The sequence below is a fragment of the Trachypithecus francoisi genome, unplaced genomic scaffold, assembly GCF_009764315.1.
Source record: "Trachypithecus francoisi isolate TF-2019V2 unplaced genomic scaffold, Tfra_2.0 Lachesis_group8, whole genome shotgun sequence".
Taxonomy (NCBI): domain Eukaryota; kingdom Metazoa; phylum Chordata; class Mammalia; order Primates; family Cercopithecidae; genus Trachypithecus; species Trachypithecus francoisi.
Genome location: NW_022681473.1, coordinates 7,869,613 through 7,927,807, shown reverse-complemented (window position 1 = coordinate 7,927,807; position 58,195 = coordinate 7,869,613). Strand labels below are relative to the sequence as shown.

General features: G+C 56.6%; 5 protein-coding genes and 1 non-coding gene across 11 annotated transcripts; 2 read left to right on the top strand and 4 right to left on the bottom strand.

The window, feature by feature from the left end:
* Positions 1-2,729: 2,729 nt before the first annotated feature.
* TMEM151A (transmembrane protein 151A) lies at positions 2,730-7,622 on the top strand. Its single transcript, XM_033205590.1, has 2 exons — positions 2,730-2,971; positions 5,170-7,622. Exons 1-2 carry the CDS (start codon positions 2,897-2,899, stop codon positions 6,499-6,501), a joined length of 1,407 nt encoding a protein of 468 aa, XP_033061481.1. The 5' UTR covers positions 2,730-2,896; the 3' UTR covers positions 6,502-7,622.
* Positions 7,623-16,866: 9,244 nt separating this feature from the next.
* On the bottom strand, positions 16,867-19,437 carry CD248 (CD248 molecule). The gene has a single exon (XM_033205586.1). The coding sequence runs from the start codon at positions 19,415-19,417 to the stop codon at positions 17,144-17,146; it is 2,274 nt and encodes a 757-aa protein (XP_033061477.1). The 5' UTR covers positions 19,418-19,437; the 3' UTR covers positions 16,867-17,143.
* A 13,643-nt stretch (positions 19,438-33,080) lies between these two features.
* On the bottom strand, positions 33,081-38,073 carry RIN1 (Ras and Rab interactor 1). 2 transcript variants are annotated; one of them, XM_033205584.1, is made up of 10 exons: positions 37,334-38,073; positions 36,995-37,175; positions 36,778-36,892; positions 36,621-36,693; positions 36,418-36,509; positions 35,525-36,262; positions 34,927-35,232; positions 34,535-34,666; positions 34,267-34,418; positions 33,081-33,768 (listed from the first exon to the last, which is right to left on the bottom strand). In XM_033205584.1, the coding sequence occupies exons 1-10, from the start codon at positions 37,417-37,419 to the stop codon at positions 33,292-33,294; spliced, it is 2,352 nt and encodes a 783-aa protein (XP_033061475.1). In that variant the 5' UTR covers positions 37,420-38,073; the 3' UTR covers positions 33,081-33,291. The 2 variants fall into 2 exon arrangements, with proteins under 2 accessions (XP_033061475.1, XP_033061476.1); XM_033205585.1 differs by having other exon boundaries at positions 37,308-37,496.
* A 289-nt stretch (positions 38,074-38,362) lies between these two features.
* BRMS1 (BRMS1 transcriptional repressor and anoikis regulator) lies at positions 38,363-46,558 on the bottom strand. 5 transcript variants are annotated; one of them, XM_033205596.1, is made up of 10 exons: positions 46,400-46,558; positions 43,536-43,681; positions 42,556-42,646; positions 42,229-42,356; positions 41,990-42,069; positions 41,797-41,893; positions 41,145-41,237; positions 39,748-39,812; positions 39,271-39,310; positions 38,363-38,912 (listed from the first exon to the last, which is right to left on the bottom strand). In XM_033205596.1, exons 2-10 carry the CDS (start codon positions 43,672-43,674, stop codon positions 38,905-38,907), a joined length of 741 nt encoding a protein of 246 aa, XP_033061487.1. In that variant the 5' UTR covers positions 43,675-43,681; positions 46,400-46,558; the 3' UTR covers positions 38,363-38,904. The 5 variants fall into 5 exon arrangements, 3 of the variants coding, with proteins under 3 accessions (XP_033061487.1, XP_033061486.1, XP_033061488.1); XM_033205595.1 differs by lacking the exon at positions 46,400-46,558 and adding an exon at positions 46,025-46,331; XR_004435871.1 differs by having other exon boundaries at positions 39,271-39,812.
* Positions 46,559-46,800: 242 nt separating this feature from the next.
* On the bottom strand, positions 46,801-49,140 carry B4GAT1 (beta-1,4-glucuronyltransferase 1). Its single transcript, XM_033205591.1, has 2 exons — positions 47,901-49,140; positions 46,801-47,662 (listed from the first exon to the last, which is right to left on the bottom strand). The coding sequence occupies exons 1-2, from the start codon at positions 48,954-48,956 to the stop codon at positions 47,471-47,473; spliced, it is 1,248 nt and encodes a 415-aa protein (XP_033061482.1). The 5' UTR covers positions 48,957-49,140; the 3' UTR covers positions 46,801-47,470.
* Positions 49,141-49,541: 401 nt separating this feature from the next.
* TRNAS-GCU lies at positions 49,542-49,623 on the top strand. Its single transcript has one exon. It is a non-coding gene; the product is annotated as a tRNA-Ser (tRNA).
* The last annotated feature ends 8,572 nt before the right edge of the window (positions 49,624-58,195 follow it).

Below are 58,195 nucleotides of genomic sequence, written 5' to 3'. Positions count from 1 at the left end.
CGAGCTCCAACCAAGCCCTGGCCTTCGGGGCGCCTGTTCCTCCCTCTCTGGGCTTGTTTTCCTCCCCCGTCACCTACACTTCACCCAATCCTGGAACGGAGCCCCAGCAGTCCCGGAGGTGGTGGTGGGAGGCCGCCACTGTCAGTGACTGAGCGGCCAATCAAGCCCCAGGATGCTGACTCCTCCTCCCGCCTCCCACTCCTCGTCTGCGCGCGGGTGCTGTCCGTCGTCCGGTGCTGAAAATGCCCTCCCGCCTCTGCCGCCATCCTGTAGACTCCCGGGGGCCTGCGGATGGGAAGATTTGGGGTCTCGAACCACACGCTCCTAGCGAGCGCGTGGCCGCACGCACACATACACTCATACTGCAAAACTGGGGCCCAGAGGATCCGAAGTCCCAGAGATTGGGTGGTATAGGTGGGGCAGGATCCTGCTCAGGGCCTGTCCCATTGACTCTCCCGTAGTCCAGCAGATCTGGGGGCAGAGGTGTGCTAATCTGCGTCCTGAAGCTGTAGCCGAAACTCCTGAGTCATCGCCGGGCCTGTGGTCTTCTCGAAGTGAGGCCCCCAAGCCTCACTTGTAGTCCCAGAGGTTCCTTTCTCTCCACCCAGGTTCTGATCACTTCCACCCCCATGGAGACAGTCTTCAGGGGCCTCCCTCTCACAGACCTTCAGCCACCGCTTTCTAGAGAGGACGACCTCTCTAATTAGCTACCAGGTATCCACTTACACCAGATGACCTTCCTGCTCCCCAAACTCAGCCCACGTGGTCTGATTGCAGTGCCACTGCCCAGAGGTCCCCTCTACCTGGGATGTCCTTCCCCTCATATCCACTTGTCCATAAGCCTAGTTATCTTTAAGAGTCAGTTCAGCTTGTGCCTCTCAGAGGGACAAAAGGAACAGAGACCTGACCTGGTCAGGGGTGGAAGTCATAGGCTGGGTTCTAGGCCCCCTCTGGGTGCACCCAATTTGCTCTGCATGTAAGTTCCATGAGGGCAGGCCCTGTTGTCATTCTCCACTTCCACCCTTGCCTTCCCAGTGCCAAGCACAATACTTGCATATAGAAGACACCCAGTAAACATCTGTGTCCAACAAATATACAATAAATAGATAAAACCCTGGACCAGTCTTTCCTCTGTCTACATCTCAGTTACCTAATCTTTAAGTGGGTAAGGATGTTTAATTGAATGGTCTTTGAGTTGCTCTTTGCCTGAACACACACACACATACAAAATGAATTAACCCACCAGTATTGCAGCTTATTTTCTGCCTAGATTGTCTAGTTTGGGAGCAAAGCCAGACCCAGGCACAGATGTGAAGATCTGAGGCCCTGGAGGGCCAGGTAGTAGCACTGGGGCCACGTGTACCTGGGAGGGGTCATCTTATACAAGCCAGTTCCCATGTCCCTGCAGGGCACGATGGATGCTTGTGAACCGAGTCCAAAACCTTTCTATGTATTTTCTTCCTTCCTTCCTTCCTTCCTTCCTTCCTTCCTTCCTTCCTTCCTTCCTTCCTTCTTCTTCTCCCTCCTCTCCTCCTCCTCTGCCGCCGCCTTCTTCTTCTTCTTCTTCTTCTTCTTCTTCTTCTTCTTCTTCTTCTTCTTCTTCTTCTTCTTCTTCTCTTCTTCTTCTTCTTCTTCTTCTTCTTCTTCTCTTCTTCTTCTTCTTCTTCTTCTTCACAGGATCTTACTCTGTCACACAGGCTGAAGCACAGGACATGATAGATGCTTGTAAACTGAATCCAAAACCTTTCTCTTCTTCTTCTTCTTTCTTCTTTCTTCTTCTTTCTTTCTTTCTCTTTCTTTCTCTTTCTTTCTATCTTTCTTTCCTTTTCTTTCTTTTCTCTCTCTGTCGTCGTCTTCTTCTTCTTCTTCTTCTTCTTCTTCTTCTTCTTCTTCTTCTTCTTTTTCTTCACAGGGTCTCACTTTGTCACACAGGCTGGAGCACAGTGGTGCAAACACAGCTCACTGCAGCCTCTAACTCCCAGACTCAGTTGATCCTCCTGTCTTAGCCTCCCGAGTAGCTGGGAATACAGGTGCGCACCACACCATCATGCCCAGCTCATTTTTAAATTTTTTGTATAGGCAGGGTTTTGCCATGTTTCCAAGGCTGCTGGAATTCCTGGGCTCCAGTGATCCTCCCACCTCGGTCTCCCAAAGTGCTGGGATTACAGGCATGAGCCACTCAGTCCGGCCTCTATCCTCATTTCTCAGATGGGAAAACTGAGCTCGGGAGCGGAGCATGCTGGCCCAAGGTCACGCAACCTAGGGTCCCTGGTGTCCTTGCCCCAGCCTGCCTGTCCTAAGCTGAGTCCAGCACCCCTGCCCAGCCAGTGAAACTCATCACGCTTTTCTCAGCTGTAACTACCCTCTTCTCCAAGTGAGGCTCGGGGATGGGATCTGGGTGGGCTTAACTCTGGGCCTACTCCTTAGAGATGGGACCCCGCGAGCGCCCACCCATCTTGGAGATTCTCCTTCCTCGTTTTACAGCCCGGGAAGCTCAGGCGCCAGAGCGTTAGACCAGCTCAAGGTCGCGAGCGCGAGCGCGAGCGCGGCCGGAGGAGAATCCAGGGGTCCAGCCGCCCAGCGGGGGCTTCTTGGGGGCAGGCGGAGCACCCGCCGTGCCAGGCGCTGCCGGCGGCGCCGCCGGTGCCGCGGGGGCGGGGTCAGCGGAGGGCGGGGCGCCGGGCACCCCAGCCTCCAACGCCGCCAACGCCTCCGCGCCGCCGCCGCCGCCGCCGCCGCCGCCGCCGCTGCCGCCGCGCTCAGGCTCCAGCTCCGCGCACTCCCTCCGCGGCCGCTGAGCCAAGCGGACGCCCCCGGGGGCCGCGCCGCAGCCCTCCGTGCTCCCCCCTATCATGCCCGGTGCCCGGGCTGGGGCCGCCCAAGCAGCCAGGACACCATGCCCGAGGACGGCGCTGGCGACGGCGGGGAGGTGCCCACGCTCATCCCTGACAGCGAGCCGCTGCGGGAAGAGGTACCGGCGCTGGGGGGCCGGAGCCGGGCCTGGGGCGGCGTGAAAGGGACGAGTGCAGAAGGCGACCCCAAGAGAGGGGCTGAGGAGGGAAGTCCCAGAGCCCCTACGGCCAATGACGTCATTGGGGTCACCTGCCTCCCTGCCAGGGGTCCAGGGGCCCGCGTTGGGGGTAGGGGTGGGGCGGCTGGACAGCAATATGGGGGGCGACTTCCGCCCCCGGCGCCCCCTCATCCAGCCTCGCCCGTCCTGTGACGTCAGCGCCTGGCCCCCACGCGTCCCAGTGCCGCAGTCCAGCGGGGGACGCTGCTTCCACCGCCAGGGCCGCGGGGTCAGGTCCCCAGCCCAGCCTGGCAGCTCACGAGGTGTCCGGGCAGTGCCTGCAATGCAGCAGCAGTCGCAGAGCCTAGAGGGGAGGAGGGGAAGAGGAAGGGAGGCGCCTGGGTACCCCTTCTCCTTGTCCCCGAGGTGAGGATTGAAGGTCCATTCTGCTGACTGGGACCCCGGACAGCCCCCCTCAGCCCTAGCCAGTAAGGTCTGCAGGACCTGGGGCCCTGAGTGATGTGTAGGGTGACAGGGTGGTGAGTGGGGCTGTGTGCATTTGGGTGAATGTAGCCTGTGTGTTGTGTGGGTGTGTGAATTGGGGGTGTGTGTACCCTGTAGTCAGGTGAGGGGTGAGTGGGTGCCTGGCTCGGGCTGTCCCTCAGTGGTCTAGGTGTGTGCATGTGAGCGAGTCCTGTTGTGGGTGGGTCTCTCCCTGTGGGGTCTGAGGAGCCTAGGTGTCAAGTTGCAGTGGGGGTGGGGAGATGTGCACTGTGATCAGGTGAAGGTCTGGTATGTCTCTGGGCTTCCCTGCATGTGGAACGTGTATGTGCATGTGTGTGTCCTGTGGTGGATGGGTGTGTGCTATGTGTGTGTACCATGCTATGGTTGTGGGAGTCTGTGCTCTGGGGACAGGTGAGGGTCTGGAGTTTCCTGGTGACAGGCAGTGTGGCCCTCCATGGTGGGTGGGTCTGTGATGAGCATGTGTTGGAGGGGCGTGGACAAGTGTGTGTGTACCTGACAGGCCTTGCAGGTCAGGTGGCGCTGTGCTCCCGTGCTGTGTGATGGGGACAGGCTGTATCTGGGCTGGGCTGGGGGATGGTTCCTCTCTTCTGGGGCCTCTAGAGGCCTGGTAGGTCTGGGGTAGGAGAGGTGACCCCTTAACCCCTCTTTTGTTGTTTCCACTTTTTCCGCCCCTTTTTACCCTTCTGCTCTCCCCACTGTATACCTACCTGCTTCTCTCTCCATGGGCACCTGGGGGTGAGGTAGCTAGGCTGGCAGCCCTGCCAGGGAGGGTGTGGCAAGCCCTCTGAGCCAGGGAGTGGCCCCTGCTGCCCAGCAGCTGTGTCCCACCCCCTCGCTCAGCACAGATGAGTGGAGGATGGCCCTCCATCTGCTCCCCACCCCAAGACTCACACCTCCCCCGTTCTAGATGCTCCTGTTGACTCAAAAGCCTCTGCTGAGTCTTCTGAGTCCCTATGGAACAAGGGAGCAGAGGGAGTCTCAGGGTAATGGTGATCATATTTATTCCCATGGCCAGACACTGTGCTCAGATCTTCACACGTATGATCTTGTTGAATCCTCACAACAGATTCAGTTTACAGATGAGGAAATTGAGGTCCAGAGAGGATGAGGGACGTGCCCAAGTCATACAGTAAGTGCTGGAGCCAGCACTGCCTCCTGGGCAGTGAAACTCCAAAGCCCATGCTGTTTATACCTCGGACCCCTTCCACCCTGGCTTCCCAGACCAACAGGACCAAGAATCAAGGCCCAGAGAGGGCAGAGATATAGCCAAGTCCACACCGCAAATCAGGGCAGAGCAAGGGCTAGAACTCAGTTTTCTCAATAGCCAGTGCAAGGATCCATCCCTTCTGGCAGAGGTGGGCCTGCTGTGTCCTGTGTACAGTTGGCCCAGTGCTAGCAGGGCACAGTGGAGGATGGATTTGGGGTAGCGAGTCCTGGGTTTGAATCTGCAGCGCCACTGTGAGTGAACTGGAAATGTGAAGCCTGGAGCAAGCTGCTCATCCCTCTGAGCCTCAGTTTCCTCCTCTGTAAAATGGGGCTCACGGTATCACCTCCCTCAGCTGGGTTAAGCAAAGTGGCAGGCCCCACTGATGGCCCCACCTGACACAGACTTCCCTTTCTCTGCCCACCTGCAGCAGCGGCCCCTGAAACAGTCCCTGGGAAGCTCCCTGTGCCGCGAATCGCACTGGAAGTGCCTGCTCCTCACGCTGCTCATCCACGCCTGCGGGGCCGTGGTGGCCTGGTGTCGCCTGGCCACAGTGCCGCGGCTGGTCCTGGGGCCCGAGGCTGCCTTGGCCCGGGGAGCGGGTGGCCCGCCACCCACCTACCCGGCCAGCCCCTGCTCCGATGGCTACCTGTACATCCCGCTGGCCTTCGTCTCCCTGCTCTACCTCCTCTACCTAGCCGAGTGCTGGCACTGTCACGTGCGGTCCTGCCAGGCGCCACGCACCGACGCCCACACCGTGCTGGCGCTGATCCGCCGCCTGCAGCAGGCGCCGCCGTGCGTCTGGTGGAAGGCCACCAGCTACCACTACGTGCGGCGCACCCGCCAGATCACACGCTACCGCAACGGCGACGCCTACACCACCACGCAGGTGTACCATGAGCGCGCCGACAGCCGCACGGCCCGCGGCGAGTTTGACTACTCGGCTCACGGCGTCCGCGACGTCTCCAAGGAGCTGGTGGGGTTGGCGGAGCACGCGGCCACGCGGCTGCGCTTCACCAAGTGCTTCAGCTTCGGCAGCGCGGAGGCCGAGGCCTCGTACCTCACGCAGCGGGCGCGCTTCTTCAGCGCCAACGAGGGCCTGGACGACTACCTGGAGGCACGCGAGGGCATGCACCTGAAGGACGTGGACTTCCGCGAGTCGCTCATGGTCTTCGCCGACCCCCGCAGCCCGCCCTGGTACGCTCGCGCCTGGGTCTTCTGGCTCGTGTCGGCGGCCACGCTGTCGTGGCCCCTGCGCGTCGTGGCCGCCTATGGAACGGCCCACGTGCACTACCAGGTGGAGAAGCTCTTCGGCGCCAGCTCGCCCCCGCCCGGGGCCGTGCCCAGCGGGCCCCCACTGTCCCGCGTGGCCACAGTGGACTTCACTGAGCTCGAGTGGCACATCTGCTCCAACCGGCAGTTGGTGCCCAGCTACTCGGAGGCCGTGGTCATGGGCGCGGGCTCGGGCGCCTACCTCAGAGGCTGCCAGCGCTGCCGTCGCTCCGTCAGCAGCAACTCGCTGCCCCCCGCCCGGCCCAGCGGGCCCCGTCTGCCCTTCAGCCGCAGCCGCCTCTCACTGGGTGCTGGGGGCCGGGCCACGCCAGGGGTCTTCCGCAGCCTGAGCGGGGGGCCCCTGGGGCGCCGTGGAGAGGACACGGAACCCCTCGAGAGCCCGCCCTGCTATGAGGACGCCCTCTACTTCCCGGTGCTCATTGTCCACGGAGACAGCGGCTGCCAGGGGGATGGGCAGGGTGCGCTCTGAGACCCCCACAGCTCCCAGAGTAGCCCCCTCCCCACCATTCCACTATGGGCTTAGATGCCCGAGTGATTGTCGTCCAAAACAGGCGGGAAAACAGACCAGCCACACATAAGGGGCGGGGTGAGGGTGGGGGTGGGGGTCCTCAAACAGACTAAAATGCAGTGACCTGTGGTCATTTTGGAGGAAACGGAGGCCACCTAAGTGGAGCCTAAGAATCGCCCCCAGAGTGGCTTCACCCCCCAAGATGGCCGATGATCTGGCCTGGAGGCCTCTCACAAAGGGCAGGAGAAGAGGCTTCCAGAAAGGCTGGGACGGAGGAGGAGTCCTGTGGCCAGCTGTTGCCTGCAGCAGAGGCTGCCTGTGGACACTTGCCTGCCGGGGCTGAGGCCATGCTGGGAGCTTCCCAGCAACGCAGAAGCACAAATTGGCGGGTTGGGGCCATGCCCAGCCACGTTGGCTTCCCTGGGGCTGAAGAGCCGGCTGTGGTGGCACCATGGCCTTGGCCCTGCTACTCACCCAACATTCCCATCCTCCCCTGATAGGCCCCTCCGTGCCTGCCCTTTCGACCGCTGCTCAGGGCCAGTCACTGATTGGACCTAGCAGTGCTGTTCCTCCACTGGGAGCTTGGTTCTTGGAGCACAGCCTTGCCCCATGCACCTGTACTGTTTCGCCTGGTGCCCACCGCACCCTCCTCCCACATTCAGCTACCCCTACAACCTGGGGTTCCTTCTCAGGGCCTCACCTGGTCCCCACATCCCCTGGCCTCTGCTCCTGCCTCCCAAAGTCCATGTCTGCCTCCATCAGTCACACACACCCAGGGACGCCCTCTCCTTGCCCTCCTGGACTTATCTACTCTTCACTTTCCTGATGATCCATGGGGCCCAGACCTAGAGGGCATCCGAGGGGCCCGGCCTCGGCCGCAGCCTCTTGGATGACATCCTTGCTCCACCATGTAGGCCCTTGCTTCTCCCATCAATGAGTCCTGGCCCAGGGGACACTGACCCTCCCCCAGGGAGGAGAGCAGGGTTCCTTCCCTTTCAACGAGGGCTTCTACACCCTCTCAAGGGTGGTGGGGAAGGGAGGAGGCTGAGAAGATGCAGATTAAATAAAGGTATGGAATGGAAGGCCTGTGCATTCCTGGGTCTTGGGTCCAAGGCCACCGCTGCAAGCATTATGGGCCTCCGTGGTTCAGGGCACGATGAGGGGTTCTGGGAAGGGACTCAGAGTTGGGCTTCAGTGTTCACAGGAACAAAGTAAGCGGAGGAGAAGAAACCTCCCCTGCCTAGCCTGGGGCCTCTGAGACTCAAATGTGAGTCGTTCTGAGCACCTGGCTCCCCTGAATCTGGTATCTGGACCTGGGTCACTGCTAAGGCATTGTCAAGGTGACCCTTCTTCCAGCTTAGTGGGGGATTCCATTCTGTTGCTGGGCATGCTGAGGGCTAAAGGAGTGGTGGCTTGTCCCCAAAGTGGGGAGAAAGAGCTATGGTCTGTGACTGGAGTTCAGTGCCCCCCAGCAGCTACTGACATTATCAATCTGAGGGAAAGGGCACGAAGCAGGTCGAAGGACACAAAGCTGGAAAGGGCAGCCCCAAACCAGGGCAGGCTGGCATGGAATCCAAAGGCAGAGAAAACATCAGGGAAAAGGAAGGTCCTGACTCCCTGATGGAGCTCTGAAAGACTCCTGGACGTGGCATTGTCACATGTACAGCAGTAAAGGGTGTTCACTGTGCAAGGGCAGTGGGCTAAGGGGCAAGCGTGCATGGAATCCAGCCTACAGGCCACTCCCCAAACTCTGGCATGGAGCTACATCCACTTGGAGAAAGGGGACCCTTTTCCCATTCACGCAAAGGTGGCATAACAGCTAGAGGTGACCCTGGAAGGGTGCGGAGAATGGGTGGATTTCCCTAAACAAAGACAGGGCAGGCAGTATCTTAGACAGCGGATGCTGCCCAGACAAAGGCCTGGCTGCCGGGCATGAGCTGAGGTGTGATGAGGAGATAGAAGCAAGAAACCATGGAAGGCTTTGCTGTGGCTTCCGTGCCAAACCCTAGAATTTGTCCTTACACTGGAGCAAACTGGGCAATCTGGAACCGTGGAAGGGGGATGGGCAGGGACGTGATACAGTCAAGGCTGCATTTTAGGATATTAGGATATTTAGCAAAAGTCCAGCTACCTGCTGGCTCTGTGGGGAGGGTGGAGTGAAAGACCAGAGCTCTCCCTGTGCGTTAACCGACAGCCTCTCTTCTTTGGGAGTGAAATCAATTCCCCATTCAGAAGCAAATTAGGTGGAAAACCCTATGGTGCCCAAACATTCAAGAAGGCTACAGTGGGTGGCCGGGCACAGTGACTCATGCCTGTAATTCCAGCATTTTGGAAGGCTGGGGCAGGCAGATCATTTGAGGTCAGCAGTTCGAGACCAGCCTGGCCAACATGGTGAGACCCTCCCTGTCTCTACAAAAAATACAAAAATTAGCTGGGTGTGGTGGCAGGCACCTGTGACAACTACTCAGGAGGCTGAGGCAGGAGAATCACTTGAACCCAAGAGGCAGAGGTTGCAGTGAGCTGAAATTTTGCCACTGCACTCCACCTGAGACTCTGTCTCAATCAATCAATCAATCAATCAATAAGCTCCAGCAGGTAGGGAGGCCAGCATGCTGGTTCCAGCTCCTTGCCATGAGAAAGACCCTTTTTCCACCATTCTGCTCTAACACCATAGCCAACAACTGCCCACTGTCCACTATCCATTGTCCTCCCTTCCCCAATGACAGAACCCCAGTTTTGCTGCAGATGGCAATGTGCCCAGCTAAAAGGCAATATTTCCAGCCTCCCTGGCATATATGGTATGACTGTGTGGCTCAATTATAGGATATTAGACATAAACAGAAGGTGCTGGAAGGGATCTCCAAGAATGCCCCTTGAATGGAAGCAGTATTGGTGAAGGCCATTTTTGTCCTCTCTGCTTCAGCCTTCATTCAGCCTGGGATGTGTATGTGATAGCTGGAATGCCAGCAGCTATCTTGGAGCAGGAAGTGACCTTGAAAATTGTAGCCACGTGCTGAAGATAGCAGAGCAACAAGGTAAAAGATCCTGGGCTTTTGATGACACCATGCAAGTTTCCATGTCATCCCTTGGGTTGTCTACCTCCAGACTTCAATGAGAAAGAGAAATAAACTGTAAGTCTGCTTAAGCCCACTGTTTTTTCTTGTCTGTTACCAGCAGCTTTTACTAATTATCTACTGCCACATAACAAATTATCCTAACCCTAGTAGCTTAAAAGGGCAATAATTGGCCGGGCGCGGTGGCTCAAGCCTGTAATCCCAGCACTTTGGGAGGCCGAGACGGGCGGATCACGAGGTCAGGAGATCGAGACCATCCTGGCTAACACGGTGAAACCCCATCTCTACTAAAAATACAAAAACTAGCCGGGCGAGGTGGCAGGCGCCTGTAGTCCCAGCTACTTGGGAGGCTGAGGCAGGAGAATGGCGTAAACCCGGGAGGCGGAGCTTGCAGTGAGCTGAGATCCGGCCACTGCACTCCAGTTCCGGCGACAAAGCGAGACTCCGCCTCAAAAAAAAAAAAAAGGGCAATAATTATTATGCTCTCTCCTGGCTTCTGTGGGTCAGGAACTCAGATAGGACACAGTGGGAATGACTTCTCTGCTCCATGACATCCAGGGCCTCTGCTGGAAGACTCAGACACTGGGGCTGGAATCATCTGAATGCTCATTCACTCACATGTCTGGCAGCTGATGCTGGCTGAGGGCTGAGGGCTAAGAGCCTAACTAGGGCTGTTGGTGGGAACACCCACACAGGGCATCTCCACGTAGCTTGACTTTCCTCATAACGTGGTGGCTCCGTTCCAAGAACAAGTGTACTGAGAGGGTGAAAACTGTATTTCCCTTTATGATCTAGTCTCCGAAGTCACATGACATCACTTCTGCCCCTTTCCATCGGTCAAGGCTATTATGAAGGTCTACCCAGTTTCAAGGGGAGGGAATATAGGATCTCATCTCTCTGTGGAGGCTTGTCAATGTCACATTGTTAGAATAGCATGTGGGATGGGAGATATATTAGTGGCTATCTTCAAAAATGCAATCGACCACTGAGCGAAATGCCATTTGCCATTCCTAACTGATTGATACCCGTAAAGTGATCTGCAAAATGAACACCAAGCTCTTTATAGTGCTGTTTTAAGGGAGCAAGGTGGTGGCATGTCAGATATGGGCCTTCCCAGGGCAGAGTGAGCTGCTCAGATCATTTATGGAGGCCTTCGGGCCTACGGTAGATTAAATATGGCCACAAATTGTTTACCACTCCTCTCTTCAAGAGGTGGAATCAGGCTGGGCGCAGTGGCTCACACCTATAATTCCAGCACTTTGGGAGGCTGAGGCAGGTGGACCACTTGAGATCAGGAGTTCAAGACCAGCCTGGCCAGCATGGTGAAACGCCGTCTTTACTAAAAATACAAAAATTAGCCGGGCATGATAGTGTGCACCTGTAGTTCCAGCTACCCAGGAAGCTGAGACAGGCGAATCACTTGAACCCAGGAGGCAGAGGTTGCAGTGAGCTGAGATCACATCACTGCACTCCAGGCTGGGCCACAGAGCAAGGCTCTATTTCACAAAAAAAAAAAAAAAAAAAAAAAAAAAGGAAAAGAAAAGGAAAAACAGAGGTGGAATCTGTTTCCCCTTTAAATCTGGGCTGGACTTGTGATTTGTTGTGACCTATGGAATGTGAGGGAAAAGATGTTGGCCCACTTCTGAGGCTAGGCCTCAAAGACTCTTGTAGCTTTCACCTTTGCCCTCTTGCAATCCTGAGACCACCATCTATAAAGATGCCCAGCCAAGCCTCCTGACAGATTTGAGGCTGCGTGGAGAACTGAGGACCCCAGCCAAGAGTCAGCATCAGCTCCAGATATGGGATGACTGAGGCCATCTTAGACACTGTAGGCCCAGTTGAGCCATAGATGACAGGAGCCTCAGGAGTGACCCAAGATGAGACCAGCAGATGAACTACCAAGCTGATCCCAGCCCAGACTGCTGTCCTAAAGAATGAGGGGAAATAAATCTTTGTTTAATTCACTACATTTTGGAGTGATTTGTTACATGCAATAGATCACTGTCACAAGGCTCTAAACCCAGCTGCACTTCACAAGGGAGGGCACTGGGCCTGCACAGCCAGGAAGAGGAGGGACCCAGAAACCCCAGTGTTTGATGGACAGCTCTCAGCTCACAATCTCCCGATGGGAGACGGGGTGGTCACGTGTTCAGACTCTCTTGGAGTCAACACCAAGCCAGGGTGTTCTGTTCTAAACTGTTCTCAAGAGGAGAATTCATGCCTGAGGAGTGGTGCAAAGTCTGGCTCCCAAACCCCAGCTGCCTCTGCCTCTGCTCTCTCCTGACATGGGCTATGCACAGCATGGCAGGAACAGAACCTGTAATTTCTACCCCTACCCCCACCTACTCCTCTCTGTCTTCCATCTCAGGAAATAGAGCTACCATTCAGTCACATTCAGTCAGTTGCCTAAGCCAGGCACCTGCACGGCAAGCCTCTTCTTTTTTTTTTTTTTTTTTTTTTTTTGAGCCAGAGTCTCACTCTGTCACCCAGGCTGGAGTGCAGTGACCAATCTCAGCTCACTGCAAGCTCCGCCTCCCGGGTTCACGTTCACACCATTCTCCTGCCTCAGCTTCCCGAATAGCCACGCTTGGCTAATTTTTTGTATTTTTAGTAGAGACAGGTTTTCACTGTGATAGCCAGGATGGTCTCAATCTCCTGACCTCGTGATCTACCCGCCTCAGCCTCCCAAACTGCTGGGATTATAGGCATGAGCCACCACGCCTGGCCGCCTCTTCTATTTTTTTTTTTTTTGAGATGGAGTCTCGCTGTCGCCCAGGCTGGAGTGCAGTGGTGCAGTCTCAGCTACTGCAACCTCCGCCTCCCGGGTTCAAGCTATTCTCCTGCCTCAGCCTCCTGAGTGGCTGAGATTACAGGCGCCTGCCACCACGCCTGGCTAATTTTTGTATTTTCAGTAGAGACGAGGTTTCACCATGTTGGTCAGGCTGGCCTCGAACTCCTGACCTCAAGTGATCCACACGCCTCAGCCTCCCGAAGTGCTGGGATTACAAGCGTGAGCCACCGCATCTGGCCAGGTGTGGGCATTTTCTGATTAGAGACTTGGTTATCACATATGGACTGGCTTTGTTGTAGGAGGTAAAGATCACAGGATCTGCCTGGGTTCAAACCTCCACTTACTAGTTGGTCAACTAGGGCAGATGGCTTAATGCACTTAGGCACGTGCCTTCAGCTTCCTACTCTGTAAATTGCGGTAAGAATGGCACTTACTTCATGTTGGTTGTTATGAATCTTACATGGATTAAGCCAAGTAAAGCCCGGGCATGTAAGAAGTGCTTTCAGGCCAGGCATGGTGGCTCACGCCTGTAATCCCAGCACTTCGGGAGGCCGAGGCAGGTGGATCACCTGAGGCAAAGAGTTCGAAAGCAGCCTGACCAACTGCTAATGGTGAAACCCTTTCTCTATTAAAAATACAGAAATTAGCCAGGCATGGTTGTGGATGCCTGTAATCCCAGCAACTTGGGAGGCTGAGGCAGGAGAATCACTTGAACTCGGCAGGCGGAGGTTGCAGTGAGCCGAGATCGTGCTATCGCACTCCAGCCTGGGCAACAAGAGAGAAACTCCGTCTCAAAAAAACAAAAAAAGGGCCGGGCGCGGTGGCTCAAGCCTGTAATCCCAGCACTTTGGGAGGCCGAGACGGGCGGATCACGAGGTCAGATCAAGACCATCCTGGCTAACACGGTGAAACCCCGTCTCTACTAAAAAATACAAAAAACTAGCCAGGCGAGGTGGCGGGTGCCTGCAGTCCCAGCTACTCTGGAGGCTGAGGCAGGAGAATGGCGTAAACCCGGGAGGCGGAGCTTGCAGTGAGCTGAGATCCGGCCACTGCACTCCAGCCTGGGCGACAGAGCAAGACTCCGTCTCAAAAAAAAAAAAAAAAAAGAAACCAGAAGTGCTTCAAGCATTCACTATTATTATAGTCATTATTAGCACTAAATCCTACTTCCATTGGTAGTGGCCAGGGTACGAGCATTGGAACGTGGTCTGGAAAGAATCCCTCTTCCCAGGCCTGATTTGCCCGGCGGTGGGCAAGGGCAAGTTTGGCAGCGAAGGCAGGAAGCAAAGGGCCCAGCTGGAGCTCAGTGGTGTCAGCTCCCTTCCTCCTCAAGGGTTGCTCCCTGTCTGTCGCCCTAATGTTTGAAAAATATTTTACTGGGTTCCCAGCCCGGAACTTCAGCGTCTCCTGCCCTCCAGGCCGGTATTTTCAGATGTAGAGATGAGAGCTGAGATAGCGTCTCCCTTGAGACACTGTCTCTAAAAACTACGATCTTCAGCTCCTAATTGAGGGCTTCCCCGCCCAAACCCACCCCTTCGCAACACACCCCCCAAAGAAGGTGTCTAGCCTTTGGAGCACTAGGTGGCGGCAGGGGGAACCTGGCCCTAGGTCACCAGGTGAGAGGCGATGCTTTCGCCCCTGAGAACAGGATTTGTTGGGGAGGGACAGCGAGAGTTCGACCAGCCAGTCACTTTAGAGACTGTCAGGGGCGTTCAGCTCTAGGGTGGTTCGAGGGCCAGTGCGAAGCTCCCTTAGGGACGAATTTCCATATACTACGAAGGGCATCTGCGAAAGGATGGGCTGTCCCGTGTGGGGAGTCGGCAGATATTTAAGTAACACTAACATTTAATGAATTAAGCAGCTATTTATTGAGTGATTAGTACGCTTTGAGAGAGGGGCCCTACCGAGGCCTCGCGGTGGCTGTAAGTCCGCGGGGCCGAGGCCAGGTGGCGCCAAAGGCCTTTCGACGTCATCTGCGCGGCTGTCGAGGCCCAGTCTTCGGGCTCGCCCAGAGAACCCGAAATCTGGACAAACGGAAACCGTAGGTGGAGGGAGAGGGCTCCAGGGCCAGGTTCAAGGGCATCCTGGTGAGAGATGAGGGGTTCGGAGGACTGGTGAATCTGGGCATACCCCGAAGGTGGTAAGGGACCCAGGCGTGGAGTGGGCGGGGCTTGCGCCCAAGAGGGTGGAGCCTGAGTGTGGGCGGGACCTGCGATAAGAGGCTCGGTAGCGCTCTTCGCAGGGCGGTATTTGTGCGCGAGGCCGCAGCCGGGACGCTCTATGTGGGCGGGACTCGAGGCCCCCTAAGGGGCGTGGCTTGTAGCTTTCCTGGGCGGCCCCGGGGGCGTGGCTCCGTGGAGGTGAACCGCTGCCTCCGAGCGAGGTGTGACAGTCCTGCGAGGGCGTAGTTCTTCCACTTTTGTGAGCTTGAGGGGGCGGGGCTTGTAGCTGGGGGCGGAGCCTGAGGAAGAGGTTGAGGGGAACTTCACACCTTCCCTGGAGGGCGGAGTTTACATCGTCCCCCGACAGAGTTAAGACCTCTAGGGGATTCCCTGCAGTGTCCAGGGCTCTGTGAGGCGAAGTTTGCAGTTGTATTAGGCGGGGCCTGCAGCGCCGCGTGAAGAGAATGTGTAAACTCGGGGCGAAGTTCATACCTCCGAGAAGCGGAGACTAAGAGTTCTGCCAATCTGCGCGCGCCGAACGGAGGAGGCGGGGCTTGTGGATTGTGGGCGGGGGACTGGGCGGGGCCGAGAGGGCAGAGGGGCAGGCACGAGCGCTGCTGGAATCTTTGAGTTGGCAGGGGCGGGGCTTGTGGCTTTGTGGGAGGGGCCTCTGGGGAGTTCCCGGAGGCTCTCTTCGGTTCTGCAGCGGGTAGGCGTCGCTTGTAGCTCCGGGTCCTAGCTGATACCACCGGAGTATGCAGTTCTCGGCCGCGCCCGAATGAGGCGGAGCCTGCGAGTCAGTGGGCGGAGCCCGGGCTGGGCGCAGGCGGGGGTTCTGCCCTGGGAGGCCGTCTGTTTAGGCCCGCACGCAGCTCCGCATCTGGTGCTCATTACCAGATGACAAAGAGCCGGCTCTGGGCCCCCTTCCCCACTCCCATCCCCCGCCTCCGACTGCAGTGCATTTAACTCCTTCCTGCCCTCGGGGCACTCTGGATCCCTACCCGAAGTCATGCAGGGGACTCCAGACCTTCCAGTCTCGGCAGGCCTTCTCGCTCCCCACGCTTCCTCACCTCCTTCCCAGACCTAGCCGTCTGGTCGGCCTCGCAACCTTCATTCGCATCCAGCAAACCTGCCCGACGGTGTCTCCGAGGTTAAAACTGTGCAGGATCTGGCGGGGACGTCTGGTTTGAGTTAGGGGAACGTGAGAGCGGGGACTGGGGGCAGTGCGTAGCGTTCCCTCCGCCCCCAGCGCGACCCCCTGGTTCATCCCCAGCTCCGGCCCCTCCTTTCCTGGTTCCCTGGGGTCCAGCTCAGTCTTCCAGCTCAGGTACAGGCCCGAAGGGGGCGCTGGGCCACTCCTCCTCGCCTGCCCGGGTGGTCGTGGCGGCTCTGCCCCGTCCTAATTAGAGGCCCCTGAGAGGCTGTAACTGAAAAATTACAGAGGCGGTGGGAACTGGCGCCTCCCCTGCCCAGGTCTCACCCCCGCCCCCCAAGGCAGTGAGCCCGGAATGAGGGAGGTCACCCCCACCAGGCTGTGATCTTTGACCAGGCCCTTCTCCAGTTCCTGGGACACCTCAGTCCTGAGCAGCCGGAGCCCTCTCTCAAGCTCGGGTGGGCTGAGCTCTGTCTGTCCCCCACCACCCCCAGCCAACATGGACAAGAGCAAAGTGCGGCCCTGGTGAAAGAAGGCCTTGCTCCTGCGGCTGTCCAAGCAGTTAGCATGGGATCTCTCCCGGGTTCCTGGCCCTTCCCAACCCAGCCTCCTACCCGGAGCAAGTGAAGGAATGCCTCCAAGAGCACTCACAAACCAGGGGGTGGCAGTCCCCTTGAGTGACCCTGACCCCCAGCCCCCAACTTCTGTGAAGCTTACAGGGATGGGAAGGAAAGTGTCTGAAGAAAGAAGCAACTCACCCACTAGCCGCCCCCTTCACTCCTCTGAATCACCAGCCCCAGAGCCTACTTTGACCCCTAAACCCCAGTTTGGCTCCAGTTCAGCAGATGCCCTAATTCTACAACCCTCCCCTAGATTCAGCCCCACCTTCTTGGAGCTTTGGTAAAATGAGGAATAAATACGAAATTCTCCTCATGCCAAATCTCCCACTGCTGGGCTCAACTGTGTGACCCTGGGCAAGGTTCTGCCCTCTCTGGGCTCCTGCTTCCCTGAGAATCTCTGAGGCATACCCTGTCTTAAAGGGATCCTACCTTACCTCCTTGAGGACTCAGACAAACTGAAGGAAGATCACCTCCTTTTTTCTGAGTCCTCCCAGAACCTCCCTCAAGCACCAGTGGGGGTCAGAAGCCTTGGGTAAGGTTGACACCCCATTTATTGGAGAAGACCCCAGCACCCGCCCCCTGAGGTCTTAAGGGCTTTGGTGTATCCTTGGTCACGAGCGCTGAGCCAGGAAGCAGAGTTCCTGAGAGCCAAGTCTAGTGGTTGAGAGAGGACCCTGGCTGGGCCTGGGGAGCAGGAAGCCATCTGTCCAGCTGGGCAGCCCCTGTGGGTCCCTGGTGCAGCCCCGGCCATGTGTCCAGTGCACACCCCTTTCTCCTACTCCGTGAGGGGGGTCTGCACCCCATCACACGCTGGTTCTGCAGGTCTGCACCCCTGTGAGGCTGCCCCTGGGGGGCATGGGTTCCGTTGGACTCTTGCTCCCAGCATGGGTGACCCAGCGATAGCAGTCAGTGATGCGCTTGTTGGGTGCATGGGGGCCACAGCGGGTGCAGTACACAATGCCCAGTGCAAGCAGGACCACCAAAAAGACACACGTTGGCACCAGGAGTGCCACCAGAAGCCACCGGTCATCCCTCTGGATGTGCTCGGCAAGACCAGCCTCCCCCAGGGCCGTTGGGGCTGCTGTGGGAGCTGCTGAGGGCAGCCACAGGGCCAACTTGGGACTGGGGCCATCTTCCCTTGGGATTTGGGGGACTTTGGAATGGGAATGTGTAGGGCTGATGGGTGAGGTCTGGTTAGTGGGGCTCTGAGAGGGCAGGAGGGTGGGGAGGGCTGGGGGGTGGGTGGCAGCAGGCACAGAGACTTGATGGGAAGGAGACACAGGGGACCTGGAGCTGGCGGTCAGAGAGGGCTGGGCAGTAGGGATAATGGGAAGCTGGGTAGCCTGGGTTCTGAGGACAGGGGCATCTGAGGCTTGAGGGGGTTGATGGGCACCGAGTGTGGTGACCAGAGGGGCACGGTTAGGTGGGATTGCAGGCAAATGAGTGGTGGTCTGGGTGCCAGCGACCTGGGTGTCTGGAAACATGGGGGACTGGTGGGCAGGGAACAGCTCAGGATATCTGGTTGAGATCATGGGGGGCTGGTGGGCAGGGGGCTGTGCTGGATGAGAGACAGAGAGAATACCGGGTTGGTAGGCAGAAGGCAGATCTGGATAGTTGGCTGCGATTACGGGGATCTGGTGGTCACGGGACAAAGCTGGGTGTGTGGCAGGGATCACAGGAGGCTGGTGGGCAGAAGGCAGTGTGGGGCGCGTGGCAGAGACCACCACAGGCCGGGTGACGGAGAGCACTGAAGAGTGGTAGGGGACCCTGGGGGCACTGAGCGGGGGCGGCCAGGTGGGCTCCGGGTAGGGTATCTGTGGCTCTCTGTCCTCTGGGAAGCTCGGTCTATAGGCCAGGGCAAAGTCAGGCGGCTGCGTAGGCTCCATCCACAGGATCCCAGGCATCTCCGTCCAGCCACCTCCAAAGGCCTCCCAGGCCTTGTCTTCATCTTCCTCATCCTCCCCATCATCCAGCAACTCATCTCCGAGGTCCTGGGAAGCCCGGGCACCCATGGCCCCTGCAGGGCTGCAGCTGATGCCATCAGCCTCCAGCTCATGACCCTCGCTACAATAACACTCGAAGCCACCAACATAGTTGACACACATCTGCTGGCACACACCGGCAATCTGGCACTCATCTGTGTCCACACAGCGGTGCGGATCATCCTCCGCTGGTCGGAAACCCAGGCGACAGTGGCAGCTGTAGCCTTGTGGCCCACCGGGTTCACACTGCTGCTCGCATGGAGCCTGGGCACAGGGATCCTCGCAACTGCGCCCGTCTGCTGCCAGCCGGAAGCCCTCAGTGCAGCGGCAGGACACGTGACCATCCACCTCCTCCACACATTCGTGTTCACAGCCCCCATTGTCAGGGCTGCAGCCAGTCCCCAGGCACAGGGGCCCAGCCCGTGACCAGCCCACACCTCCCTCAGGCTGCTTCACACAGAGCAGAGAGGCTCCCCTGCCAGTCTGGCACTGCACAGCGGCCACGGAGCCGAAGGGCACCCACTCAAACTCTGTGGAGACCAGGTGGAAGGGCGTGGTATAGATGGCTGGGCCGGCCTGGCCGGCCTCATCTTGCAGCGCTGGGCAGGCATCCTCGAAGCCAAACTGGCACAAGTAGCCGTCGACAGCCAGCGTGCATGAGCCCTCCAGCCAGCGGTGCTCGCCAGTCGCCTCCAGGGCCACACAGCGCTGGGCCGGGCAGGGGCCTCCAGTGGCTGGCTGGGCCCAGTTGGTGAAAGCCGTGTCCTGGTCCCCTGTGGTCCACGTGAATCCGCGCAGTGGGCGCTGCAGCTGGCATTGCCGGGCCTGCCGCTGCAGCCCGATCCACAGCAGCCAGCTGGCCGGGCCTGCACCCACCAGGTTGTCCACACGCTGGGCCTCCTCGGGGGTCCGAGGAGTGGCCAGGTCCCCGCCCAGCTCGCGGCAGGCCCGCCAGGCCTCCAGAAAGGTGCGGCGCCGTGGGAAGAGAGCGTAGCAGCTGCTGGGGCCGCAGGCGGAGCGGGGCTCAGCAGCCCAGGGGTCCTGGCCCAGTGTGGGCCCTGCGGCCGCCCAGGCCAGCAAGAGGCGCAGCAGCATCGTGATGCCTCTGGACTGGTCCGGCCCCGGGCCCGCAGCAGCTCTTGACAGGGGGAGGGCCTGGGGCCTCCTGCGGGCGGGCCGGGGGCGGGCCTGGGGCCGGGCTCAGGCCTTGTAAGGAGTGGGCTGGGGCGGCTGCCAGCTCCCTGCTCCCTCTCCCCCGGGGGCCGCTGGAGCAGGAAGCAGTGGGGTGGGGGGCGCTAAGATTGGGGGCGGAGGAGGGGAGGAGGCGCAGTTGACGGCTGCCCCAGGCCCCAAAGGGCTGAGAGTCAGGGGATGGGAAAAGCCTGCCTGCCGAGCTCTGTGACCCTCAAGTTGAGACTCAGGGCTGTGGAGTGAGGACGCTTCCCAGAGACTCAGAGACCCAAATCTGGACACAGCAGCCCCGTCACACCCGTGAGCAGTCTCAGCCCAGCTGCTCGCCATGCACGGGAACACCCACATGCCCACTCCCTTCTTGCCCCACAGATGCGCGCGCATGCGCCTCCCCCACCCCCAACCTCCTACAAGAGTGCACTCTCTGCCAAGCTGTTTGTCCCTTCACCTAACCGTAGACCTATGCTGACTTGCAGACAACTCCCTTCCCACACGTACACACATTCTGAAATGCTGAGACCCTAGGTGCACATACAAAAATGGTGTGGCATTCTACATGACCTGACATATGAAGACCTCCGATTCGGGTGCAGGGCCTGAATGGAAACCAGCTTGGTCACCCAGGCACAGGCATCCTCAGCCTCTCATTTATTTACTGAGCCCCTGCCCCAGCCTCTCCCCCTACCCTCAAGCATTCTGGTTCCAGCTGGGCCAGCGTGTGGGGGTGTTGGGGGAGTGAGGGGGCCAGGGGCTGCCCTCCCCTCACCCCAGCTCAGCCTGGGGCCCTGGGAACCTGGGCTTAGATGGGGAGGAGGCAGCCCCTAAACAGGAAATGCCTCCCTGGGCTCCTGCGTCAGGAAGGCAGGGTGCGTGGTTTAGGGGGCTGGGTGGGGGCTGGGCTGCACTCAGGATGTGCAAGGCTGTGAGGGGACCCATGCAGGGCCATGTATGGGCATGGGGCACACAGTGACATATATGCATGTACGAGACACAGACATCACGTGTGTGGAGCCCTCCCTGCCTCCGGGGCCTGCTGTGTGGGGCTGGCCAGGGTCGTCTTCCCGCCCTTTCTGGAGGCTTCTGGAGGCATGTGCACTGAGCCCATCACCCAGGATGACCTCTGGGGAGCTGGCTGGCGGATTAACCCATGCACACCCGCCGCACTCTTAGCAGAAGTTAGAAACAGGGTAGGGAGGTGGGGGAGAGGTTCTACCCTTCAGTAAGCTGCCCTGATGCAGCTTCCCCCTCTGTCACAGATGGATCGACTTTGTGGCTGCAGGGGAGTCACTGGCCCTCTCTGGGTCTCCTTTTTTCTTAGTTGCAACATGGGGGCAATGAGTCCAGGATTTTTAGCTCAGCAGGGCTGTGATAATTGTGTCACAGCACTCAGTGTTTGCAAATGTGCTTTGTCAGCTGTGGAGCCTGAGCAAATGTTACTCCGTCTTCTGAGCATATGTGGCGGGTGGAGACCAGGCTGCGTTTTTGCAAACCACCTTACAGCGCCTAGGCTGGCCCTGCAGACCCAGTCAGCCCCTCGAGAAACAGGGCTTAGGAATTGTTTCCCATATGCCTGAAAGTCCCTTCTTACAAGGTCTATGCCTGTGAAGCACACAGAATGACTCCCCTTCTCAGGAGACAAAAGTCAAGATGGAGGAGTTTATCCTTCTGTTGGCTCAGGCCCCAAACCTTGAGATCATGCTTGACTCCTCTCTCTCTCCCACAGCCCATCTCCAGTCTCTCAGTAAATCCTGTTGGCTTCACTTTCAAAAGAGACCCAGAATCTGACCACTCCTGGACACCTTCTTTGCCACCCACCCCCGACCCAGGTGGCTAGCAACGCCAATCTAGATTTCCCGAACAGCCTCTCCCCAGTCTCTCTTTTGCCGTCTCCATCCTGCCAGGGGGATCCTTTCAAAATCCAAGTCAGATTTGGTCACTTCTCCATTCAGAACGCTCTGAGCCCCCCATCTCGCTTAGAGGAAAGACCACAGTGCTTGCCATGGCCTCCAGGTCTATGTGATCTGCCTCCAAACTCTGGCCTCATTGCTGTTCCTTAAATGCGCCAGGCACTCTGCCTCACAGCCTTGGTCTTGGCTGTTCCTGCTGCCTGCAATGCTCTTCCTGCAATATGAAAATGTTCTGCTTCTTTACCTCCTCCAGGGCTCAGCTCAAGTGCCAGAGTCCTTGACCACCTCACCCCATCCCACACCGCCCCCTGGGGCTGCTTAACCACTGGATCTTCCTGCATTTTCCCCCTCTGCACTTATCACTATCTGATATTAAATATGTTTACTTGTGAAATTAGTTGGGCGTGCTGGTGCACCTGTAATCCCAGCTACTTGGGAGGCTGAGGCAGGAGAATCATTTGAACCTGGGAGGTAGAGGTTGCAGTGAGCCAAGATTGCGCCACTGCACACTCCGGTCTGGGCGGCAGAGTAAAACTCTGGAAAAGAAAAGAGGAAAGGAGAGGAGAAAGAGAAAGAGAGGGAGGGAGGGTGATAAAAAGAAAAGAAAGGGAGAAAGAGGGAGGGAAGGAAGGAAGGAAGGAAGGAAGGAAGGAAGGAAGGAGGGGGAAAGAAAGAAGAAAAGAAAAGAAAGAAAAGAAAGAAAGAAAGAGAAAGAAAAGGAGAGGAGGGGAGGGGTGGGGAGGGGAGGGAAGGGAAGGGAAGGGAAAGGAAGAGGGAGGGAGAGAGGGAGAGAGGGAGGGAGGGAAGAAAGAAGGAAGGAGAGAGAGAAAGAAAGGAAGGAAGGAAGAAAAAGAAATATATTTGTGGATTTGCTTATTGCTTATGGCCCAAATCTCCCCTAGCCAGAGTTTCTCGACCTTGATGTTATTGATATTCAGGCCTGGATAATTACTTGTTGTAGGGCCTGCGTGGTGCATTGCAAGGTGTTTAGCAGTGTTCCTGGCTCCTATCTAGATGCCGGTGGCATCCCTCCAGTTGGACCATCCAAAATGTCTCCAGACATTGCCAAAGGTCATATTCCCTGGGAGCAACATCACCCCCAGGGGAGAGCTTCCGCTCTTGGAGACTGTGAGCTCCACGAGAGCAGGGTTGTTATTTGGTTCCCTACTCTATCCCCAAGCCTAGAAAACTCCTGACTCATTCACAATGCCTCGCGGATGAACTTCAGAGAAGTGATGAACCTGGCTCAGGTTCAGAAGTGATGAACCTGCTCAGGGAGACGCAATGGGGAGCTGGGATTCTTCCTGCAGCCAAAGCCCACTTGTCCCCAACACTCACTGGCCTTCCCCACGAAGTCAGATGACCTCCGGCAATCGGCAGGCCTTTTTGCAGATGGGGAAACTGAGGTACAAGGAGTTTCAAAGAGCATCAGTGGCAGGAATGGGACTAGAACCAAGGTCTCCTAATTCTTATTCCAGTTCTCTTTTTGCTGTAGCACCCTCAGGCATCATTTGAGCAGAGTCTGAGAGTTAGGCCTCAAGTCAAAAACCAAAGGCACAGTGGCTCACGCCTGTAATCCCAGCACTTTGGGAGGCCAAGGTAGGCTGATCACAGGAGGCCAGGAGTTCGAGACCAGCCTGGCCAACATGGTGAAACCTTGTCTCTATTAAAAATACAAAAATTAGCCCAGTGTGTTGGTGGGTAACTGTGGTCCCAGCTACTCAGAAGGCTGAGGCACAAGAATCGCTTGAACCCGGGAGGCGGAGGCTGCAGTGAGCTGAGATCACACCAGTGCACTCCAGCCTGGGTGACAGACTGTCTCAAAAAAACAAAAACAAGATGGGAGGAAAGTATACCAGGAAGAAGGCACAGCCTGGGCAAGACAACTGAGGTGGCAGAGCTCAAGATGGGTTTGGAGAATACAAAGGACTCCACTAGGCTGAAGTGAGGGACATCGTTAGGGACAGTAAGGAGTAGAGAAAAGGAGTAGGGGCCTATCTTGAAAGGTGTTGAAGTTGTCCCTAAAAGTCTGGGACTCCCTCCTGGAGGCCATGGGGAAGAGAGACATGATGAGAGATCTCTGTGGCTTGTGTGTGGTGGGTGGAGGGGGCTTGGAGGCCGAGACCAGTTAGGAGGCTGTTGCAATAGTCTGGGAAAGGGGAAAAGGGGAGGGAGCTGGCCAGAGAGCCCAGCAGCAGGGCGGGCCGGGCTGGGGGAGGCAGCCTCCGGAGGCTCCTTAGGGGCAGCCCTGAGCCTGGTCCAAGGGTGTGGTGAGCCCAGTCATGATTCGGGCAATGGCCAGTACTGGGGTGTCTAAGGGGATGGATGGCTGCAGGCTGTCTGACAAGTGGGTGGATGGGATCAGAGGTCAGGAGCCCAGCCTCTGTCGGGGTGAGGGGTTGGGGGGCAAGCAGGCAAAGCAGGAGAAGAAACGTCAAAGGTCAAATTCCAGATGTCTTGGCTGGGCCTACTTGCAAATGGAAGGAAGCCTGAGCCAGCATAAGGAATGGGGAAGGCAGGAGGGGGCACCTCTGGCCTCTGTGAGGCTAAGTGTCTGGTGGATTGGGAACGAGACTTGGAGAGGCATCTGGTTGCCCACTTTGGGAGGGTGCCCAGCACTCAACAGCCTCCCCAAGGTTGTGTGCGGTAAGGTTGAGGCTGCCCAAGAACTGTTTTATCTAGTGAGGCTGGGGGATGTAGTGGGCATAGCATCAGGGATCTGGGTTTAAGGGGTTGGAGAGGGGTTGGTTGGGGTCTTATTCTTCCTGCTAGTCTTTGAGCCTAGCAGAGAGAAGATGCTAATTGATACAGTAAATGCTTGGAGAATGGGTGGGTGGATATATGGATAGATGGATGCATGGACGGATAGAGGCATGCATGAGTGGATGGATGGATGGACGGATGGATGCATGCATGCATGGATAATGAATGAGTGGGTGGCTGGCTGGGTGGATGCATGGATGTTGATGAATGGGTGGGTGTGTGGGTGGATGGATGTGTGGGTGGGTGAAGGTATGCAGGCATGAATGATGCATGGGTGTGTGGGTGGATGGATACATGAGTAGATGGGTAGATAGATGAATGCATGTATGCACAGATACATGAGTGGGTAGAAGGATGCTTGGGCAGAAGTCCCATGTTCTAGGACACCCCCAATGGATGGATGGGTGGGTGGGTGGATGGATGGATGGATGGATGGATGGATGGATAGATGTATGCATGCATAGGGGTGTGTGTGGCTGGACAGATGCATGGGTGGGTGGGTGGATGAATGCATGGGTGGGTGGATGGGTGGGCACATGCATGCATGGATGATGCATTGGTGTGTGGTGGGTAGATGCATGAGTAGATGGGCAAATGGATGGATGCATGGGTGGGTAGGTGGATGCATGCATGCATGGATGGATGCGTGGGTGGGTGGATGCATGGGTGGATAGATGGATGGATGCATGGGTGGGTGGATGCATGGGTGGATAGATGGATGGATGCATGGGTGGGTGAGTGAATAGGTGGATGGATGCATGGATGCGTGGGTGGGTGGGAGGATGGTTACATGGAGAATAGGTGGATGGGTGGTTGGGTGGACAGGAGGCTAAATGGAAGGATGTACAAATGAGTAAGTGGATGGATGGATAGATGAGTAGGTGGGCAGGCGTGTGGATGAGAAGATTTTGAGATGCATGTTTGGATACAGGGCCGCAGACAGAAGTGGGAGGTCCTGAGTCGTAACTAGCAGCCACCATGATGAATTACATGCTCAGAACAGAACTCTGCAGCTCTGCAGAAGTGCAGCCCGGGACGACAGGACAACTTAGGCTACCACTGGCAGGGATCAAGTGTGATGCTTCCCCTAGTACCACACAGCCTGTTTTCTGCTGGGTTCTGAGGCCAACATGTCTCCCTGGTTGAGGGTAGGGACAATGTACCTTCCAAACTCAGGAGGCCAGGCTCAGCTCACATTGGGGGTCAGGAAGCTGGGGGTCCCTGCTCTGATCATGACCCATATGAGGGGAACTCATCTGAAGAAGAGCATGAACACAGAAGCCCATGGCCTGAAAAGGAGCCTTGTCTTGCAGCTACTAGGACAGGCAAGAAGCAGATGGTGGATTTGGATGCCATGTGTGGGCCTGTGAGGTGAGGGTGAGGGCGGCCTGAAGAGGGGCTGGCCCACAGAGGACCCAGTGGAACAGCCAGGGTGGGGTATCGAGTATGATTAGGGGACGCCCCCCAGGCAGGCGTCCTGGACGGCCTTGGCACGCCAGGCCGCTGAGCCAGCACATTGCTTTGTGTACAAATCACCTCCTTTTCTCCTTTTCTTCTGTTCCCATCCCCCACCTCCCTCCACGCCTAAATTCTTCCCAAACCACCCCAGCCTTCAGGCTGTCGGAAGGAAGGGTTGATGTGTGGCGGGTGGGAGGCCCCTGGTCTTGGATGGGCGCTCAGGGGTCCCTCCCACCCAAGACCAGGCACCTACCCCAGGCAGGAGTTTGGGAGGGAAGGGAGCGATTGCAGCCTCCTCCCCCTCCCCAACCTGTGTGCTTCTGGATGGGAGATCCCTGCAGGAAGGGGAGGCAGTGGTGCTGGGGACTGGGCCAGGTGGGAGAAATAGGCTTGGGGAAGGGGGGCCCAGGAAAAGTGTGGTCCAGACCAGGTGAGGGTAAAGGATACTGCCAACCGAAAGGGGCTAAGGGTTGGGGGGTGTATTTACCATGGTGAGAGGCCGCGTTCATGTTCCTGGGTGCTGCATGTATGCATGTGTGTGCGTGTGCGTGCATGTGCTTGCAAACACCTGGGACTGCTGTGAATGCGCAGCTGGGTGATGTGCGGGTGTCCCCGCAAGTCCACACCTGTGCCCACAGCTGTGAGGGAGCAGCATATGGCTGCCCCCAGATTGTCCAACCTGGGCCCAACTGGGACCCCAGTTCCCTCTTCTGCCAGAAGCCTGACCTGAACATCTGGCCACATCTGCCCACAAGAAAGGGAGTCCCAGAGCACGTGTCAGAGCTAGAAGGGCCCAGGCCTCCCGCCCCAGTGTAGGAACAGTCCTTCTCAGGGTCACAGTTTCCTCACCTGTGCAAGGGGTGCCTGTGGAGTGGACACTGTGGTCCCCATGGTGTCTGCCAGAGGCCTACCACTCAGGGCAACCAACTCGTCCGGGTTTGCTGAGCACTTTCTTTGTTTCAGCACTGAAAGTCCCATGTCCTAGGACACCCCCAGTGCCCCCGCCAATCCCAGGAAATCCAGATGGCTGGTCCCACTTGCCAGTGATGCTTCTCTTTCTACTACATCCTTCCCCCTGCTACCCCTGTCCCTGCCTCCCCCCACCCCATCTCTGGAACCTTCTCTGAAGGTTCTTACTTTCCCTTTTGCTTCCTGTCCTGTGCCCTCTTCCTCCTGCCCCTTACTGTCCCCAGGCTCTCACTCTGTCTCTCTCTGGCTGCAGGGTCTCTTTCTCTCTGCTCCCCTCTCTTCCCTTTCTGTCTCCGGAGTCTCTGTCTCCTCTCCTGCCCAAAGGATCGTCCCCTGGTTGGTTTCTAGGGTCTATCTCTCCATTCTCTGCTCACTTTTGTCTCCCCTCTCCATCTCCGGTGTCTCCCTGTCTCTGTCTCAGGGTCTCGCCACCTTCCCTGGGTGGTCCAGACCTCCCTCTTGTCTCCTGGCACCACACCCCCATGGGGCTGGCTGGGGTGGAAGCCAGGTCTGGGGGCTGTGACCAGGCCGGGAAGGGAAACCCAAGCAGACATGATATTTATGTTAGGACTTCAAAGTGGGGCAGAGGCCGCAGTGGGGGTGGAGGGGTGGAGGGTGGAGGGAGGGAGGTGCTAGCAAAAGCCAGACTAAGGTCAGCGCCGGCCCCTCCCAGCTGAGGGTCTCCTTGGTGACACACACCAGCCCGTGGGACCCTGAGACTCGGAGTAGGGACAGAATGCACTATTTTCGTGCAGAGTTCCAAGAAAGGCACTTCCTGCACCCCCGCCCTGCCCCCAGCCCCATCCTTTCTTCCTGTCACCCTGCAGCTGGGTTTGGGCGCTGTGGGCCCCACCTCCTCTGAACATCAGCCTGGCCTGGGAGACGGGGGGTCTGGAGGTGGCAGGAGCAGAGGGCTCGATCTCAGCAGGAAAACATCCCTGGCGTGGGGACAGCCTGCGCGTTCCTGGCTCTCTGGCAGAGGCCTCGCCTGGCAGGGCTGTGCGAGGCTGTAGCCCGGCCGGCCCCGACCCAGCCAGGCAGACCCAGCCCTTTGGGGCCTCTGAGCCGTGAGCCTGAGGACCTGAGGGGCCAAAATGGGCCAAGAGGGTCACCCCACCCCTGCCCCCGCCCTTGGCCTAACCCCTGCTAAAGACACCCAGCTGCTGGGACCTGGAAGGCGTGGGGTCAGGGGCCCTGGCCCTGGGTGGGACGGGTGGGAAGGGCCAATTGTCTCATCCTGTGTCTCAGCTGAGCCCGGAGCCCCTCCCAGGGGCTGCACCCAACAGGCACCCTTCAGGCTGAGCCACCCCTCAGGAAGCCCTCTGCCCCCTGATTCAAGGCTCGCTCTGGACCCAGGACCCTCTGATCCAAAGTCCACTCAGGCCCCAAATGCCCCAGCCCCTGGGCCAGTGTCTCCTCCAGGGTCCTCCCTAGGCTCTTCCCGTGAATCACTCAGGCTGGAATCTGATGATCTCAGGCCTCCCCACCCAGCCCTGCCTGTTCTGCCTCCTGCCTGTAGTGGGGTCACCACTCCCCTCATGGGGGTCTTCTCAGCAACCCACATCTCCCACCAGGGTCCAGCACGGGCTGGGGCGGGTGAGTGGTGGTTGAGCAGGCCAGGGCTGGAGTGAGGTGACTCAGGAGAGAGCTTGGACTGCTTCTGTGTGCTCCAAAGTATAAAAGGTCTGTGTGTGTCTGTGTGTGTGTCTGTCTTTGTGTGTCTCTGTGTGTGTGTGTCTGTGTGTCTTTGTGAGTGTGTCTCTGTGTGTGTTTGCACTTCCAATGCTTGGAGAGTGGGAAGGGGCAGCCGTGTGCTGCTGTGTCTTGGGAGAGTGTGCACCGTCGCGTCTGAGTGGGGGATGGAGTGTGCCAGTGGCAGTTCTGCGCAGGTAGGTCTAGTGCATCATGGGGTCACCATGTGTCTCTGTGTCAGCCTGTCCCTATGTGTATGTGTCTGGGAGTCACACTCTGAACCCAAGAACAAGGGTGCTGAAATATTTCAGTGTTTGCAGATTCAGGGATGTCTGAGGGGGTGGCTGGCCTGTGTCAGGGTGTGTCTGGGAGGAGGGGCGCCAGTGTGTCCCTGTGCCCCATCCCACAGGAGTGAATGGCTGACAGTGTCAGGGTGTGCCTGTTAACTCTGAGGGTGCCCCAGGGTTGTTGCACATGCCCATGGCTGGCAGGGTATGCACACTGTGTGGGAATGTGGGTCAGACAGTGTCACTGTGTGTTAATTGTGGGTGTGAACATGGGTTGCAAGGCCATGGCAGGGTGCTAGATGCTCTGTGTTGAAGGTGTGGCAGGGTGGGGTGGGTCTCAATGACTGCCTTCTGCTACACCCCTTTCAGGCCACCCAGTAGGCCCCTGGTTCCTGGATCACCATGGCCCACAGAACCAGGGATATGCAGCCCTTCCCTCACCCTCTACTCGCAAGGTCCCGGGGACCCACTGCCGTGCGCTTTCCTCCTAGCACCAGGCCAGCAGCACTGAGTCCCCTGGGTCCTCTGGATGGCCCTTCTCAGCGGAGGGGACCCTGCACGTGGCCAGGAATGAGGTGCATTCTGCCCCCTGGTGGCAGCGATGAAGGATGCGCCGCCCTGCACCCCAGGAAAGCGGAGGGACGGTTAAGGCTGCGTCTTCCGGAATCAGTCATTCCACATAGACTCACAAGTGCCAATTCCGGCCCGGGCATTGTTCAAGGCCCTTGAGATTTAGCTGGGAACAAGGCGGCGTTGGCTCTGGCATTCTAGTGAGGGAGACAGACAATAAACTTGCATACAGAACCACCGTGACTTTAGGAGTGATGAGGGCAACATTTCCAAGTAAGGAAATGACCTGGCTGCTCATTAACAGATCCAAATGTCAGAGTTCCAGTATTGCCCTGCAGAGTGGACGCTGGGCCAGGCATGTCACCTCTTGGAGCCTTGGTTTCCTTTTCCATAGGGACAAAGACTGGGGAAGGGGTGGCACGGAATCCCTAGGATACAGTGGACTTTCAGTTACCGTCCAGATCACACCATGGGAATGGAGAGATGTAACCTGTTTCCCTTTGGCTGGAGCTGGGGGTGCTTGGCGCTTGGTCTATAACAGACACTTTTGTTGTTGTTGTTGTTGTTGTTGTTGTTGTTGTTGTTTGATTTTTTGTTGGAGTCTTGCTCTGTCGGCCAGGCTGGAGTGCAGTGGCATGATCTCAGCTTACTGCAACCTCCACTTCCCAGGTTCAAGCGATTTTCCTGTTTCAGCCTCCCAAGTAGCTGGGACTACAGGCACAAGCCACCCTGCCCAGCTAATTTCTGTATTTTTAGTAGAGATGGGGTTTCACCATGTTGGCCAAGCTGGTCTTGAACTCCTGACCTCAGGTGATCTGCCTACCGCGGCCTCCCAGAGTGCTAGGATTACAGGCCTGAGCCACCTCACCCTGCCTATAACAGACATTTGATAAATGTGCTGAGTGGACAAATAAATCAGCCCTTCTGCTTTGAAGGACTACAGAACCTGGTGTCTGAACCCTTTGCCCTGTAACAAGGCACTTTCCCTGAGCAAGTCTGAGTTTTCTCATCTGTAAAATGGGGCTAGTGAGACCGGTCTTACACTGGCCTATCATTGTCTGCCTTCCCTGGAGGCTCTGACCCAGGATCATGACCTTGCTGATGCTGCTGATTTGGCCTGGACCCCTGACCAATCAGTTTTTTTATTTTTTTACTTTTATGTTTTTTTTTTTTTTTTTTTTTTTGAGACGGAGTCTCGCTCTGTCGCCCAGGCTGGAGTGCAGTGGCCGGATCTCAGCTCACTGCAAGCTCCACCTCCCGGGTTTACGCCATTCTCCCGCCTCAGCCTCCTGAGTAGCTGGGACTACAGGCGCCCGCCACCTCGCCCGGCTAGTTTTTTGTATTTTTAGTAGAGACGGGGTTTCACCGTGTTAGCCAGGATGGTCTCGATCTCCTGACCTCGTGATCCGCCCGTCTCGGCCTCCCAAAGTGCTGGGATTACAGGCTTGAGCCACCGCGCCCGGCCTTTTAATGTTATTTTTTATTTATTTATTTTTGAGACGGAGTCTTGCTCTGTTGCCCAGGGTGGAGTGCAGTGGTGTGATCTCGGGTCACTGCAAGCTCCACCTCCCAGGTTCAAGCAATTCTCTTGCCTCAGCCTCCCCAGTAGCTGGGCTACAGGGTAGCTGGGACTACAGGTGCGTGCCACCACGCCTGGCTAATTTTTGTATTTTTAGTACAGATGGGTTTTCACCATGCTGGCCAGGCTGGTCTCGAACTCCTGACCTCAGATGATCCACCCGCCTCGGCCTCCCAAAGTGCTGGGATTACAGGAGTGACCCACCAGGCACAGCCCAGAGTTTCTTGAGAAGAAAAACCACAAGATCCAGGCAGCAGCAGCCCCCTGTGGTGCTCCATCACTGGGGAGGGTAAGGAGGGGGTCAGGTCATGCTGAGCCTGGCAAGGGTGGGAAGGGCTTGCAGAGGCCCCAGAGCCTCATTCCCATGAGACCAGCTGTACATCCGGCCCCTGGGATCCTCTGAGCACCCTCTACAAACATTCCACGTCCTTCCTCTGGGACTGAGCTTGACACATCCTGTGTTTGATTCCCAGAACCCAGCCCTCCCTTACATTCCCCAGGTTTCTGCCTCACTGTCCCTCACTCCTAGTTATCAAACTCCAATCCGTGAACAATATTTATTGAGCGCCTGTGGCATTTGTGCTCAGCACTGGACTGTGCGAGGCACTAGGGGTGAGTGGTGAAACAGGGAGGGAGGACAGAAGAGCTAACGGGACACTTCCTATCAGCGAGAAGCTTGGGAGGGCATGGAAGTGGGAAGAGAAGAGCTGCCGGTGGCCTAGTGACAAATTTGGGAGCCCTGCAACTGGGCTGTATCTGGACTGCTCATCTGAAAGCCAGTGACTGGCTGGGTGCGACAGCCCATGCCTGTAATCCCAGCACTTTGGGAGGCCAAGGTGGGTGGATCACCTAAGGTCAGGAGTTTGAGACCAGCCTGGTCAACATGGGGAAACCCCATCTCTACTAATAATACAAAAACTAGCCAGGTGTGGTGGTGCACACCTGTAATCCCAGCTACTTGGGAGGCTGAGGCAGAAGGATCATTTGAACCGGGAGGTGGAGGTTGCTGTGAGCCGAGATCACACCACTGCACTCTAACCAGAGCGACAGAGCAAAACTCCATCACAAACAAACAAACAAAACCCAAAAAGCCAATGTCCACAATTTCTACCTCCCAGTTGTCATGTCTGGCATGTGGGCTGACGTCTCTCTGTGCTCAGTGCCTGAGGAGAGAGCCTCTGGGGTCGTCCTCCACGGAGGGACAATTCCTTCCTTCCTGAGGATGGCCCACGAGAGGCTGGCCTTACCTAGACGCCAGAACCTAAGGGACCTGGGGGCCAGCAGCCTCGGTCCCTGCGCGGTCCCCAGGTTGCCTGACGCTGCCAGGGCCCCCCGTGCTGCTACAACCTTGGAGGCGCCCTCACCTCTGGGTGGTCACTCTCTCAGCAGCTTCCCTGGCCATGCACGCCCCCTCGTGGTTGGTCATTGGCACTTTTCCTTGTTTGGATTTGCTACCTGCTCTGGCCTTCCTTGGGGGCTGCCCCGGCCTTTGTGGGTGACTTAGGATGGAGGGTGGAGTTGGAACCTGATGCCCTGGTTTGCGTGGGGGAGCCTGTAAGGACTTGCTGTATGACATCCTGGGAGTCACTTTCCTGAACCTCAGTGGGCCCAACAAGCCACAGCCAGGTAAAGCTTTTGTGATGGCCAAGAGTTTAGTGCAGAGAGCATGGTTTCTGAGCCCCCTCTCCATTCTGGAAGCTTATCTGCCAGCTGGTGTACCTCCCCAGAGATGCTGGAGGGCCTGGGAGGACTCTAAATCTTGGGGAGAGACTGTAACTTGGGTACTTTCTCCCCAGGGCCTGATTTCCGGGGGAATAACCTCCTTGAACTAGGCGTCAGCAGGTGGGATCCCTGTCTGGCAGAGAGTGGACTCCAGGAGAGAGTTAGCAGCCCAGCTCTCTCCCTCCCTTTCTGCCATGAGCTCTGCTTGTGCAAAATCACCCATTTTGATCACTGGAACACTTCTGGGAACCGAGCAGGGCAGCAATAGTGTCCCCAGTTTACAGATAAGAGTACTGAGGCTTGCAGGTGCAGGTCCTTCGGGTGTCCAGGACAGGGGTGGGCCCTGAGCCTTTGCTGTTGTTCTGTGGCCTTTCTAAATCCTCCTGACACCTAGAAGCCATTGGAACCTTTTAGGGTCTGGAAGTCTCAGCCTGGTAGGGGCTACTGGGGTGGAGCCCTGACTGAGTCACGCCCATGGGGGGAAGGGTAAAAGGAGCCGAGACCATTGCCCTCCCCATGTCAGAGGTTGGGCATCCATCAGATTCGCCCCCACTTGGCATACTCCCCATTGCAGGCTGGCTCACTCTCAGCTGAGGGAGAAGAACAAGAGGCAAGGGGCCTTGGGCACACAGTCTGGGGGTCCCCTGAGCCCCCTCATCTTTATTCCAGTTCCTCAGATGTGGCAGTTCCCTCAGCTTCCCTGGAGACAAGTATCAGACAAAGGTGGTGGCAGACACCGGACAGGGCCCTGGGTGGGGCTGCTGGCGCTAAAAGGACTTCTCAGCAGGCGTGAGGTCTCCCGCCCCAAACGACTCTTCTGGCCACTTCAAGCTACTCCTCTGCAGCCCGGCTTCCCTCTGCCTCTGGCTCCCCTGGCTGAGCAGGGCCTTCACCCGCTCGACCCTGGCCCCCTTCAGCAGTTGTCTCAGACTCTTCCTGAGTGTCCCTGGGGCTGGCTTTGACCCCAGCGTCCTCATCTCCCTGGCATCCTTGCTCCTCCCCTCTGCTCCTTGCCTCTGACTGCCCTCTGCCCTCCTCTTCTGTCGCAGCCTCCTGGGTCTCAGGCCACTCTGCCCGGCGGTAGACAAGGTAGCCAGTGGTGGGCAGCCTGTGGGCCAGGGCTCCAGGGGGCAGGCAGTGGTAGCCCTGGTCCTTGTATAGGAAGAGGCCAAAAGTGTTGGGCTGCGTCACTCGGAACTTGGTGGCACAGAGCTGGTTCAGGGTGGCGATCGAGGCCTCTGGGGGCACGGCCAGGGTCTTGGAGGTGCAGCCACTGCTGGGATCCTGATAGGCTACTCGGAGGAGGTGCTATGCAGGAGGAGAAGCAAAAACAAGTACTCAGCCCTGACTAGCATGCATCTGGCTCCAAAGCTGAGGGACCAGTGTGGGCTGTGCAGGGACAGGGTGGGGAGGTGGAAATTCAGTGGCAGAACCAAGTGGCAAAAGCTCTGTGAGCTCCAGGGGTCGGCTTGTGGGCCACAGCTGAAGGTGCAGGACAGCCCAGTGGGGAGCTCACAAGCCTGAGACGCTTTGATAGTGCACACTTTGTGCTCCAAGCACTCTCCTGCTTTAACTCATTTAATCTTCACCTCAACCCCAGGAGGTAGGTCCTATTACTACATTGTACTGATGAGAAAACTGAGGCACAAAGTCGTTAAGTAACTTGCCCAAGTCCCTACAACCCAGTGGCAGAGCCGGGATTAGAACCTAGGATCTGGCTACAGAGTCTGGACTCTTCACCAAGGACAGGAAGGTGAAAGGCGGGGACGGTGTCTGGCTCTGAGGACACAGTGGAGGGCCTGTTACCTGGAAGCAGTGGGTGGCAGGCAGGCGGCGCTGCTCCCAGAGGCTGAGGGAGCGCCGTAGCTCCTGCGAGGGACTCAGTGGGAGGGTGTGGGTGTGACCCAGGCCACTCAGCAGGGCCAGGCTGGCAGACAGGCTGGTCAGGTAGTAGCCACCTGGGACACAGGGTGGAAGAACATGGCTCAGGCTGGGTGTGGGGCACCCATCCCCTCTCCCCTTCCCTGCTTATTCAGGGCCCACCCAGGCAGGGAAGTGGGTGGGGGTCCCTCACCCTCTCCGGTGAGCAGGCTGGGCTCCAGCAGCTCTGACATGTACTCGGCCTCCAGCAGCAGCTCAGGAAGGTCACAGTGGGCCAAGACGAGGCTCAGCAGAGGCAGGAACTCGTCAGCACCCGCGTCCTCCCCTGTGGGGACATGGTGAGAGGAAGAAGCTTCAGGTGCAGTCCTTGCTTTAGGCAGTGACCCCTCCCCATGGCCTAGCAACCATGGCGGGGCTTCGGAGAGGACGCACTGCTCTCTAGGCCTCAGTTTCGCAATCTGCAAGATGGGAGGGTGGGCTCATTCTCTCCCGCAGGGCCATTCCAGGGTCCTGGGGACCTGCCGCTGGGGGTCCCGCCTCCGACTCAGAGGGACAGGGCAGGGTGAGGTGGTGGCAGAGACATACCCTCCTGGGTCCTCAGGGCCATATAGAGCAGCTTGCAGGCCTGCAGGAGCCGCTTGACCTGGGCGCTGGGTGAGTAGGTGCGGAGCAGCTGCAGCAGCTTCTGGCGCACCTGCTCCATCTCTACTGGGGAGGGCAGGCTCAGGTGGGACCCAAAGGCTCCAGGACCTTGGGCCCGGGCCAGGCGGAGGCCCTCAGCTAGGCGGCCCAGGGAGCCGTCTGCGGCAAGCCGGCGCCGCGCGCGGGCTGCCAGGATGGGCCGGAGAGGCTTGAGCACAGAGCGATGCAGTGACTTCTCCAGGACATGTTCTGCCGGAGGAGGGGCAGGGAGGGGTCAGGGGAAGACTGGGGAGATGGGGGGCAGAGGCCAGGGGAGAAGGGAGCAGGGGTAGAATCGGGGAGGAGAGGCAAGGAAAGCAGGAGGAGGTAGCCTGGGTGAGACAGAAGAGTTTGGGGAGAGAGGGGATGGAACTCTCTCGAACAGTGGTAAGATAGGGTGGGTTTGTAAAGCAGCAGAACAGAATCAGACAGGCTGGCGCTGTGGAGGGGAGCAGAGGGTCAGATGGGGCAGTGCTGGAGCTATGGAGAGACAGAGCCTCACCCAGCCTTTTAGGCGGCAGCAGCTTCTCAGGGCCCAGCTCCACGCTCAGCATGGCCCGGGCCCGGCTCAGCGCCTGACGGATGCCCTGCAGCTCCTGGGGCTCAGGCCTGGCCCGCACCTGGGTCAGCAGGTCCTGCACCAGCTGGCCTGCGGCTGTGTGTCGGTCCTGCATCAGTGCCGCCGCGGCCCGGCCCACCTGCCGCTCCGGCGCCAGTAGGGAGCAGAAGGCGGCACTCATGGACCGAAGCAGAGGCCGCCGGCGGCCCAGGTGGGGTGAGGTCGCTGGGCTCCCCCGGGACCCTGGTGCCCCTTCCTCCTCGGAGCTGCTGGGGGAGCCGCAGTCCACCTCCTGGAGGGAGGGCATAGGCGGAAGGCTAGGGTCACCGCCTGCTGGCACGCGGTACCCCACTGAACTCTCCCTCCGCAGCAGTTGGCAAGGGGGCAGCCGCTCTGTCTGGCTGGGGACTGCCCCTGGCAGCACAGGGACGGGGGGAGGCGGCACAGCAGGTGGAGACAGGGGGCTGGAAGTCTCTGTGGACACGCGCACTTTGAAGCTTCTCTTGAATTTCTCCCGCTTGGTGGGCCCCAGGTCCCCCGGGAAAAGGGGGTTGAAGAAGCACAAGGCGGCTCCGGTGCCCTGGTCCAGCTCTTGAGGGGACCGGGCCTTCAGCTGGGGCAACACTGGGCCTCCAGCCGGGCCCCGCTGAGCCTTGATGTTGAGGGAGGAGCTCCAGAACTCTAGGGAACAAGAAACCAACTGGGGCCTCCAGGATTGGTTAGGGGAAGTTTCCCCACCAAGGAAAGGCATGGGCTTCGGGCAGTGTGCTGCGAGCCTTGCCTTCCTCTCAGCCTCAGCTTTTTCATCTGTGCAATGGGTGGCAAGGAGCTCTTACCAATGCCCAGATGGGAGATGGCCTCCAGCTCTTTGTGGGTGGCTGCACGGTGGATGGCTCTGGGGAGCTGCAGCGGGAGGAGAAGGATGTCCCTGAGGCCAGAGAGGGGAGCAGAAGGGAGTGAGGGCCGAAGGGGGTGGGGAGGATGGGCTGTCCCAAGGAGCAGGGCCCGTGGACACTGGGCACCCTGCAGGCAGACTCACCGGGTGTGGCAGTAGGCACAGATGAGCTGGACTAGGTCTGGGAACATGAGCTCCGAGCCCTCCAAGGAGACGCCTAAGAGAGGAGGGAAGTGAGGTGCTTCTCTGGGGAACCTCCCTGCTTCCAGCCCCTTCCCGCCAGGCCAGCCCAGCCCCTCACCGCCAGGGCTCTCCAGGATGTAGTGGCTGGAGACGAAGGAGGGGCCGCTGGCTTCGGGCAGTCGCATGCACAGGGCCTGGCACTGTCGGGTGTTAGATTTCCGCACGAGGAACGTCTGCAAGTGGATAGGGCTCAGGCAGCTCAGGACCTTGGCGTCCCACCCTTCTCCCTCCCACCCCTGGCTGGCCAGTCCCTGGAGGTCGGGGGCAAGACTCACCCCCGGGGGCTCGGTCCTCAGCACGTGCAGTGCCGCCGCTGCGTTGGCTTGCAGCTGCAGCCACACAGGCCGGGTGAGCAGCAGGCGCTCCCGCAGGCTCACAATGCGCCCCGGCCGCTGTGGCCCGCCTGCCTGCCCGCCGCTGGCATTGGGCACGTCATACAGTGGGTCCTGGGCTGGCCTGGGGGCGGGCACCCAGATCTGAGCAGGGAGCCAGGGGCTGGGACCCTTGCTCTCCTCTTCCCCGCTCCCAGGTTTCCCACCTTCTCTGTCCCCGGATAGGCCCTCTTCTCGCAGCCCCTCCCTGCCCCACCTGGCTGCCCTGCCAACTTCACTAACTTTTCTGTCTCCAGGTGCCCAGGAGTGAAGCTGGATGGGCTGGGGGCTCCAGGAGGGCCCGTGCCTGACTCTCCAGGGCTTTCCATGGCTGGGAGCTCCTTCGGCTTCAGGAAGAGAATCCAACCCCAAGGCAAGGCACGCACATCCCCAGTGAGTAACACTTCCTGAGGGCGGTCCGCCTGTCACACCCGCCTGTTAACTCTTGTGTGTCCACCCCGCCGGGCCAGTGCCTGCCTCCTCTGTTCTGGACCCTGCTTCGGGGGTCAGGGATCCCCTCCATGCTAGCCTTGCCCTGAGGGCCCTGGCTGGGGGGGGGGTGCCACCTTCACACAGGGCCTCCTGCAGCCTCACCAGCTCCTCAAATTGCACAGGTGGGCGGGAAGTGGTTAAACGGCCCGACTCAGTCCCTGCAGGCCCCAGCCACACTCTGGGGGCACCTCTGGGTCTGTGGTCAGTTGCTCATCTGCCCCTGGCCTCAGGTCAGCCTTGTGGGAGAGCACCCTCTACTGTCCAGAGATGACTCATTCCTGAACATGGGTTTTAGGATTTTAGGTTGCCATGGAGAAAATATGCCACATCTCCATGGAAACTAACCTATTTGCTTAACTGAGGTTCTGGGGGTGGTTCTGACACTCAGCACTAACCAGGGGGAGTCTGGCTGGGAGGTCGTTAGCACATGGCGCTGCTGCCGGCTGCCTCCTACGCACGCAGGCTCTGCCAGCCTGCCTTGCCAATCTGCCAGGCAACTGGGACAGGTGCAGACATGACCCAGGCTCCAAGCACACGCACCCATCCTCCCCACCCAAGGCACTCCGCTGGCGCCATATGTTCTCCGCCCAGTGCCGGGCAGCCCAGCGCCCACCTCCCCCTCCCCGGTCTGGCCCCACACACAGTGCTCCAGCCTCTGCTGGGTAGTGCGAGGAGTGGCAATCTGCAGGTACCCCAGAAGTCAGCCTGGTTCAGGTGCTCCCCCCAGAAGCCCTGATTCTCTTGCAAGGTAAATCACACATACACAGAGGCACGCCAGAATCCCAGGAAAGGTTTTAATTCTAGTCCTTGAAATCTGAGAGGCAGACACCAAGAACTGCCCTGAGAAAACCTGGGGGGCCTGGCATCTTGCCTCCAGCTCCAGCCAGGGTGGACAGCCCCCCTAGATATCACGTCTGACTCAGAGTTCCTGCACAGTGGGGCCTGGCTACCTGGCCCTGAGGCCGGAGAGCCTGCATTCAAGGTCAGCAAGAGGATGTGGCTTTGACTTCTGCTGTCTTCTCTGTCACGGGAGCCTCAAGAGGCGGATCTTCAGGAGCGGGAGGTGGCAGGAGGCTCAGGGATGGAGACAGCAGCCTTGCCTGGCCAGGTCGGCTCCACAGCCACAGCTGTGCAGGCCTCGAGGAGGGCAGAGGAGGAGTCCAGGCCAGTGCCAGCAGAGTGGGAGGGCCCAGCAGCACCACAGGAGCCTGGCTGGGCAGACCCTGAGGGGCCTGTGGGTCTGCCTGTCTGCAGCAGGAAGATGAGAATCCTGGGTGCGGTGCCAGCTGCTCTGAGGGTCCCCCTGGCTCTGAACAGCAGGGTCACGGTCCTGTGCATATGTGGGAAGGAGAAAACTGTCACCAGTGAGGAAGCTGAAAGGAGGGGGGCAGCCACTTACTGAGGGGAGTGACTTTGGGCTGGCCCAGGACAGGCCTCCTGGGCAGCTCCATGGCCCTCCCTGACCCCTCCTGAGTGGGAGCTCCATCAACCCAGGCTTCCTCAGCCCCATCCTGGTTCCTGCTCCTCAAACTCCCACAAGCCCCTCAAATCTAGACCATCCTAACTTTCTGGGGCCACTGATTCTGACACAGCCACAGTCTCTCTCTGGGCTCCTTCCTGGAGGCTGAGCTGAGGGAAGGTGATGGCAAGGTGGGCAGGGGAGGCTGTACAACAGCCATGGTTCTTACCATCCGATTTTCTCTTCTGAGGGGACACAGCTGCCCTAGCCTGGGTGGATGAGAAGAAAAGCCCCCCTGAGAGCCCACCTACAGCTTGGCAATCCCTGCCCCACCCCCCACCTCTGTGGCGTGTGGGCTGCTGCCTTAGTGCTATGCCCCCAGGGCTGGGAACATAGGTCCCCCCAAGCCAGAGCTCCCATGCTCCTGACCGCTGGCCAGCTCAGCGGCTCTCCCGCCTCCCCGCCCCCCTCCCACCCCATCAAAACCTGCCCTGGAACAGGAAGGGGCTGACACAGACTAGAAATCCCTTCTCCCAGGGCCGCCTTGAGCAAGAGGACTCGTGAGCCAACTGCGATCCAGGGACCCTGGGCTGAAGATGGGGGAGCCTTGGTGAGCAGAGAACTCCCAGGCCTGCAGATGGCAGAGCTGCTGCCAGGGTGGGGGGCCCTGAGGTGGGGCAGGGCACATGGGCAGCAGTGGCCCCACCTTTTTGATGGCTGTCCAGTCCTCCAGGATGTCGATCTCTTGAAGCATGTACACGATGTATGGGCCTGTGGTGGGGGTCAAGGAAGCCCAGTGGAGGCGGCAGGTGACGAGGGCAGGGCCACCCACCTGACATTCAGGAGTGGGGGTACAGCAGACACCATTAAGTGGGAGCTGAGGATCTGGGTCCGAGCTCAGGTTCCACCTCCTACCTCTTCGACCCCTAGTTCCAGGGTCCTCCTGGAACCAAGTCCATGGAGGACACCAAGTGTTGTTCCCCATCCCTTGCTCATCCTCACCTCGTCTTGAGGTCAGCTGGCTGAGGCCCATCCCATCTCACCCTGCAGCACTGGCCATGACCTGGCCCCTTCCCTGATCCAAAGACAGACGCAGGGCTTCTCCCTTCAGAGACAACTCCCCTTCCCCACAGTGCTCCCTACCTGATGTCTCCATGCCTTCACCTCCCATTTGCTCAAGTCACGGCCTTCCAGATTCCTCCCTCCCTGCCTGGGCCTGCTCTCCAGCACCAAGTAGCCATGATGACTAAGGCTGGCTGCTGCAGGAATGCCCTCAGGGGCGCAGGAGGACTCAGCTCTGCCAGGACAGATGAAAGCACAGCAGGCCCTGGACTAAGCTTAAGCTAACCCTGCCTAGGGAGGGGCGGAGGCAGCTGGTGCCCTCTGGGATGTGGGCACCCTATGGTAGGGCACCAGAACACACAGGAGAGTGAAGCCATAGGCACTGGGGTAAGACTGGAGAGGCCTCACAGAGGAGGTAATGTTTGAGATGAGCCCTGGACAGTCAGGACAGGCAGGACTTCCAAGAGGGTGGGATATGAGCAAAGGCTCCCCAGGGAAAGCTGGGGACCCGCTCAGACAACCCCAGGAGATAGAAAGGCCTCAAAGGCCAAACCTCACTCAGGCTCGAGTGCAGTGGCACATCATGGCTCGCTGCAGCCTTGATCTCTCAGGCTCAAGCAATTCTCTTGCCTCAGCCTTCAGAGTAGCTGGGACTATAGGTGCACACCGCCACGCCTGGCTAATTTTTGCTATTTTTTCTAGAGACGGGTTTCACCATGTTGCCCAAGGTAGTCTCGAAATGAACTCCTGGGCTCAAGCAATCTACCTGCCTTGGCCTCCCAAAGTGCTGGGACTATAGATGTGAGCCACTGAGCTTAGCCTGTTTCTGTTTTCCTAGGGTCCACATAGCCCAGAGAGACCCAGGACCCTGTAAGAAATTGCTGACAGCTGGATTTGCCTGGACATCGTCACATGACACCAAGCAACCACATGTGCATCTAGTGCGACTGTCCTCCATGTCCCCTCCAAACCCCTCCCCCAAGTCTGGAGGTGACCCTAACATCCTGCCAACCTTTTAGGCCACCTTGGGTGAAAGGATACCAGAAACCAGAGGTGCCTTCTTCCTCTTGCTGGGCGGCAGGGAGTCCCAAGACCTGGAGCTGCCTCTGGCGTGCAGTTTGTCGTCCCACCATTCTGCCCCCAGACCCAGAGTTAGAATTGGGGTGCTGGCCCACAAGACACTCCCTCTTCTGTAGCCTCTGCCCCCACCATGGGCCAGCCTGGCCTCATATCCCCTGCCCCATCACAGTCCTGGGCTTGGGGTAGGAAGCCCCTTAGGGCTGTTCAGGTCCTGCCCACGCAGCTGCACAGCCCCGGGAAGAGGCCGCTGCACTTGTGAGCCTCATCTGTTTAGTGGACAGTGGGATGATGACAATCCCTGCTACCCAGGACTCCACATGAACACAGGTACTATGAACATGGAGGGGACTAGAGCTATTGCATGGGACTGCATGTCACACTGATACCTGTTTTAGAAAGAGCAGGGGCAGAAGAGGGCAGGGAGACCCACTCTGCCTGAGCCCCCACTGTGTGCCAGGCCCTTTCCAGGCCTGGTTTCCTTCAGTCCTCACACTGACCCCAAGAGGCAGGTCCTCTGACTGTCCCCTTGACTTCAGGCCATCTGAAGTCCAGAAAGGGGTGGGTGTTGACAGAGCCAAGCCCAGGGCCGGGGTGCCCGGGCTCTCGCGCTCACCGGAGCTGAGGTCCAGGCTCTGGCGGTCCTCCTCCAGCCTCTGGATCCGCTCCTGCAGCTCCCCCTGCAGCGTGTCATACAGCAGCAGCTTCTCACTCTGGAAGAGGGGGCAACAGCTCAGCAGGATGGATGGGGTGAGGTCACTTCAGACCTTGTGCCCCGCCTTGTCCCCAGTGTACCCAATCAGGCCCACCTCCAGGTGCTGTTTGGCTCCCTGCAGCTCACATTCGTACTTATTCCTGATCACATCCAGACAGAAGCCCTTGTAGATCCCTGCAGAGAAAGGGAGGAGGGGCCCTGCTTGGCTGGGGAGCCTGGTGCCCACACAGGAGGGCTGAAAGCAAAGGGCGAGGCCAGGGAGGAACGAGAGAGGAAGGGGACAGGGTGCCATGGGTTCTGGGAGGGGAAAAAGGCACAGAACCACCCACAGACCTGCCACCTGAATGCGAATCTTGAGGCTCTGCTGCAGCCCCCCAAGGGGCTCCGTGTATTCAGGGGCTCTCTCAGCCCCCACTTCCTCCAGCCGCAACCGCAGCTGACTCAGTCGTTCCCTGAACAACCTGGGTGGTAAAAAGGCAGCCGTGCACCCATTTGTTCACCGATCGCTCTTGGGCAAACACGTACCCAGCACCCATTCCACAGCAAGCCCTGTGTTAGGTGTGCACTTCCTGGGCACCAACCACGCCTGCCCAGTACCAGGCCCACCACCTCCTCATCCCAGCTCCTCGCAGACCCAGCCCAAGGTGTCCCCACACTCACTTCTCCTTTAGCTCCGAGAACTGCTTCTCTAGGTCCAGCATCTCACTGACACACTCGCTGCGGCGCCGCTCATAGTCCTCATCATCCATCTCTGGGACAAGAGGCCAGTAAGGGCTAGCTCTGGGGAGGGGTGGTGGGTACCCACATGTGTGCATGTGCTTCCTTCCTGTGTGTGTGTGCATGAGTGCTTGTGTGTAGAGGCTGTGTGTGCATGCATGCTTGTGTGAAGGGGCTGTGTGTGTGTACATGTGTGCTTGTGTATAGAGGCTGTGTGTGTGTGTATGCATGCTTGTGTGAAGGGGCTGTGTGTGCATGTGTGCTTGTGTGTAGAGGCTGTGTGTGTACATGTGTGCTCGTGTGTAGAGGCTGTGTGTGTGTACATGTGTGCTCGTGTGTAGAGGCTGTGTGTGTGTACATGTGTGCTTGTGTGTAGAGGCTGTGTGTGTGTACATGTGTGCTCGTGTGTAGAGGCTGTGTGTGTGTGCGTGCTTGTGTGAAGGGGCTGTGTGTGTGTGCATGTGTGCTTGTGTGTGGAGGCTGTGTGTGCATGTGTGCTCGTGTGTAGAGGCTGTGTGTATGCATGCTTGTGTGAAGGGGCTGTGTGTGTGCAGAGGCTGTGTGTGTGTGCATGCGTGCTCATGTGTAGAGGCTGTGTGTGTGTGCATGTGTGCTTGTGTGAAGGGGCTGTGTGTGTGTGCATGTGTGCCTATGTGTAGAGGCTGTGTGTGTGCCTGCTTGTGTGTAGAGGCTGTGTATGTGTGCGTGCGTGCTTGTGTGTAGGGACTGTGTGTGCATGTGCATGTGCTTGTGTGTAGGGGCTGTGTGTGTATGTGCATGCTTGTATGTAGAGGCTGTGTGTGCGCGCTTGTGTGCAGGGGCTGTGTGTGAGTATACTTGTGTGTAGGGGCTGTATGTGCATGTATGTGCATGCTTGTGTGTGGGGGCTGTGTGTGTGTGTGTGTGTTTGTGTAGGGGCTCACCAGAGCTCTCCTCTTCTGACTCTGTCTGGCTGCCGCTCCGCTCCTCCTCACTCTCTTCCTCCTCTCCATTCATCTCAGTGGCGGAATCACCCTCTGCTTCCATCTCTCCTGTGTCTTTGCTTGGAGGCTGGACGGGCATCCGGACTCTGGGAGAAGGAATGGAGCTATCACTTACGGCTGCCCACAGCTCAGAGGGGGAAAGAGGCAGCAGGAAGCTGAACCCAACCCGATCCCAGATGGGGAAAGCCAGGGAAGTGACTGGCCTGGCCACACCTTGAGCACATACTGGGTGACAAGGGTGCAAATGGCCGTCTGCACCTCTCACAGAAGCCTGGGAGCTGTGGAAATGCTCCTGCTCTTGGATGTCACTGGTGATCCTAATCCTGAGAATACTGGCCAAGGCTGTGATCCACAGAAAGGAAAGGCCCAGGGGGCACTCTCCACTGCCTATGGACTGGACCTAAATTTCTTTTTGAGATGGAGTCTCACTCTGTTGCCAGGCTGGAGTGCAGTGGCACAATGTCGGCTCACTGCAACCTCTGCCTCCCGGGTTCAAGCGATTCTCTTGCCTCAGCCTCCCGAGTAGCTGGGACTACAGGCGCCGCCACCTCACCCGAACTGGACTTAAATTCCTAACTGGGGCTTTCAAGGTCTTTCCCAGACTGGACTTGACCTACCGGTCCAGCAACTTCATCCCACCATATAATGGCTAGTGCCTGCACTTCCACCTTCTGCCCTCTGCCTCAGCTGTTCCTTCTGCCTATAATGCCCTCGGCTTCTCTTCCAGATAACGCTACAATCTCCTTGTCTTTCATTGTGCTCTGGGTCAAATCCCATCTCCTTCTGCCTCCTCTTGGACCACAGGTCATCAGTGTTCCCCCTCTCTTTTCTGTGTCTTCAGCTTCTCCCTCTTAGCAACCTCCTTCCCATGAAACTTTAGATGTGCCTGGGTATTTTCTAGCATTAACAAAACACAGAAACACAAAACCTCACCCATTCCACCTGACTGCTCCGTTTGCCACTTCACAGTTATGCTTTTCAAGGTCTCATGAACACTGGCTGTTCCTACTTTGACCTCCCAGTCGTTCAATGTCATCAGTCTCAGCTGAAACTGATCCGGTAGCATTAACCAATGACTTCCTTGTGGCTAATGCCAATATTTTTCAGTGCTTATTTTAATTGGCTGCTCGGCAACAGTGAACACTGGTAAGCATTCCTTCTTTTACTGACACATCTAACATGTATTGAACATCTAACATATACTAGGTACTGTCAGACGCTATGGTATGCAGGGGCCCCAACTGTGACTGTCTTTGACCTCACCGAGTTTACAAGTTCCTGGGAGAGAGGAGCAAAGGAGCACACTATAACCATGGTATGAGGAGAGTTAAGACCAGGGGCATAAGGGAGGAGTATATAACCAGGACCTGGAGCCCGATGCAGCAGGGAGGCTTCCAAAGATGGACCAGCTGGGTGAGCTGCACTTATTGAGGGAACATTCCAGGTAGAGTTAGTAGCAAAGACCCAGAAATAAGAGAAGGAAAGCAGCTGGGGGGACATGGATCTAAGTCTCAGTGAGAAATCTGAGCTGTAGAGATTTGGTCGTCAGCATACAGCAAGTTCTTCATGCCACAGGAGACGGTGCGACTAGCAAGGGAGAATGTGTGCAATCAGAAGACGCCCATAATGGAACTCCCAGGGTTACCAAAGGGGCAGATGAGGAGACCCCTACAAAGGAGGAGGCAAAACCCGAAGTCGTGGAGAAAGAGAATTTCAGAAGAAAGCCAAGTACTGCCAAGTAGTAATTGTACTGATAGTGCCAAGTACTGCCAAAAGATCACCTAAGAGGAAGAAAACAGTCCTCTCAGCAGATAATCTCTCAGCCCCCTGCAAGATTCTATTTTATTGTGTTCTTCCAACTTCTCTGGACACTGCTTGTAGTCCTTTAGAACACTGCAGACGGCACTCCCTCCAGGAAGCTTTGTATCTATTTGCCTATTCTCATGTCTGTTCCCCCAATCAGTCTATGAGCCTCACTAGGGCAGGGGCTGCACACGTACCTTATTTACCTAGCACAGTACTGGTTCACTTGATGACTGGAGGATTTGCAAATACAAATTTAACAACAACAACAAAATTTTGTGAGGCAGACATTAGCTTTTACTTTTCGGTAGTCCCAGGTCCCTGTGATGGTAGCAAACTTTCCTTGACACCAATTCAAGTTGTGTATAATAGGCCTGGCCTAGGTGAGCGTTTAGTCATATTCCTCAACAATTTCACTAATGATCTGCATCTGACTTGAAAAGCTCGGTTCTCTAAACCAGCTTCATCTTTCCCGTTATCAAGCCTCAATTCCCAACACTTGCAATGCCTCTTCACTGTTAGTATATTCACTTTGTAAGACGCAGCTTAAGTCTATCTCTTCCAGAAACCTTTCTCTCCTCCAGGTGGTTCTGATTATGAGTTAAGTCACAGTCTTCCCATCTTACCCCGGGTGCAAAAAGCGGATAACCATTCCTGCTCTGAGTGTTGAGGAGCTCGCAGGTGGTAAGGGATGGAAAAGCACATTGTAAAACGCTGTACACAGGCAATTTAGCTTTTCAGAATGGCAGCTCCTCCGGGACACGCCCCTAGGGAAGGCAGACCCTCCCCATTCTCGCAGAGGTCAACCCAGCTTCTCCGCGGTGCCCAGGGGGCCTCCCGCTCGCTTCTAGATGCGCGGGAGCCGGCCGGAACAACGCTGGCTCGCCCGCCACGCATCAGGCCAGTTAAATCTCTGCTTCGGCCTCGGAGGAGGAGATTGTGCCGGCCCTGCTCGACTAACCGGAGAGGCCAAACCAAAAGCCATGCATGGCGATACGCACCGCGGGGACTGGGGCCTCTGGCCTCAATATCGAGATTCCCTGAGAGGTGCCCGTGGTTGCCGATACCGGCAGCAGCGCCGGTCTCCCGTAGGCGCTGCGCGGCTCCCTTTTCTCCGGGAGGCAGAGCCTATCGGTGCTTCCGTGTGCGTCATCAGGAGGCGACCGTCGGGGGTGCTCACAATTGGACAGTTTGGTCTCGAGGCATGCTGGGATACCGCGGACCGGTCTCCATAGTAACTGGCCGACATTCGCGCAGGCCTTTGGCCTGCAGGAAAGGCCCTGCTGTTTCAGTGCTTTGCAGACGGCGCCCTTCGTCCGCGGCCACCTCCCCACGGCGTGCAAGGGGAGAAGCCGGCCCCGATCCCCCCCACCCCCAGCTCAGGAGAGTAACGGAGCCAGCTGTGGGTGTGAACACGCATTTATTTACACATTGTCATCAGTAGGCACATACCCAGCCCAGCCTGTTGAAGGGACAGATCTCAGGCTGTCACCCATGGAGCCTGCAGAGTCTTCCCTCCTCTAGAGCCCTTGAGGGCGAAGGCCTGAGAGAACCAAGAATTTTAGGCTTCTGTTCAAGAGCTAAGAACTAAATTTTATGCCTTCGTCTGATTTCTTTCCAAAAAGTCCATTTCATTAAGTACTCAGACTTCTTAGCTCCATCCCATTCATACTTTTTGCTCTCCTACTACCCACCCAAGATTGTTAATAATAACAATAATAATAATAATACTGCGATAATATTAATACTTCACATTTGTACGAAGCTTACAGAATGTTTTCACATATAACATCTCATCTGAGCCTCCCAACAGTTCCGTGAGGTAGGTATTCTCACCTCCCTTTTTACAGACAGGGTAACCGAGGCTCAGAGAGGTAACGGGATTTACTCAAGGCCACACAGCTAGTTAGTGGTAAAGCTAGGACTCGATCCCAGCATCCCATATTCAAGTCCAGTGTTTCAACACCACAGCTACCTCTGTAAAGTGGAGCGGCATTTTTTACCTCAGTCAGGCCTAAATGGTGGCCTGAGGAGCCCAGAGGCTGACTTCTCATACTAGGGTAGGGAAGGGCTCAGCAGCGTCGGGGAGAGTTGGGGTACTTGGCCTTCAACTCCTGTTTGAACTGGCGATAAAGGATCTTATTGTGCTGATTTTCAGCCTCCTTTTGGGGATGGAACTTCAACGCTTCTTTGAAGCCCTTATGAACCAAGAAACCTTCGTTCAGGACCTCAAAATCAAACCCCGCCACATGCAGCTCACAGGCCTGTAGGAGGAAAGACAGGTCAGCAAAGTTTGATGACATTGACAGGGCTGAGACTGACTTCTCTAAAGCCACAGTCCAGTGCCCTCACCCCTCTGGAAGTATCCTGGATCTTCCACACCATCCACCCACCTCCCGAACGGTGATCCTTCCTGCTTCATTGCCTCCTCTCCATCCAGGGCCACTCCTCAGGCCACCACCCCTCCTGCCCCATTACCCCTGCCCTCTGCCTTATGAGCACCTGGCTGATTCGGTTGAAGCCGTACTGCCGAAAGCGCTCGTCGAAGGTGGGCACCTTGCCTCCTGCCACGTAGAATGGCTCCCAGGGGTCCTGCCAAGGTACCACGTAGGCAGGCCGCAGCAAGCTCTCTTCCGGCAGGTTGACCCAGCGGGAATAGTTGGTGGGTGCCTGGCAGGGTGTGCACAACCCATAATAGAAGGGTCGCACCTCGCCAACCTGGTAGAGCTGCACCAGCTCGTTTTTGTTCATGGGCATACGGCGGGCTCGTCGGATCTCGAAGGCAGGCACCACCAGCGCGGTGCCTCCCCACTGGTTGCTCTGATCCAGCATTTCCCGCAGGCCTCTCCACAGCCCCTCGCTGGGCACCATGTCCACATCGATCACCAGGGCATAGTTGGCCCCCTCACGAGCCAGATTCCTCAGCAGGTTATTGGGGTAGGAGACATTGGTGCCCAACGCATAATTAATCCCGGGCTGGGCCACCCTGGCTAGCTTGTCAAAGACCTCCTGGCAAGACCGCAGCAGGGCAAACTCCCCCGGCTCCCGGGGGTCGGGCACGGCTGCCTCGTAACGAGAGGGGCACACGAGGTGCATGGCGACCCTGGCGCGCATGTCGGGGCAGTGGCTGCTCAGCGCGTAGGCCAGCACCGTGGCCAGCTGCGCCTCCTCCTTGGTGGCCGCGAACACCGACACGGACAGCGGGCCCTCCCAGCGCTCCAGCAGACCCGACAGGTGCAGCAGGTTGTCCACGCTGGCGTGCGTGGCCAGGATCACATCGTTGGGTTCCATGGTGGTCTTCAGCAGGCCCCTGTAGACGCGATAATCGCCGCTGGCGTCCAGGACGCCTCCGGAGGCCAGCGCGGTGCGGAGCTGCGTCTTGACCTGGTCCACGGACCGTGGGGATGGGGGAAAGAACTCAAAATATTGGTCTTGCTCCTCCTGTCCGTGCAGTCCGGACAGCAGCGACAGGTAGAGCAGCTGCAGCATCGCCACCAGCATGAGCGCGGCCAGCAGCAGCTGGTAGAAGGCGCACCGGATGGCGTAGGACATCTGCATGGCTGTCGGGGCTCGGGGCGCGTAGCAAGGACCACCCGGCCACAGACTACGCCAGCGGCCGCAAGCCCGGATTTACCGCAGCCTGCCGAGCGCAGCCGAGGCGAGCCGAGGCCAGCCGAGCCCCGCGCGCCGCGCCGCCCCGCCCGCCGCCCGCCGCCCGCCGCCCGCCGCCCGCTGCTGCCGCCCCCAGCCCCCGGCGCGTCGGCTCGCCCCCTGCGAGGGAGGAGGAGCCACAGCCCCGCCGCCCGGCCGCGCGCCGTGCAGACGCCCCGCCCGCCCGGGCCCCGCCGGCTTCCCGGGACGCGCTCTCCTCTCTCCCCGCCGGCGCGCGCACCCTGGACCAAGCGCGCCTTGAACGAGCAACGCGCTGGGCTGGACTCGGAGGGAAACCGTAGCAGAGCTCGGCTGCAGCGTGGTGGAGGATGGCGCGGGCTCAGCTGAAAGGAAATCAAAACGCTGCCTTCCTTCCGCGGCTTCTCGTTTCCCCGTGTCCAAAGAGGTCTGCGCTCCGAGGTAGGTGGTAGTGCTTGGAAGGTGCGGAGGAGATGAGAGATAAGTGAATGTGGAAAGTGCCACATTACGTAGGACGAGGTGGCCGAGTGGTTAAGGCGATGGACTGCTAATCCATTGTGCTTTGCACGCGTGGGTTCGAATCCCATCCTCGTCGGCCCTATTTTATAGAGCGGGATGGGAAAAGCATCTAAATTTTCACATCCTGCCCGTTTGCAGCAGCAACCTGGAGAAAACTCAACTGGAGGTGCGAGGGGTAAGGAATCTTAATTTTCATATCCTGCGTGTTTGGAGCAGCAAGCTGAGGAAAACTGAACTGGGGGTATGAGTGGAATTCGATCCCAAGTCTCTGGTATTTATCCACCACGCATCTCCTGCCTGTTCCTACTCCAGGTATCTGTAGCTCTGGGCAGAGGCCAAAGGTGTTTTCTTTACTTCTAGAAAGAGGAGGTCGCAGGGTTTGGTGGCACGGAAAAGGCTAAAACCGGGATTCTGGCCAGTGTGAAGTTGGGGGCCAGTGTATGATCTGCAGGAATTAGGGAAGCCCGCATTGGAGGCATCGCCCTCCGCGTCCAAAGTAGTGGTATTTGTCCTACTCCCCAGCACTTCTCCCAGGGCGGAGACCTTATGTCCATACGCCTCGCTCCCCAACACAACACACACAATCTCTCTCTCTCTTTTTTTTTTTTTTTTTGAGGCGGATTCTTGCTCTGTCACCCAGGCTGGAGTGCAGTGGCGCAATCTCGGCTCACTGCAACCTCTGCCTTAAGCGATTCTCCTGCCTCAGCCTCCTGAGTAGCCTGCCGTACGCCCGGCTAATTTTTTGTATTTTTAGCAGAGACGGAGTTTCACCATGTTAGCCAGGATGGTCTCGAACTCCTGACCTCCTGATCTGCCTACCTCGGCCTCCCAAAGTGCCGGGATTACAGGTGTGAGCCACCGCACCCGGCCACACACAAACTCTTAAGCAGAAGGCCTTGAACATTCCAATATCAGGCCACCATACTCTTAATAAGTATTTGTGGATTAATTCATCTATGGACTCTTTAGAACACGAGAAGCCGTGGGAAGGGCAGACACTGCCACTGCTAAATCAATTACCGTATATTACTCAACTTTTTAGGCTGATCCAGGGAGGCCCCTATAGGGCAGAGTGCTCTGAATCTTGGGATGTCAGGACAGACTGGGCAGGGCTTCAAATAAGGATAAAGTGTTTGTCCTGCTATTCCACAGGCAGTAGGGTGCCACGGTTGTGGAGTTGAAGAGTGATCAGAAAACCTTTATTTTGCAACCTAGTGCAAAAACACACACTGAGTACCTGCTCCCTGCCAGGGACTGTGTTAGGCATGAAGGGATTGGCCTTGGAGGAGACACAGGTATTGTCCTTGAGGGGTTTCCGCTGGTGACCTTGGCTGTAAAGAGGAGAAAGGCAAGTGCAGATCCTTTCAGCACAGGCCTTGCAGACAGGAGGCTCAGAAGCCAGACATGCTGCCATTTGGATTTTCTTTGACCTCCTCAGTGTTTTATTTATTATTTTTTATTACCGTTATTTGAGACAGAGTTTTGCTCTTCTCGTCCAGGCTGGAGTGCAATGACGCAATCTTGGCTCACTGCAACCTCTGCCTCCTAGGTTCAAGCGATTCTCCTGCTTCAGCCTCTTGAGTAGCCAGGATTACAGACGTGTGCCACCATGCCTGGCTAATTTTTTGTATTATTTTTTAGTAGAGATGGGGTTTCACCATGTTAGCCTGGCTGGTCTCGAACTCCTAACTTCAGGTGATCCACCCGCCTTGGCCTCCCAAAGTGCTGGGATTACAGGTGTGAGCCACTGCGCCCAGCCTTATTATGATGATGATAATGATGATGATGATGATGATTATTATTATTTTGAGATGGAGTTTCTCTCTTGTTGCCCAGGCTGGCGTGCAATGGCCCAATCTCAGCTCACCGCAACCTCTGCCGCCTGGGTTCAAGCAATTCTCCTGCCTCAGCCTCTAGAGTAACTGAGATAAGAGGCATGCACCACTACACCCAGCTAATTTTGTATTTTTGGTAGACATGGGGTTTCTCCATGTTGGTCAGGCTGGTCTCGAATTCCCGACCTCAGGTGATCTGTTCACCTCCCAAAGTGCTGGGATTACAGGCATGAACCATCACGCCCATCCCTGCCTTATTATTATTTTTTAAGACAGAGTCTGGCTCTGTCACCCAGTCTAGAGTGCAGTGGCGCGATCTCAGCTCACTGCAATGTCTGCCTCCTAGGTTCAAGTGATTCTCCTGCCTCAGCCTCCTGAGTAGCTGAGATTACAGGCAAGCACCACCATGCCCGGCTAATTTTTTGGTATTTTTAGTAGAGATGAGGTTTCACCATGTTGGCCAGGCTGGTCTCAAACTCCTGACCTCAAGTGATCTGCCCCCCTTGGCTTCCCAAAGTGCTGAGATTACAGGCGTGAACCACTGCACCCTGCCCCAAACTGATATTTTAAAACATTAAGGAGGCTGGGCGCAGTGGCTCAGCCTGGCCAACATGGTGAAACCTCATCTCTACTAAAAATACTAAAATTAGCTGGGCCTGGGTGCCTGTAATCACAGCTATTCTGGAGGCTGAGGCAGGAGAATCGCTTGAAACCGAGGCAGAGGTTGCAGTGAGCCAAGATAGCACCATTACACTCCAGCCTGGGTAACACAAAAGAGACTCTATCTCAAAAAAAAAAAAAAAAAAAAAATTAGGTTTGGGCTGGGCTCGGTGGCTCATGCCTGTAATCCCAACACTTTGGGAGGCCAAGGCAGGGGGATCACTTGAGGCCAAGAGTTCAAGACTAACCTGGTGAACATAGTGAGACCCACGTCTCTATAAGAAAAGAAAAATGTTTGAATCATGTTAGTAGTTAACGCTGGTGAATCGGATTTCACGTACAACCCATCTTTCTGCCTTTTATTTTTTTGAGATGGTGTCTCACTCTGTAGCCCAGGTTGGAGTGCAGTGGTGCAATCATGGCTCACCACAGCCTCAGCCTTACTGGACTGGGACCTTTCCAAGTAGCTGGGACTACAGGTGTATGCCACCATGTGTGACTCATTATTTTATTTTATTCTATTTTTGAGACAGAGTCTCACTCCAGTGCCCAGACTGGAGTGCAGAGGCACATCATGGCTGTTGCAGCCTCAACCTCCCGGGCTCAGGTGATTCTCCCACCTCAGCCTCCCGGGTTGTTGGGCCTACAGGTGTGTGCCACCACACCTGGCTACATTTTTGTATTTGTTTGTAGAGATGAGGTTTTGCTGTGTTGCCCAGGTTGGTCTTAAACTCCTGGACTCAAGAGATCCACCCATCTTGGCCTCCCAAAGTGCTGGGATTATAGCCATGAGCCACTGAGCCAGGCCTATCTTTTATTTTTAAGTTCAGAAGATCTGGCAGTGGCTGGCCTGCATCCCCACAGGGTGACAATGGGCCACAGCACCAGAGTGGCCCCCACTTTGCAAACAGTCTTCTCTTTGCCAAACTCCCAGCCCTGCCCTTCCTTGTCTGCCTCTGCCTGTGGCCCTTTGAGCATTTGAGTTTCATCTGTAGTGCTCACACGATACCCATTTACTACCTCAAAGAAGACGTGCCTGCTCATCTGCCCCCAGTCCCCTACTACAGTGTTAGGCGCACAGCAGGTGTCATCAATACATGTTTGTTGAATGAATAGTTAAGATGCTTATGAAGTGTCCCCAGAGACCCTAGTCTAAGGGGACACTGTAAAACAGTGACTGGGGCTTGGTGAGGTGTCAAGATCAGGGAAAGCCACATGGAAGGCCCAGAAGGTGGCAGAAAGCTGCTACTGTGGGTAGAGGCACCTGGCTGGGGAGAGGGACTGTTTGTGACAGAGAGGGGAGTGGGAGTTTCAAAGACCAGTGTAGCCAGGTGTGGTGACTCTTACCAGAGTGAGACCTTGTCTCAAACAAACAAACAAAAAATGGCATTAATAACCAATAACGAGGGATCTGCTGGTGCCCTTACTACAGGCCAGATGGCAGGGCATACCTGGACTCTCCCCAGGGAGACTTGTGTTAACCGTTCTCCAGAGAAACAACTGTGAGAGTGTGTGTGTGTGTGTGTGTGCGTGCGTGTGACAGAAAGAGAGCAGGAGAGAGTAAGTGACTGATTTTGAGGAATTGGCTCACGTGATTACGGGGACTGGCAAGTCCAAATTCCACAGGGCAGGCTGGAAACCTAGGGAGAATTGGATGTTGCAGCTCAAGTTAAAAGGCAGTCAAGCCAGGAGCGGTGGCTCACGCCTCTAATCCCAGTACTTTGGGAGGCCAGGGCGGGCGGATTGCTTGAGGTCAGGAGTTTGAGATCAACCTGGGCAACATGGTGAAACCCTGTCTCTACAAAAATACAAAAAAATTAGCCGGGCATGGTGGTGCGTGCCCAGCTACTCGGGAAGCTGAGGTGGGAGGATAATTTGAGCCCAGGAAGTCAAGGCTGCAGTGAGCCGTGATTGCACCGCTGTACTCCAACCTGGATGACAAAGTGAGACCCTGTCTCAATATAAAAGGCAGTCTAGAGGCAGAATTCCCTCTATCTTTTTCCCCTTCAACTGATTAGATGAGACTCACCCACATTATGGAAGGTTGTGCTATTGTAATATAATAAATGGCCGTGGCTGGGCATGGTGGCTCACGCCTGTAATCCCAGCACTTTGGGAGATTGAGGTGGGAGGATCGCTTGAGCCCAGGAGTTTGAGACCAACCTGGGCAACACGGTGAGACCCCATTTCTACAAAAATTTTAAAAAATTAGCCAAGTATGTTGGTGTTCTCCAGTAGACCCAGCTACTCAGGAAGGTGAAGTGGGAGGATCACTTGAACCCAGGAATTCGAGGTTGCAGTGAGCTGTGATTGTGCCACTTCACTCCAGCCTGGACAACAAGGCAAGACCCTGTCTCAAAAACAAACCAATAAAAAAAGAAATATATGTTTAGTCTCTCTCTCCAGTTCCTAACACAGAGATCCTAAATCCCTTGAAATTTCCTGGGCGACAAGAGCATCTTTTGTTCTAGTGATGCAAGTCTTCCTGAACTCTTAAATAGCCTCAGGATGGGGTCTGGTTGCCAGAGGAACCAACCATGTGATTAAAGAGTTGGAACTTTCAGTCCCACCCTCTGACCTCTGGGGAGGAGGAGACAGGCAGAAAATTGAGTATATCACCAGTGGCCAATTATGTTATCAATTATGCTGACCCTTTAATAAAGGCTCAATGAAACCCCAGAAGGTCAGGATTTGGAGAGCTTCCAGATAACGAAACACCTGCAGGTTCCCGGAGGGTCGTGTGTCCAGAGGCGGTACAGAAGCTCTGCAGCCTGCCCCTCACACCTTGCCCTGTGCATCTCTTCCACCTGGCCGTTCAACTGTATCCCTTGTAATATTCTTTTTTTTTTTTTTTTGAGATGGAGTTTTACTCTTGTTGTCCATGCTGGAGTGCAATTGTGCTCTCTCTACTCATGGCAACCTCCGCCTCCCGATTCTACTGCCTCAGCCTCCCAAGTAGCTGGGATTACAGGCATGTGCCACCACGCCCAGCTAATTTTTGTATTTTTAGTAGAGATGGGGTTTCTCCATGTTGGTCAGGCTGGTCGCGAACTCACGACCTCAGGTGATCCGCCCACCTCGGCCTCCCAAAGTGCTAGGATTACAGGTGTGACCCACTGTGCCCGGCCTATAATATTCTTTATAATGAATGGATAGTAGACATAAGTGGTTCCCTGAGTTCAGGGAACTCTCTAGCAAATTAAACCCAGGGAAGGAGTCAGGGGAGCTTGGTTTATATCTGGTTGGTCAGAAGTGTAGGCAACTGGCCGGGTGCAGTGGCTCATGCCTGTAATCCCAGCACTTTGGGGAGGCTGAGGCAGGCGGATCACCTGAGACCAGGAGTTCGAGATCAACCTGGCCAATATGGGGAAACCCTGTCTCTACTAAAAATACAAAAAATTAGCTGGGTGGTGGTGGATGTCTGTAATCTTAGCTACTCAGGAGGCTGAGGCAGGAGAATCGCTTGAACCCAGGAGGTGAAGGCTGCAGTGAGCCAAGTTCATGCCATTGCACTCCAGCCTGGGCAACAAGTGTGAAACTCCATCTCAAAAGAAAAAAAGAAGTGTAAGCAACAACCTACTATGTGCAGTTGGCATCTGAAGTGGGGCAGGTATGTGGGACTGAGCCCTCAACCCATGGGATCTGACACTATCTCCAGGTAAATAATATCAGAATGGAATTGAATGATAGGACACTCTGTTGGTGTCCACTGGAGAGCATGCTTGGGTGGTGTGTGGGGAAGAATCCCCATCAAGTTTGGTAACCAGAAGCGAAGTGTTGTATTGAGTGTGAGGGCAGAGAGAAAATAACTGGGTTTTCTCCCTCAGAGAAGGAAATCATCTTCAGAGAAAGTAGACTTTGAGTAAAGTCTACTGATTTAAATGTAAATTTTTTCTTTAAAAAAAATGCCTTCATAGGGTGTGGTGGCCCTTGCCTGTAATCCTAGCACATTCAGAGGCCGAGGTGGGTAGATCACGAGGTCAGGAGTTCAAGACCAGCCTGGCTAAGATGGTGAAACCCCATCTCTACTAAAAATACAAAAATTAGCCAGGCGTGGTGGTAGGTGCCTGTAATCCCAGCTACTCGGAAGTCTGAGGCAGAGAATTCCTTGAACCCAGGAGGCGGAGGTTGCAGTGAGCCGAGATCATGCCACTGTACTCCAGCCTGGGCGACAGAGAGAGACTCCATCTCAAAAATAAATAAATACAAAATAAATAAAAACCACCTTCATAGGCCGGGTGCGGTGGCTCACGCCTGTAATCCCAGCACTTTGGGAGGCCGAGGCGGGCGGATCACGAGGTCAGGAGATTGAGACCATCCTGGCTAACATGGTGAAACCCTGTCTCTACTAAAAATACAAAAAATTAGCTGGGGGTGGTGGCGGGCACCTGTAGTCCCAGCTGGTCGTGTGGCTGAGGCAGGAGAATGACGTGAACCCAGGAGGCAGAGCTTGCAGTGAGCTGAGATAGCCCACAGCACTCCAGCTTGGGCGACTGAGTGAGACTCCATCTCAAAAAAATTAAAAAAAAAAAAAAACCTTCATAATGATGTCTAAACTTGGTGTTTGATCAACTGTCTGGGTGCCATGACCTAGCCAACTGGACAAATAAAAGTAACCATCACACGACTCTACTGCTGTCGTCTGACACATGGCACTGGGCTCCTCCCCCTTGCCTCCCACAGCTCCAGCCAGACACGAAACTCACCTGAGATTCCACCCCGAGTCCCCTTTCCAGGCTGGTTTCTGCCATCTAGACCCACAACCACCTACCCCTCAAGAACTGAATCAGTGCAGGCCCAGATTTGGCCATTCACAGATGGCCATCTCCCAGCTGCAGGTGTTTTTTTGTTTTTTGTTTTTGAGATGGAGTCTCGCTCTGTCACCCAGGCTGGAGTGCAGTGGCGCAATCTTGGCTTACTGCAACCTCCACCTCCCAGGTTCAAGCAGTTCTCCCGCCTCAGCCTCCCAAGTAGCTAGGACTACAGGGGTGCATCACCAGGTCCAGCTAATTTTTGTATTGTTTTTGTAGAGATGGGGTTTCGCCATGTTGGCCAGGCAGGTCTTGAAATCCTGACCTCAGGTAATCCACCCGCTTCAGCCTCCCAAAGTGCTGGAATTACAGGTGTGAGCCACTGCGCCCTGCCCCAGCTGCAGTTTTAACAGGGTTCTGTCCCAAGTCAATTGAAGGCTGATTGAAGCCTAAAAGACAGCTAATCAGACCCTTTACTTGTCCCAAGGTGAAGGTCAACGACTGTAGTTTCCCGAGGCCCCATCATATGTCAGCCCCAGCTAAGGGCTTTGCCCACCCTGAGTTTTCCAACAGCCCCTCAAGAGAGGTCTGTTCACCCCTCACATCCTTCTCCCTCCTCCTGAGTGCTTGCCCCCTCCTTAGGCCCCCACACTACACCGGCTTCATGGCCTGGCTTTGGGAGCTCCAGAGCTGCCTCCAACCTGGAGGGAGTCCCCTGCCTCCAAGTGCTGGAAGGATGGAATTATTATCTGAACCAAGCAAGATCATGCTTGGCTACTGGTCTACTGTTCTGCATGGCATCCTGGGGTCTCTGGAGGCACTTTTCTTGGGAAGCAGGACAGGCAGAGTGTGGGCTCTGAAGATGGAATTCCAGCTCTGCTGTATGGTCTTGAGTAAGGTCCTTTTTTTAAAAAAATAATTTTTTTAAAACAATTGAGCCAAAATATGCATAATTTAAAATTAACCATTTTAAAATGTGGCATTTAGTATATTCACAGTGTTGTACAACTACTACCTTTATCATGTACCAAAACATTTCCATCACCCCACAGAAAACCCCATATCCATTAACAGTTACTCCCCAGTTCCCCATCCACTACTCCCCATCAACACTGATCTGCTTCCTATCTCTGTGGATTTGCCTATTCTGAATATTTCAAATACATGTAATCATACAATATATGATCTTTTATGTCTGGCTTCTTTCACTTAGCATGGGAATTGCTTGGTCATATGGTAGCTGTACGTTTAACTTTTTTTTTTTTTTTGAGACGGAGTCTTGCTGTGTCGCCCAGGCTGGAGTGCAGTGGCTAGATCTTAGGTCACTGCAAGCTCCGCCTCCCGGGTTTACGCCATTCTCCTGCCTCAGCCTCCCAAGTAGCTGGGACTACAGGCGCCCGCC

Excerpts from the sequence above, each read along its gene's own strand:
- TMEM151A (XM_033205590.1), top strand. The coding sequence starts at position 2,897 with ATGCCCGAGGACGGCGCTGGCGACGGCGGGGAGGTGCCCACGCTCATC. Across the intron at positions 2,972-5,169 it reads GCGAGCCGCTGCGGGAAGAG|CAGCGGCCCCTGAAACAGTC; the intron begins GTACCGGCGCTG and ends GCCCACCTGCAG.
- CD248 (XM_033205586.1), bottom strand. The coding sequence starts at position 19,417 with ATGCTGCTGCGCCTCTTGCTGGCCTGGGCGGCCGCAGGGCCCACACTG.
- RIN1 (XM_033205584.1), bottom strand. The coding sequence starts at position 37,419 with ATGGAAAGCCCTGGAGAGTCAGGCACGGGCCCTCCTGGAGCCCCCAGC. Across the intron at positions 37,176-37,333 it reads GGGCACCTGGAGACAGAAAA|GCCAGCCCAGGACCCACTGT; the intron begins GTTAGTGAAGTT and ends GCCCGCCCCCAG. Across the intron at positions 34,419-34,534 it reads CAGCCTGCTCACCGGAGAGG|GTGGCTACTACCTGACCAGC; the intron begins GTGAGGGACCCC and ends CCTGTGTCCCAG.
- BRMS1 (XM_033205595.1), bottom strand. The coding sequence starts at position 46,050 with ATGGTTATCCGCTTTTTGCACCCGGG. Across the intron at positions 39,813-41,144 it reads GAAGGCACCTCTGGTTTCTG|GCCCATACATCGTGTACATG; the intron begins GTATCCTTTCAC and ends CCCCCACCACAG. Across the intron at positions 39,311-39,747 it reads ACTGGACAGCCATCAAAAAG|GCTAGGGCAGCTGTGTCCCC; the intron begins GTGGGGCCACTG and ends TCATCCACCCAG.
- B4GAT1 (XM_033205591.1), bottom strand. The coding sequence starts at position 48,956 with ATGCAGATGTCCTACGCCATCCGGTGCGCCTTCTACCAGCTGCTGCTG. Across the intron at positions 47,663-47,900 it reads GCTTCAACCGAATCAGCCAG|GCCTGTGAGCTGCATGTGGC; the intron begins GTGCTCATAAGG and ends TTCCTCCTACAG.